Raw genomic sequence first — 72,089 nt, 5'->3', positions numbered from 1 at the left:
AGAAGGTGTAAACTATTCCAAAACATCTTCAGGACAGAAGAGAAAAAAGGCTAAAAAAAAGCATCAATTCAAGATCAGGACATTCACCAATACTTTCTGCTTTTGCCCACTCATATTTAGTCAATAAGCTGCTCTTTCCTTGTCAGGTTGTAGCATGCACTGCAGGATTTCTTTATTCCCTATCACAACCTTATCTGAACATCAATTCCACTCTCCGTAATGGCCAGTGTCTCAGGATGAGCCAGGCTGTTCACAATCTCAGGCACATGTCTGACCTCGAGCTGAGCACTGGCCTCATGTATCTGCATTTCAGAGACCATCTACTTCCATCTCAGCAACGTCGCCTATTGTGGATGAATCAGTTGGCACCCTAACACTGGCAGATCACCATCTTCTGCTCTGCCATTGAAGCCTCCGTGCCAGTCTATCCCAGGACCTTCCTTAAACTATTATGCCAAAGGTTATAAGTTTATTTCTTAGTGTCACAAGGAGGCTTACATTAGCACTGCAAATGAAGTTACTGTGAAAATCCCCTAGCCGCCACACTCCAGCACCTGTTTGGATACACTTGAATAATTTAGCATGGCCAATGCACATAACCAGCACATCTTTTGGACTGTGGGAAGAAACTGGAGCACCCAGAGGAAACCCATGCAGACACAGAGAGAACATGCTGACTCTGCACAGACAGTCTGGATCATAATGTCACACTGAGTTCTGCTTTCCCCCCCCTGCAGATGACATTTCCTCATTCAAACATCTCTCCCTTCCAACCATCCCAATGAGCATAATTGTTGTTCTCCACAACCCTTCCAAGATCCTACCAACATTGGCTAATAGATTGCCTTGAGTGCTTTCAACACCCAATTAAATCCCTGATTAATTTTCCTCTGATTCCTCTGCCCTTATTTCCTCTCTTAAGCACCTCATAAGAATCCCCTCATCCCTGTCACCACAGTACCCCTCACCCTCACCGTATCGCAATCTTGTTCAGTGACCTTTCATCACTTCCCTCATCTCCCTTACAATCTCTGTCTACCTCCAACTCCTTTCCTTCTGAAAAGATTATCCAGTAGGTTCCTTCTGGATAACTATTCTGGCCTAACTATTCTAAACAATTTTCAACTATTTTAAAATCATGTTATAAAGAGGGGAATTCTTCAGAACTCATTCAGTGTTCGTCAAACAACATCACTGGTGGCAGTTTTTCTGGACTGCTTTCCAGAATATTTGGTCAAGTCACATCCATCTTTCTGTAAAGACTCTAATTTGTGTCATTTTGAATTGAATTGGATTCATCTGCACGCACCAAAGTTTTATAACAATATCTTTGGAAATAGAAATTAACAATGAATTGCCCAAATTGAATCTGTAAAGAGAGCATTTGCAAAGTCCAAACGGTGTATTGGGAGATATCTTTTCTAAAGTAAAATTGAGAAAAAACTCAAACCAGTTGTTCTTGTTGCAACAATTTTATCTATTCTTTATGCAAATCAGCTGCAAATTCCTACTAATTTAGTAATATATCACCTAGGCTACACATTTGTCTCTTGCTACAGTGCCAGACACACACGTTATGTTCTGCATGCTGCTATTACTGGTGCTCTACTGAGCATTTTTGATATTCTGCCAGAATTCCAAAGCATAATCCCTTTTCTGTGAAAACCAAGCTCCGAGTCTAACAGCAGATTTGATCGCAAATCTCTCTCTTTTGCCCCAGTTACATCACGCAGACCAGCCCCAGCCTGGAACAGGCACAACTGAGGATAATGCAATTTGGGTACAAAGTCACGTTGAAGGAAAACATTTGAGGCCACTTGCTTTGTACTGGGAATACAGCTAGACCCAAGCGTTAAAATCTTCAAATTCGGCCGTTGGCAGATGGTTCCAACAGCCTTTTTCAAACATTAAAATGTAACGAGCATTTCAGAAAACACTGAGACCAGCTCCGTGTGTTGGTTCCAATTGTCCCCAGCAGACAGCAATTCAGGACTGTCAGTGTAATCTGCCACACATTACTGTATACAAATAGCAATCAGAGATCAGTACCTGTCTGGTACTTGGCAATGCATGAGTTGTTAAAACAAGTAAAATGTCATTTTGGAAAAGGACATTACCATTGGACTGCTGAAGACTGAAATACTTTTTTTTAACACCAATTTTAATAAAAGTGAAAATGATCGCAAAATAGTGTGAAGCTCTAAAGGATTGCGGTGCTGTTGATAACTTTATTTTAATTCCAATTTGCTTAAAAGTCTGTTTTAAAAGGATCGCTTCCATTTAATGTTTGTCGAAAGCACTTGTTCTACTAACGGATTCAGTGCATGTGCCCAAATGAATATTCTTGACAAGCGCATTCTGAAGAAATCCAGCTATTCACTGTGTAAGAATTGAAAGCATTCATTTTTTTTCTTTCCCAAACCCTCCCCCTCTCACCGCCCCACCCGCACCCCTAGCTCACCTCCCCCATTCAGTCGCTAGAAAGTTCGAATGAAAATCTGTTGTACACACCACTGAGTGGCAAAAGTGTCACCTTTTCCACTTCTCTTAATCCTTCTAATGAATAAGTCCCAAAGGGAACCCCTGTTCATTCCTATAAATACTTGGATTTATCTTTTCTCTCTCTGCATCCCAATTTTCTTTTGGTTTGTAGCATTTTTTTTCAGCATCACAAATTGGTTTAGGATTCTCATGGGTCCTATTTGTACAGCACACAGAGCTTGGCATTTTTCATCAAAATTTAAAATAAGCAAATCCCCCGAGGGGGCAGGGAGACTTGTTAGCTATTGTGCGTAGTCACACAGGCCTGTGTTCTAAAGCCAGGGAAGGTCATTTCTAGCTTTACAAAGAGATTTATAAGGTAGAGTGCTGATTATGTGCTTGCTCGCAATGTAACCAGCTGTCCTGTGGAAGTGCTATCTCTGTAAAGCCATGAGCCTTTCCCAGTGTTATTCTCCAGATCTGAGCAGCTGTAATAGGCTTGACCAGTGCATTTGGAACTTCTATTTGACATTGGCGTACATTACAAGTGCCTCCACCGCAACTTGGGATCAACGGCTTCATGTTAGGAACCAGCTCGAACGGTTTCCAGAGTACAACTTCCAAAGGACACCGTTAGCTGCAAAGCGGTTTGGGCATTCTGGGGTTGTGAAGGGCGATAGGAGAATGTAAGTTCTTTCATTTTTGTATCTTCTCTCCTTTCAGCATTGGAGATTGCAAGCACACATTATCAAAGATGTGCGGGATAGATTGATTGGCCATGTAACTTTCCCTAGTGTCAGGGGAATTAGTAGGGTAAATACATGGGGTTACAAGGATAGGGCCTGGGTGGGATTGTTCTTGGTGCAGGCTTAATGGGCTGAAAGGCCTCCTTCTGTACAATAGAGATTCTATGATTCTATAACAACCTTTCCTCACTTCTGATCTTTCTCTGATACCAGGGGTAGAATTTTACCGTGGGCTTGGTACCCTAAAATCAGGGCTAAATGGGGCCCTGAAACGTAACACTTGCTGAGAGCCACACCTTGCATGGGGCATGGAGTGGGCCTTTTGATTGGCTGACTGCGAGCTCACTATCCAATTAAGGACAGGATGTGAATCCCAGATACTACCTGTTGATTGGACTAGTTGACCTGAAATCATGACCGTATTAACAGGAGACCTGCATGCTGCTGGAGCAAGCTGGACATGGAGACGGCGCGTCAACATGGAGGCGCCCTTGTTGGTGGTGTGGAGAGGGGGTTAAGTTTAAAATACATGTGGGAAAACAAGACCAACTACACTGATTGGGAGGGAAACAGGGAAACCACTCCAGTTGGTCACTGGGCCCATGGCAGTGAGAAGGGGATCAGTGAGGAGGATGCAGCCTTCTCTGGCCATGACCTTCCTTGCATCATACAGCCTCCATTTCCAGTACCTCCCAGACCACCATGGGGAGACCACCTCCATGAGGTTGGCAGCATGTGTGTGCAGCAGGAACTGCTCCACCGCTGGTAAGAGGCAGGCAAGTTGGTAATATCACCGAGGAGGTATTGTGACTCAGTGCGCAGTATTCCTCCTCTGAGCCAGAATCTGTGGCTTTAACTCCCACTTTAGGATTTGTTGGCTGCAGAGGGATCATCCATGATGTGGTTCAACAGGTTAATAATGCTTCCAACATTTCCCCACCAAAAGTGTACATGTGAAGACATAAAGTTAATGAACAAATGATACTGTTGCCTCTGGAGCCTTAGTGATTTCAATTGGCTGACCACGTCCAAACTCTTGCTAGTCCTCCCCAGGAATACTTCCCCAAAGATAATGTATCAGGGAGCATTGCAATCCCATCCTCATGCACAATCACTACCCCAAGATCAGGAAAATCCTGCTCCAGAGATCAATGCCTTTCTCTACACTGTTTTGAGGGCTTGTGCTGTGATCATCAAAACTGAATATAGCTGATCAGAGTTCAACCAGATCCAGTATGATCACCATGCTATATTGATGACATGGAGAAATTCAATTTTCAATTAATCGCTGTTCTACAATGATTGGACACAGAGGGAGGCGAGACATTCTGAATGTCAAACTCGCTGGAATACTGGAGTAATTCATGCTGCTTTTTTTCAGTGGGAGTTCATGCTAGAATCCCCTGCACTCTATGTGCTGCAGAGTAAATATCATTAAATTTCAGAGGGCAGGGCCTATTCACACTGGAGTGGCTGAAACCAGGCAGTGACCTAAGCCAGGAATCGGACCCATGTGCCTGGCGCTGCGAGGCAGCAATGCTAACCACTGCGTCACAATGCTGCTCTTTGTGCCACTGTGCCACGCAGATATAATCAATGTGGTTAGCTGAAAGGGAAAACGTGTTTGACAAATTTATATGAGTTTTATTGAGGATGTTACAGGTAGGGTAAATAGAAGTCAATGTAGAATATTTGGATTTGCAAAAAGGGATCCAATAACGGGCCAGGCAAAAGGTGAGTATGCAAAGTGAGGGCTGATAGAGTTGGGAGTAACATATTAGGATAGATAGAGGATTTATTAATGGACATGAAGCAAAGAGTATGGATAAATGAAGCATTTTTGAGTTGGCAGGCTATGACTAATGGAATCCCAGAAGGATCACTGCATGGGCCTCAGCTATTAAGAATCCATATTCGTGGTTTTGATGAAGAAACTAAGGATAATGAAATCAAGTTTGCTGACAATAAAAGATCAGGTGGACATGCAAGCTGTGAGGAGGACACAACGTGACTTCAAAAACTCTAAGACAGATTAAGTCTGCATGCACCAAGATGGCAGATGGAGTTATTCGCTTTGGTCACAAGAAAAGCAGAACATTTATTTAAAGGGTGTGAAACTTGTAAATTTTGATGATCAAGGAGACTTGGATGTACACATGCCAGGAAAATAGAAAGCTGGTGTGAGGTAGAGCAAGAAATTAGGAAGGCAAACAGCATGTTGGCCTGCAAACAACATGAAAATCCAGATACACCACATCCATCGGTTCCCCGTTGTCCACTGCACTTATAACGTCCTCAAAGAATTCCACTAAATTAGTTAAACATGATCTGCTTTTCACGCTGCGTCTTCCCAATGGGGCAATTTATATCCAGATGTCTCGCAATTTCTTCCTTGATGATAGATTCAAGCATTTTCGCCACTACAGAAATTGAGCTAACCGGCCTATAGTTGCCCGCCTTTTGTCTACCTCCTTTTTCTAAACAAAAACATCACATTTGTCACATTTGTCACAGCGGCGTCACATAATGAGAAACTGAGTGAATTGGATCCAAATTCTCTGGAGTTTAGAAGTATGAGAGGTAAACACACTGAAACACACAAGGTTCTGAAGGGGCTTGACAGATTACTCACTCAGAGGTTGTTCCCTTTGCATGGAGAATTTTGGGGCTGTATCTCAAGATAATGCGCCAATCACTTAGGACTGAAATGAGGAGCAATTTCCTCACTCAAAGGTTTGCGAGTCTTTGAAATTCTTTACCCAAAAATGTTGTGGATGTTTCATTGTTGAATACATTTAAGGTTGGGAGAGACAGGAATTTGGTCTCTCAGGTGATTAAAGGATATTGGGAGTGGGCAAAAAGTGGAGTTAAAGTCAGAGATCAGCCATGATCATGTTGAATAGCAGAGCTGGTTTGACAGATTGCGTCATCCAGCCCTGCTCCTTTTCCATATATTAATATGTTCTTCCGGCAATTGGGTTCTGAGCGCTCCAATGCCAATTTAATGGCCTTATTGAATGGAGTGTGCATTCTGGGTACTCTGCTCCGTAATATCTGGTGAGAAAGAAGAGAAAATGTAAGGAAAAGAAGAGGATGAATCATTCGGGTTGTTGCCACCCGAGTCTCCTCCTTTTCACCTGGATCGACCACTTTCCCATCCCTTTGTTCAGTCTCTGTTCTGATCCATATTGTGCAAACCTGGGAGTCGCAAAGTGGAGAACGGGTATCACAAATGCTTGGAAATGAAAAATGCAATGCGTTTGTGCACTGCCCTCACATGCACTAGTATTATTGGCTCTGTTTCTCCACAATTTGAGGTACTGAGCGTGACATCACAGCACTTTAGTTAAAGAAAACAGGCAGAACACAAAACCAGATGGTATTCAATACTCAGTCCTTTTTTAACCACACCAGCCAAGATCTGGGAAAACAGTAAAAGAAACAGCTGCCCTATTGAAATGGGAAGATTGGTGATACTGAATTGGCAATAACAGCACCTGCATGTATTAAACTTCATCCAATTTCCTTCGATGTTATATTAGTCATTTGCAAACCTGGCTATTTGCAAACCTGGTGTTCCAGGAGTAACATCCATGGGGATGAAGTAGAAAAGGTCGAGAGTTTCAAGTTTTTAGGTGCCCAGATCACCGACAACCTGTCCTGAGCCCCCCTTGCCGACAATATAGTTAAGAAAGCCCACCAATGCCTCTACTTTCTCAGAAGATTAAGGAAATTTGGCATGTCAGCTGCGACTGTCATTAACATTTACAGATGCACCATAGAAAGCATTCTTTCTGGTTGCATCACAGCTTGGTATGGCTCCTGCTCTACCCAAGACTGTAAGGAACTACAAAAGGTTGTGAATGTAGCCTAATCCATTACGCAAACTAGCCTCCCATCCATTGACTCTGTCTACACCTCCTGCTGCCTTGGCAAAGCAGCCAGCATAATTAAGGACTCCACGTACCCTGAACATTCATTCTTCCATATTCGTCCTGTGGAAAAGATACAAAAGTGTGAAGTCATGTACCAACCTACTCAAGAACTTCCCTGCTGCTGTCAGATTTTTGAATGGACCTACCTTATATTAAGTTGGTCTTTCTCTACTCCCTAGCTATGACTGTAACACTGCATTCTGCAGTCTCTCATTTACTTCTCTATGAATGGTGTGTTTTCTCTGCATAGCCTGAAAGAAACAATACTTTTCACTGTATGTTAATACATGTGACAATAATAAATCAAATCAAACCAGATATAATGACCCTAAGATCTGGAATTTCCTCTTCTGCGCTCCATTAAGATGCTCCTTAAAACCCATTTCTTTCTCCAGGCTTTTTGTCGCCTATCTGAATATCTCCTTATGGGACCTAGTGTCAAATCAACGTTCAAGAGAGTTCCTGTGAAACATGTCAGGCAGGATTTTCCTGCTGCGCTTGCCCCAAAACTAGAAATCCCACCAAGATCAACGGACCTTTTGCATGTTCCGCTCCCCGCCCACTGCACTTCCTGTGGCAGGTAGGATGTGAGAATTCCCTTGTTTGGTTGAAACCTTCCAGCTGATCATGTCACCAGGATTTTCCAGTTCCGCCAATGGCACGTCACTGCCACAGATTTCCCAGGACAGAAGATTCCCCTGTCGGCCGATGGCAGGCCTCCACTGCTGCCGTACGAGCTGTACGGAAAATCCCGCCTCTTGGTTGCATTCATAAGGTGGTCAAACAGATTCAGCTATGTCAGTTTGCAAATCCTTCCAGCATGCCAATGGCAGGCGGTAAGAGTGGGTGAGTCTCCCGGTCACCCACTCTTGATGCGGAGTGGCACACCTCAAGCTGAATCTCCCACTATTATTTGGGGGTTACCATTGGCCAGAAGCTGAACTGTACTAGTTGAACAGTGTGGCTACAAAAACAGGTCAGAAAATTCTGTAGCATGTAACTCACCTCCTGACTCCCCAAAACCTGTCCACAATCTACAAGGCACAAGTCTGGGGTGTGATGGAGTACTCTCTATACTTGCTTGGATCAGATAGGACAACATCAGATGGATGCTAAAAATTTTTGTGAAGGCCTCCTTTAATCCATTGAATAGACCAACATATCTTTAACTTCCAATGGCTTGATTTCATTTTTATCATAGTCAATGTTCCATAATCATTTAATCTGATGGGGCGCTTTGATCATTGCATTTTGTCGGTCTAAAGCACAGATGTTGTTTATTTATAGTTTATACAGATATTTCCACTTTGTCCATGCCTGCCTTCAAAGGGGTTTACTAAAAATCCCATAGATTTAATGTATCAGAGTTTTGTGCTTTTGTCTGACTATGATGTCTGGAGAGAATCGCAACTCAGTGGGCATGTGTCTACATGAATCCTGCGGAAACCACATTCCGTCAGGTCATTAAGGAGTTAGATTGCTAAATCTCCCTGAAAGGCACTTCAAATTCTTTAGTGAATATTTACAAAGAGCCTTGTCTGACTAATTTGTCTGTTTGCTCTTTGTAAACTTTTGTCTTCCAATAGATTTTAATACTGTCCTTTAATTGCTTGTTCTGGTAAATGTCTTCTCATTGGTAAAACTTACTCACAGTTTCAGGAAATGCTAGAAACACTTCACAGGTCAATCTATTTACATGTGATCTTATTAAGATATTTCTATTGATGCTGTTTGCCTTTTGAAGAGATGTGGCATATAGCACAGTTTCTCCACACTAACAGGTAGCAATAAAGTGCCTAGTGAGTCCCAATCGGTAGTCGTGTCCTCTATCAAATCAGAAGGTCATGAGTTAAAATTCTTCTCCAGACATTCGATGACAAAAATCTAGGCTGATCCTCCAACGCAGTACTGAGGGAGTGCTGCACTGTTGAGGTGCTGTTTTCCAGATGAGACATTAAACTGGTTCCGATGGAAAGTCACAAGTTTGAAAGGTCACAAGTTTGAAAGGTTAGCTTTATTTTGCTCTCTCCACAGACTCTGCCAAGCCTGATGAGTAAGGGCAACATGGTCGCACAATGATTAGCACTTCTGCCTCACAGTGCCAGGGACCAGGGTTTGATTTGGGCCTCTGGTGACTGTATTAGGAGTTTGCACGTTATCTGTGTAGGTTTCCTCTGGGTGTTTCAGTTTCCTCCCACAATCCAAACATGTGTGGGTTAGGTGGATTAGCTATGGTAAATATGTGAGGTTACAGGGATAGGGCAGGGGGAGATAAACTCTGTCAGAGATGGGCTGAATGGCCTGCTTCTGCACTGTACTGTTTTTCTGATTGATTCTATTTCAGATTTCCAGCAATCGCACCGTTTTGCTTTTGTGTTAACCTGAGGCTACTTAACCTCTCACGTGGATGTACAAGATCCTACGGCACTATTCTAAAGAGGAACAGAGGAATTATCCCTGGTGTACTAGCTAATATTTATTCCTTAACCAGCTTCACAAAAACTGATTAATTGGTCATGATCAGAGTGCTAATTGTGGGGACGAAATGTGTGCAAAATGGCTCTCACATTTCCTCTGTTACAGAGATGGCTACACTTCTTAAGGACTCCATTGGTTGTAAAGTGCTTTGGAGCTTTCAGAGGTTGAAGAAAGTGCTATATAAATGCAACTCCTTCCTTCAAGTCCTTTTGTTTTTGATATTCCAGTAATATTCTAAATATCTTCTCTGGGATTGATGATCTCGTCCAGCAGATATTCAGAACATTAATAAACTTCAGTACGAAGTACAAACAGGCCTACATTTTTATTATTTGTTCATGGGATGCAGGCATCACAGGCTGGGCCAGCATTTATTGCCCATCCCCGAGGGCATTTTAAGAGTCATCCAAATTGCTATGGATCTGGAGTCTCATGTAGGCCAGACCAAGTAAGGATGGCACATTTCCTTCCCTAAAGGACATTAGTGATCCAGATGGGTTTAACGTAAGTTCTCAGCTGACGTAAGTTTATCCAGATGTGCAGGGGGAGGATTTGCCCACAACTTCTGATTCACTGGCCCACCCACTTATTGGAAGAAAATAAAAGAATCAATTTTTCAAGCCTTTCTTCTTATTTCTATTTCTTCGTATCAGACATCTTAGTGATCTGCATTGTGCTCCCGAAATATCGATATTCTTCCCACAGTGTAGAACACACTGTATTCAAACTGAGGTCGCATACATTTTTATATAGGTTTATTATTAGCTCTTAGCTTTCATATTTTATACCACTTGATAAAATCTAAAATTCCATTTACTTATTTTTACACAAAATATGGTTGGAATAAATCATAATGATACAAGTGTGTATTGAATTCATAGTTTGCAACTGGACAATAAAAATGGTTAAATTATTCTGGCTGACTACATTGAAATTCAAGTAGTTGTGGCTTTAAGTTAGCCAGCCTGCATTTTTAATAGATGTATACAGCGCAGAAAAAGGCCCTTCATCCCATCATGACACACAGGTTAAAGACAAACCATCCGACTATTCTTATCCCACTTTCCAGCACTTGGCCCATCACCTTGGCATCACAAATTTACAACTAAATGGTTCTTAAATGTTATGAGGATCTCTGCCTACAACACCCTTTCAGGCAATGAGTTCCACCACTCTTTGGGTGAAGAAGTTTATCTGCACATCCTCTCTAAAGCTCCAGCCCCTTACCTTAAATCAATGCCCCCATTCATTGATCCCTCTGCCAAAGGGACCTTTTTCTGCTATGGTCTCTGCTATGTAACTGTCTCCTTCATCAGGAGAGTTGGCTCAATGGTTGCTGTGCTGGCTCTGAGTCAGAAAAACCATGGGCTCACCACTCAATCCAGAGTGTAACCCAGGCTGGCATTTCAATGCATCACCTAAAGAGTACGGCACAGTCAGATTTTCAATCCTCTAGGTGAGTTGTTAAACTGAAATGCCACTGATAGGAGGTGAGGTGGGCGAATAGTAGAAGATGCCATCATTATTACTAAACCAACACCGATAAAGAAAGGTTATCTAGCCCTGTATCATATTTTTATTTACCGAAACTTGTATTGTGCATATTAAAATTTAAACTTATTAGTCGCAAGTAAAGCTTACATTAACACTGCAATGAAGTTACTGTGAAATTCCCCTAGCTGCCACACTCCGGCATCTGTTTGGGTCAATGCACCTAACCAGCACTTCTTTCAGACTGTGGGAGGAAACCCAGAGGAAATCCATGCAGATACAGGGAGAACGTGCAAACTCCACATAGACAATGACCCAGGTCAGGAATCGAACCCAGGTCCCTGGTGCTGTGAGGCAGCAGTGCTAACCACTCTGCCACTGTGCTGCCCCTTGACTGCTGTAATTCGTATATGACAACAATGATCATATTTCAACAGTGCTTAATTCATTATAAAGCCCTTTGGGAGGTCCGGAGAATGTTAAAAGCAATATTTAAATTCAAGCAAATGTGGATTTTTGGATGATAGTAATATATGATGTGAGTGTGGAAATTTACTGCACAACACCTATTTTTCAGATGCTCAACAGATTCCTAAGCTATTGTGAACTGGAATTAAGCTAGCTGCCAAACAGCAATGACACAAATTTCCTTGTGCAGTGGCCACCACCAGAGAGGATATTAGGCCCTGATATTTGCACCACCATAGACATAAATACCTGTTTGAGACCCTGATTGCAAGATTGGTTAGTCCTAATAAAGGCAGTCAGTGCAAGCATCAACTCAGGAAAAACAGGCCTACTTTCCTTTATTTGCATCACTGGCCGTGCTAGAATTTATTGCCCATCCCTGAGGGCATTTAAGAGTCAATCACATTACTGTGGGTCTGGAATCACATATAGGCCAGACCAGATTAAGGACATGAGTTAACCAGATTGGTTTTTACAACAATTGACAATCATTAGACTTTTAACTCTTGATTTTTATTGAATTCAAATTCTACCATTTGCCATGTTGGGATTTGAACCTGAGTCCCCAGAGTGTTACCCTGATCTCTCAGTTACTAGTTCAGTGACATCATCTTCCCTCAATCTGATGCCTTAAATACAACCCTTAAAACTCACCTGGAAATGGGGCCAGGAGGATCATGATTGCTTAATTTACCTGAGACAGAAGCCTTTCCACAACCATACTTCAAATTGTCCCTAAATTATCCTCCCCTTAATCTGGTTTCCAATGGGGGTACCACAAGCATAGACATGGGTCAAGGGTGGAGTAGGAAAAATACATTGTTAAGATGGCGGCATGGGCTCGTTGGGCCGAAGGGCCTGTTTCCTGTGCTGTGTTGTTCTTTGTTCTTTGACATCTCTATGCAGCTTGCAACCTCCACAAAAATGAGGCTTGAGGTTCAATATCAATGGTAACTTGGGCTAAACAGCCTCCCGTATGTTCCCTCATGCCCAACAACCTCCTACTCCCCTGCTGTTTTGCTCAAAAACAGCCAAAATCATGAACTCATTGCCAACAGAAGGTTCGCATTAGATGACAAGTGAATGTAACATTGCCCGTGAAAACTTGGCATTGAGACTATTGTTCAGCAAGTGGAAGTGGTTTGTATAAATCAACTCTGATAATCCGTCAAACTAAAATTCATGTATCTCAAGTATTAAAATCTAAAGAGCATTGGATTAATTGCGGTGCTGCCGAAGAATAGTGGCTATAAATCTCTGACTGTACAAATGTTCCCTATCAGCAAATGTTCGCACAGTACTTACTCATTAAGTTGTACTGTGTAGATATGCAAAGGTTAAATTAAAATATCACTTAGCTTGGATGTCACTTAGCTATAACATGGAACAATGAAGTGAAACACTTTGGTCGTGTCCTAGCCATTAAAAAAAAACTTTTCTTTAATCCCTATTTTGACCCCCCAGCCTCCTTTCTTCAATATGTCATCTACCAAAACCATTCAGAAAAATGACTAAAATGCTAACGTTATTTGATGGCTTAGACAGCAATGAGTAAAATGTTTTATTTCCTTTGTTGGGGGAATCAAAGTTAAAATTGGCTCCAGGTTATTTTAAAGCTCAGTTAAGCAGTGCAATTTCATGTAAAGGATAACAGAATTCTGAAATCTCTTCCCTGAAAAGGAAGGGCGGCATGGTTACACAGTGGTTAGCACTGCTGGCCCATAGTGCCAGGGACATTGGGATTCTGGCCTCGGGTACTGTCTGTGTGAAGTTTGCATTTTTCCCCAGTTCTGTGTAATGTTTCTTCGAGATGCTCTGGTTTCCTCCCAGACCCCAAATTTGTATGGGTTTGGTTGATTGGCTATGATAAATTGTCCTTTGGCATCAAGGGGACCAGCAGGATAAATACATGGAGTTACAAGGACAGGGTGGGATTGTTGTTCATTTAGATTCAATGGGCTGAATGGCCTCCCATCTACACTTTAGGGATTCTGTGACATGGATTCTGTGGATGTTTGGACATTGGAAGCTTTCAGGATAGATTTTATTGGGAAGGCTATCAAGGGGTTATGGAGCTGAGGTGTGTAAGAGGAGGTGATACACTCAACCACGATCTGATTGAAAGGCAGAGTAACTCATGGGATGGAATGTCCTCTTATCCTTAAGAATAATCCCATTTGGACCTAAATCGCAACCATAGGCCAGGCATTCCACTGTGCAGTTTAGCCCAGCTGAGCCTGATCCTCATGTTCCATTTTCCATCAGGGGTTACCGGATAGACTGGGAATCCCTGGCTGGTATTTCTTTTCTCTTTCCCTGGAGTGCTGTGTGAGTTTTATGAGGTATGTGGTGTAGTGGTCTGTTCCAGTTTTCTTCTGAACTAAAATGGGGGACAGCTGGACACATGACAGCTCTCGGCAGTTGGTTTCCTGTCTGCTTGATTGCTGGTTAAAGAAAATGAGCTGTGTTGTTAGTGGTCATATATCCTGGGAATGAATAAGCCAAAGTACAAGTTCGAGTTATTTCAAGCAGGCAAAAACTCCTGAGGATGGGCCAGAGAGAATGTTTTCTTCTCTTTCTGGCTAATCCTTGCGAAATTATAAATTTAAATTAAGTAGTGATGTTTTAAACAATGTATTCATTCATGGGATGTGGTCATCACTGTCTAGGCCAACATTTATTGTTCATTCTGAGTTGCATAGGTACACCCACAGTGCTGTTCGAAAGGAAGTTCCAGGATTTTGACCCAGTGACAGTGAAGGGAAGGCGATAAAGTTCCAAGACAGGATGCAGTGTGACTTGGAGAGAGTTTGCATTGGCGGTGTTCCCATGCATCTGCTGCCCTCATCCTTTCAGGTAGAAGAGCTGTCAGCTTTAGAAGGTACCATTGAAAGATCCTGGTATGTCTGGCATTCTAGATTCCTCAAGAGATTTCAGATTTTGTCAGGAACAAAAGGTATTTATTGGTAAGAGAAATTTGGTACAGGGGTTCGCAGCCATTGACCACCCAGGGGCATTGACTCCAGTCTTTACATACTTACAACATGGCTTCTCGATGGTATTCCCTGAGAGAGGACTCCAGCCTTTGGTGTGATCATTCAGGGGTCGATCTGACCACAAATATTCCAAGTTCCAAATGAGCATGACAACGAAAGAAAATATTCTGGCCGAGCTCCCAGGTGCAATCCTATGGCACTTTGAAAGGAATCCCAAATGTGATTCTTAAAGTTTTTTTATTCGTCACAAGTAAGGCTTACATTAAATTACTGTGAAATTCCCCTAGTCGCCACAATCCAGCGCCTGTTCAGGTCAAGGCACCTAACCTTTCAGAATGTGGGAGGAAACCGGTGCATCCGGAGGAAACCCACGCAGACACAGGGAGGATGTGCAAATTCCACACAGTGACCCAAGCTGGGAATCAAGCCCTGGTTCCTGGCGCTGTGAGACAGAAGTGCTAACTACCGTTTTACCGTGCTGCCCCAATAGATTGACAGAGAGCGAGACCAGTAGAGGGACTGGGTGAAGCCTATTCATCCTGGGAAGTCAGCTGCTGAGCTATAGGGGCAATATTGCGCATGTGCTTCGATCTCTCAGGGCAGATTTTCTCTTCAAGTTTTTTGACACTAGCCCAAAATAACAGGGATGTGCCTCTCATTTTTGAGGGACAGCTCCTGTCAGCAAAACCAGCTCCACAGAGATGAAAGTGCCATTGTTAAAGGGTGTCCTGGTCTCAACGGTATGAAACTGGTCCCCCTCAGCCCCACGATAAACATCAAAAATCTCCCCCTCCTCCCCAGTCTATTGTCACTGGCAAATTCCCTCCCAACCCCTTGGCTCTGTCCCTTGGTAGTGCCAACCTCACAATGCCAAGCTGGCAGTGTTGGCACTGCCAGGGTGCTAGAAGGCAGTGGCAAGGCACTGTCCATGACCACCCAAGGGCTGCACTGACCTCTGCTCTACCAGCGTGGTCATCTTGGCTGCTGCTGAGCTTTACTGATTCCTGCCACCAAGGAATCACACCAACAGAGACAGTGGGGAGGGGGGCACATATGGATGAATTTAGAAGGTAAGGCGTTAATTTATTTAAATTGGTCATAATCAGGTTCATACCCTCACTGGGCATAAACTTGATTACGTTGCCACAGGGTCAGGGAAGATCTTGATCTGACATGTCCCCATCACCAGCCTGTTATGGCCCTCTCAGGAGAGTTCCCCACCCGAACAGGATTTGCCCATGTGGTAAACTGGCTCAGAAAATCCCAGCCCTCATCCTCATTTTAACTAGTTGGCCCCCTTATTAATAAACAGTGATGCTTGGTTCTAGGCTTCCCACAAGTTGAAGCATATATCCTGTTAAGACCCATCAGGAGCTTAAATGTTTCAACACTTTGTATTTTCCCACATTATATTCCATTTGCCAGATCTTTGCCCACTCACTTAACTGCTGTATAATCAGCTGATCGCCAAAAGCCCTGGCAAAATAAGCAAATGATACTGACAGATCAATTTCAGTTACTCTTGTCACTAGCCTCATCATCCATGACCAGAATCAAGCCCCAATTCAGGGGTGACCCACTTTCCAGGCTGTATGCTTTGCTGCACAGGGACAGAATGAGTTCCTCACATTAGCACATGAAAAATCCAGATACTGAAACTGACTTTGAGCATTTACATTTTACTCTAAATATGACTCCACCACTGACTTCAAAAGCAACATTATTTTCATCGTTAGTTTGCCTTTGCTTAACTTGGAAATGGTGGCACAATGGTTAACGCTGCTGCCTCACAGTGCCAGGAAATGGACTTCAAATCTGACCTTGAGTGATTGTTCATGTGGAGTTTGCACATTCTCCCTGCGTCTGGCTGGGTTGCTTTTGGGTTCTTCGATTTCCTCCTACAGATGTGCAGGTTAGGTGGATTGGCCATATTGAGTTGCCCCTTAGTGTCCCAAGGTATGCAGGTTAAGTGGATTGTCTGTGCTAAATTGCCCGTTAGTGTCCCAAGGTTTGGCGGATTAGCGGGATAAATACATAGGCTTGGGGTAAGCCTGGATAAGAGTCAGTGCAGACTGAATGGGCCAAATGGCCGCATTCTGCACTGTAGGGATTCTATGACTCTAAGTAATTAAATGAAGAAGGCGAAAGCCAAAAAGAACCTGCTGTCATCACAGAAGGGAGGTGGATGGTTAGTATTTCTGAACAAGAGTTATTAACATGACCATCTTTGAGCTGAAGGGAACATGCTTACTGTCTGTCAATGATACTTCTCTACAGTGAATCAGTTAATACATCCTTCAGGCAGAAGGATTAACAACTTGTGTCACCATTGATGATCCAGTCATGATCATTAAGTCGCTGATGAAGATGATTCATTGCAGGAGTGTGTTTGTATTCTCAAGTGTCAGTGCTCTCGCCTCTGAATCAGCTGCAGTTCTCTGTGCTGAACACGAAGGAAACTCCTTTACATTTGGACCCCAGATTGACTGATGATGAATGGATGATGCAATTTCGAGTGGTTGGGTGAGCTTTGTGTACACTCTCCTTTTGAAATTCAAAGAGCAACTGAATTTTTTGCACTTCTATATTCTTTGATACTCTTTGGTTTCTTGTTGAATATCTAATATTAAAAATAAATAGTTCAAAATTCTTTTCAGTGAAAAGCCACTAATGGAATATGGTGATTTTATTTTTATTCATTCGTGGGACATGAACACACTGGCTGGCCACATTTATTGCCCATCCCTAGTTGCCTGAGGATAGTTGAAAGTCAAACACATTGCTGTAGCTCTGGAGTCACATGAAGGCCAGACCAGGTAAGGATGGCAGATTTCCATCCCTAAAGGACGTTAGTGAACCAGATAACTATTTTTTTATTTTTTAGTATCACAAATAGGCTAACACTAACAATGCAATGAAATTACTGTAAAAATCCCCTAGTCACCAGACCCTGTTGCCTGTTTGGGTACATCGAGGGAGAATTTAGCATGGCCAATGCACCTAACCAGGACGTCTTTCAGACTGTGGGAGGAAATCAGAGAATCCAGAGGAAACCCACACAAACATGGGGAGAATGTGCAGACTCCACACAGACAGATGAGAACCAGATTGGCACAATTGAACTAAGAAAGATTTTAACAATAAGAAACAAATACCCAGCAATCACTGGCAAGGGTAATAATGGACATTTAACAATTCTCAAGCATTCTCAAGCATTGACATTTACAAGTCAATCATGTAATATAAATCTTTCAAAGTTCAATTGTGTTAGCAAAAAAAGGCACTGCAGTGGAGCGTTGTGATAAAAAAGAAAGACTTGTATTTATATAGCCCTTTTCATGACCACTGGAAGCCTCAAAGTGCTTTACAGGCAATGAAATACTTTATCAGAGCAGTCACTGTTGTAGTGCATCTCAAAGAGACATAGAGTTTTACAATATGGAAACAGGCCCTTTGGCCCAACTTGTTCATGCTGCCTTTTTTTTAAAAACCCCTAAATTAATCCCAATTGCCCGCATTTGACACATATCCCTCTATACCCATCTTACCTATGTAACTATCTAAATGCTTTTTAAAAGATAAAATTGTACCCGTCTCTACTACTACCCCTGGCAGCTTGTTCCAGACACTCACCATCCTCTGTGAGAAAAAATTGCCCCTCTGGACACTTTTGTGTCTCTCCCCTCTTACCTTAAGCCTGTGCCCTCTAATTTTAGACTCCCCTACCTTTGGGAAAAGATATTGACTATCTACCTTGTCTATGCCCCTCATTATTTTATAGACCTCTATAAGGTCATCCCTCAGCCTTCTATGCTCCAGTGAAAAAGACCCCAGTCTATTCAGCCTCACCTTTTAACTCAATCCATCAAGCCCCGGTAGTATCCTAGTAAATCTTTTCTGCATTCTTTCTAGTTTAAAAATATCCTTTCTATAATAGGGTGACCAAAATTGCACACAGTATTCCAAGTGTGGCCTTACCAATGTCTTGTACAATTTCAACAAGACGTCCCAACTCCTGTATTCAATGTTCTGACCAATGATACCAAGCGTGCCGAATGCCTTCTTCGCCACTCTGTCCACCTGTGACTCCACTTTCAGGGAGCTATGAACACGTACCCGTAGATCTCTTTGTTCTGTACCTCTCTCCAACGCCCTACCATTAATTAAGTCCTGCCCTGGTTCAGTCTACCAAAATGCATTACCTCGCATTTGTCCAAATTAAATTCCATCTGCCATTCATCAGCCCAATTGATCAAGATCCCACTGCAATTGGAGTTAGCCTTCCTCACTGTCCACTATGCCACTTATCTTGGTGTCATCTGCAAAGTTACTAACCATGCCTAACCATTAATATAAATGACAAATAACAGTGGGCCCAGCACTGATCCCTGAGGCGCGCCGCTTGTCACAGGTCTTCAGTTTGAAAACCAACGCTCTACAACCACCCTCTGGCTTCTGTCAAGAAGCCGATTTTGTATCCATTTAGATACTTCACCCTGGATTTAACTTTATGCAACAACCTACCATGTAGTACCTTGTCAAAGGCCTTGCTAAAGTCCATGTAGACAACATCAACTGCACTGCCCTCATCTACCTTCTTGGTTAGTCCTTCAAGAAACTCAATCAAATTTGTGAGACATGATTTTCCACTCATAAAGCCACGTTGACTGTCCCATTTCAGTCCTTGCAACTCTAAATACCTGTAGATCCTGTCTCTCAAAATACCTTCCAACAATGTTCCCACCACAGATGTGAAGCTAACTGGTTTATAGTTCCCAGGCTTTTCCCTGCAGCTCTTTTTAAACAAAGACACAACATTTGCCACTCTCCAATCTTCAGGCACCTCACCTGTGACCATCAATGATTCAAATATGTTGGCTAGAGGACCCGTTATTTCCTCCCTAGCCTCTCACAACTTCCTGGGATATACTTCATCAGGTCCTGGGGATTTATCTACCTTGATGTGCTTTAAGACTTCCTGCACCTCCTTCTCTGTAATATGTACACTCCTCAAGACATTAATATTTAATTTTCCAAGTTCCTGAACATCCATGCTTTTCTCAACAGTAAATACTGTGAGAAATATTCATTTAGAATCTCACTCCATGTCTTGCGGATCCGCACATGGATTACCTTGTTGATCCTTAAGAGGTCCTACTCTCTCCCTCGTTACTCTTTTGCCCTTTATAGAAGCTCTTTGGATTCTTCTTTACCTTATCTGCCAAAACAATTTTGTGTACCTTTTTTGCCCTCCTGATTGCTCTCTTAACTCTACTCCTACACCCCCTATACTCTTCAAGAGATTCACTTGATCCCAGCTGCCTATGCACGTCATGTGCCTCTTTCTTCTTGACCAGGGCCTCAATATCCTGAGTCATCCAGGGTCCCCAACTTCTACCAGCCTTGCCCTTCACTCTAAGAGGAATGTGCTTACCCTGAAGCCTGGTTAACACATTTTTGAAAGCATACCACTTACCAGACGTCCCTTTTCCTTCCCACAGACTCCCCCAATTAACTTTTGAAAGTTCCTGCCTGATATCACCAAAATTGGTCTTGCCCCAGTTTAGAAAATTAACTTTTGGGACAGACCAATCATTCTCCATAACTAACTTAAATCTAATAGAATTATGATCACTGGTCCCAAAGTGATCCCTCACTAACGCCTCTGTCACTTGCCCTCCCTTATTTCCCAAGAGGAGGTCAAGTTTTGTCCCCTCTCTAGTCAGACCATCCACATACTGAGTGAGAAATTCCTCCTGAATACACTCAACAAATTTCCATCCATCCAACCCTTTAATACTATGGCTGTCCCAGTCAATGTTGGGAAAATTAAAATCTCCAACTATTACCATCCTATTTTTCTTAGAGCTATCTGTAATCTCCTTACATATTTGCTCCTCAATTTCCTGCTAACTATTTGGGGGCCTATAGTATAACCCTATCAAAGTGATTTCCCTCTTCTTATTCCTCAATTCTACCTATATAGACTCAGAGGCCGAACCCTCGGATATATCCCCTCTCAGTATGGTCATGATGCTTTTCCTAATCCAAAGTGCAACTCCCCCTCCTCTCTTACCTCCTGTTCTATCTTTCCTATAGCACCTGGAACATTAAGCTGCCAGTCCTGTCCCTCCCTTAGCCATGTTTCAGTAATTGCTATGATATGCCAGTCCCACGTACCCATCAATGAGTTCATCTGCCTTGCCCGTCAGGCCTCTTGCATTGAAATAAATGCAGTTTAATCTGGACTTCCCTTGGTCTCTGTCTTGCTTCTGTCTGATCTGTCTGGTACTAGGATTACTGACACTGTCTTTACTAATTAATCTGTTTAGCATTTCTTTCAAAAGGCGGCACCTCCAATGATGCAGCACTCCTTCAGTACTCTGCCAGAGTGTTAGCTTTGATGCTTGTGTCCTAAGCACTGGAGTGGGAATGGAGCCCAGCAACTCAGAGATGAAAATGATCATATCTAGAACAGCTCAAACTGAGCCACGCTGACTTTATGGACATTTCTGATAGGTAAAGGATCCTGTATGTGAAGAGAAAGAAGCATAGATTGGATTAGTTCACCAAAGTTTTGGCAGACTTTAAGGAAACACACTTGCATGATTTATGAGGTATGTCCATGAAGTCTCTGAATTGGCATACTCATGATGTCAACTGGAGTTGCAAAATGCAGATAAAAAGAAAACTCAGTAAGATCAGCGACATTTACGAGTCTGCAAATAAGGATTTAGAAACGCAATAGCAGATTCTACAATTACATTCTGTGTTATCAGAAGATGAGAGAGACTTTAATGCCCGTAGGTCAATTCTTCCTCATTAATTTTGTTTCAGAGAAAATTTGGCATTTAATATCAGGATATAAATTGTAGTGGGTGGCTGCGGGGTTAGAGGCGCACGGTAAGTGGAGTCTAATTAAAGGCCAGCAGAGATGGCGTTAAGTCACTCTAAGGACACAAACTCATGACTAATTCAATGGCGTTCAAAAGTTTTTCCAGACAGAGCTAGAAGCTAGAAAGATCTGGGGAAAATATAAACAAATTGAGGTATAGGTGATCTCCAGAATTTTAGTCCAATTCTGAAATAATTCATAATGCAACAGAGTAACAATAGAAACAGATAATGCTGGAAAATCTCGGCAGGTTAGGCAGCATCTGTGGAGACAGAAACATGTTTCAAGTCCATTTTATTATGTTTGTACTTAATTATAGACTATAAAAAGATCATGAGATAGGTCGGTATAACTAAAACAATGAACAGTTTATTTAGCAGTTGCACTGCCAGTCTAAGACTGACAGCCCAGAGTGGAGCTTGTTCCCCTGTGTCATCTGACCCACTCTCTTTAATCATAGAATCACAGAATCCCTACAGTGCAGAAGGAGGTTGTTCAGCCCATTGAGCCTGCACCGACAACAATTCCACCCAGGCTCTATCCGTGTAACCCCACATAGTTATCCTGCTAATCGTCCTGACACTAAGGGTAAACTAGCAGGGTCAATGAACCTAACCCGCACATCTTTGGACTGTGGGAGGAAACCAGAGCACCCAAAGAAAACTCACGCAGACATGGGGAGAACGTGCAAACTCCACACGGACACCCTGTTTTTATTTTGGATTGCCAGCAGTAATTTGCTGGTAGTTTAAAGCAAAAGCAAGGTTTGCTGTTTGATAATAGATTCACCTGGAAACAATAGAAGAATAGAGAATGGGGCCGAGATGGGAAATGTTTCACAAATGTTTCTTAAACCTTTGAGTGGATTGGGGCAAGAAATTTAAAAATCGGGCTAGATTATATGTATCAAATGTGTAAAGAAAGAGTTAATCAGACAGTCCCAAAGACCACTAATGTAAAATGGCGATTGATGTCTCTTTACATTGTAGTAATATTAACCTTTAACCTTTGCCTCTTAAACAGGAAAGCACAAGTCAATTTAAACTACCTCTGGGCACTGGAGCCAGGGCTAATCGTGGCCAGTTTCAGGATGAAGCAGCTCGAGACAGAATTAAAGACATGTCATTATACACCACTTCCTAAAGTTTCAGAGAACTTTTAATCATTTAGGAACAACGTGGGAAAACAATTAGATCCAAAAAGGAAAATGTCTGGGCGAGCATCATCCTTTTTTAATTGGTACCAAAGATTTGAAAACAAAGATCCATTTATAAATAAGGGCTTCACTTGTGTCAATGGGAATGATATGAAGCAGGAATAAACTTAACAACACAGCAACGTGGTGAGGGAGTTATACTTGGAGTCCATCAAAAAAAATGTTGGCAAGTAAAAAGCTACCTTTAAGATAAAGGCAAATTATTGTGGATGCTCGAATCTGAAGCATAAATAAAAAAAAACGCATCTAGACTCGAAATGATGGTTCAATTTTCTCCATACAGGGGCTGTCAGACCTGTTGAATTTCTCCAGTATTTTCTGTTTTGGTGTTGTGAAGAAGCTAACTTTGTTGATTAAAGATTTGGGGGTGATTCTCCCAAAAAAATTCTAAGTGTTGAGTTCGAGTAAAAACTGGAGTAAATCTTGCTATTCTTTATTCCACGGGAGTTTCAAAATGAATTTCCCACACTCTGCGCAGTGCAGAGTGCATTGGCATGAAGATATATGGGTGGGGCCTACACCTGCTGGAGAGGCCGGCTGCATAACACTGAACAGGAGACTGCACATGCATCAATTTGTCAGCATCAAGATTGGCGCATGTACTGTGGCCTCGCATTGCCAACCTCCTGATTGCTGGCCAATCCTGCAATCCCTGAATCGCCAACCCTCCGACTCACCCATAGCCCAATCGTTAGCCCCCCAAAACATGTCCTTCCAGCCTCACTCCCCTCTCACCCCCAGCCCACCTCCGTCTTCCCCCCACTGTGCAGTAGCCCCAAACTGCAATTAAAAATTCAATTAAGCTTAAGTTTACTGATCTCCAGGCCCAGCGCCCCACCCCTGCAGTCTCAACCCTTCCCCCACAGCAGGCTGACTCCACTCCACCCCCATGCCCAGCCCCAATCACTGGCCCTCCCTCTGTCATTCAGCCCAAATATAGAGTGGCAGCAGGATCTCTCCACTGCTACAATCTCCCCATCACAGGCCCCAACTCCATCAGGCCCTGTAGGCATGTCCAATGCCCAGCGGGCAGTGCCAATGTTCCCCTTGCCATTGCAACTTTGCCACTTGGGCAGTGCCAGGGGCCCAGACTGATACAATTTATGGCACAGAGCTGACACCGCCGGAAATCCAGTTGCTGGAGACTGCCAGCGGCCATGACACCCAGCGGGGAGCCCGTGAAACGGCCTCCGCTTGAGTCTCCCGGCCCACCGCACCGTAAAAGCAGCACAGTGGGGTGGGAGAATCACCCTCAACATTAATTTTCCTCCAACCATTTCTGTTCAATCCTTTGTAAAAGTGTGTAATACAGAAATGCAAAGCCTGTTGCAAAGAGACTGTGAATGAAAGAAATGCATAAAAACTAATAGCTTTTAATGAGTACATGGATTTGTAAAGTTTAAGATATTGGGGAAGAAAATGGTTCATATAGCCAGCTATAGAATCTAGCAAGATTGTGTGGACTTACATTGATTTGCTGGGACCAGTTGTGGACTCTGTCTGGCCTGCATGACATTCTTCATATCAATGGAGAATGTCACACAAGCTCCATATATAGTGGCCCAAGGTGCAGCTTTCCTCTGGGCAATCAAGGTAAGCCATTGTCATAGAGTCATAGAGGTTTACAGCATGGAAACAGGCCCTTCGGCCCAACATGTCCATGTCACCCTTTTTTTAACCATTAAGCTAGTCCCAATTGCCCACATTTGGCCCATGTCCCTCCATATCCATTTTACCCATGTAACTGTCACTGTATTTGGCAGTACACCTTAAACCTATGCCATCTAGTTTTAGACTCCCCTATCTTCGGGAAAATATTTGACTATCTAGCTGATCCAAGTCCCTCATTATTTGATAGACCGCTATAAGATCACCCCTAGGCCTCCTGTGCTCCAGGGAAAAAAATTCCAGTCTCTCCAGCCTCTTCTTATAACTCAAACCGCCAAGTCCTGATAGCATCATAATAAATCTTTTCTGCACTCTTTCTAGTTTAATAATATCCTTTCTATAATAGCATGACCTGAACTGTACACAGTATTCCAAGTGTGGCCTTACCAATGTCTTGTACAACTTCAACAAGACGTCCCAACTCCTGTATTCAATGTTCTGATCAATGAAACCAAGCATGCCGAATGCCTTCTTCACCTCCCTGTCCACCTGTGACTCCACTTTAAAGGTCCTATGAACTTGTACACCTAGATCTATTTGTTCGATACTCTCCCCAATGCCCTACCATTAACTGAGTAAGCCCTGCCCTGGTCTGATCAACCAAAATGCATCACCTCATATTGATCTAAATTAAACTCCATCTGCCATTCATCAGCCCACTGGCCCAATTGATCTAGATCCCATTGTAATCCTAAATAACTTTCTTAACTGTCCCATTATGCCACCAATCTTGGTGTCAACTGCAAACTTATGAACCATGTCTCCTAAATTGTCGTCCATATCAAAAAGTAAAATAAAAAAAAGTAAAGTTTATTTATTAGTCACAAGTAGGCTTACAGAAACACTGCAATGAAGTTACTGTGAAATTCCCCGAGTCGCCACACTCCAGCGACTATTCAGGTCAATACACCTGTACAGGTTAGATGGCTCAGCCACGACAAATGCCCCTTGGTGTCCCAAGGTATGTAGGTTAAGGTGCATTAGCTAGATAAATATGTGGGGTTACTGAGAAAGGATCTGGTTGGGATGCTTCATTGGAGAGTTGATAGGCCAAATGGCTTGCTTCTGCACATGTTTGAACCCCTAACCAAACATCAAGATGTGGTTGCAAATACAACCTTCTATATTTAAACATTATTGCATGCTTAATAAATGTATTACAACTGACTTAATGTTTGGAGACGTTTTGAAAAGCTTGCATCAACAAAACCAGCAGATAAGGTTAACCTCAGTATGTAAATAGGATGGAAAAAGATTGATAAAGTGACGTGAATAGTTCTAGGTTTAGAAAGAGGGAGTCAGTCAGATGAGTACTGTTTCATTACTTCTTAAGGTGTGGGTGACACTGGCGAAGTAACATTTACTGTACGTTCATATTTACCCCAAAGGGCATTAAAAGTCAATAATTTAGTGTGAGATTTGAGTCTCATATATGCTACAGCTGTTAGCAGCGACAGCAGTGAAGCAACTAGGGTTTTACAACCAGCTGAAGGCTTTTAAGCCAGTCCCTAAATTATCAGGTTTACTTTATAACTTGCCTGGGAACAAATGCAGCAATAAAACAGAAGGATAAAAAGAGTCATACTCTAAATTAGAATGAACAATGATTAAAGATGATTTAAACTGCCTCTACAGCAACACATGTAATATTTAGAACAAAACAGGGGCAATAATCCAATGCGAGGAAGTGGGTGTAGTCGGAATAATTGAAACCTGAAAAAGCAGGACTGACAAAGCTAAATATTGCAGAGTATTATGCAATTAGAAACAATAGCGAAGGAAGAAGATAGGATCATAGTATCCCGACAGTGCAAAAGGAGGCCATTAAGCCTGCACTGACAACAATCTTACCCAGCCCCTATCCCTTTAACCCCATGTATTTACCCCACCAATCCTCTGACACTAAGGGACAATTTAAAGAACAAAGAACAACCCAGCACGGGAAACAGGCCCTTTGGCCCAATGAGCCCGCGCCGCCATTTCAACAAAGCATTTTCCTACACCTACCCTGCCCCGTGTGTATGTGAATAGTGCCCCTAATGTAGCCAGATTCAGGGGAGAATAGTGTAGGGTCAATTTGGTACACCAATCAGCCTAAGAGCACATCTTTGGGGTGTGGGGGGAAACCGGACCGCCCAGAGGAAACCCACGCAACCACAGGGAGAATGTGCAAACTCCCACAGACACAGGCCCAAATCCATGTATCTGCACAGCTAGCAGTGATAGTCACTGAGCTGTTGTGGTGCCTGTCTGCTGGTCCAGGATTAAGCATACACAACGACACGAAGTACTAGGCCACTCTCGAAACCTCCAAGAGCAGCCCACGCACGACCCACCGTGTGCATGCCCCTCGTTTGACAACAAGGTGGACCGACACCTGTGGATTAAAAGAGACAAAATATTAACATGTAATACTACATTTCCAGTGTCGTCCCGAGGCTCTGACCCTTTTTAATACCGTCTACTATAACCCTCCATCCCTGTTTCGCTCATGTGTCTATCTAAGTAAACCTTAAACAAGTCCAACGTGCCTGCCTCCACCACCTTACTTGGTAGCGCATTCCATACCCCCACGACCCTCTGCGTGAAAAACCTTCCTCTAGTATCCAAATTATATTTCTCCCCCCTCACCCTTAGATCGTGACCTCTCGTAATTGTCCCCAATCTAGGGAAAAGCCTCCCACTGTTGACTCTATCTATTCCCTTCATTATTTTATACACCTCTATCAGATCCCCCCTTAATCTCCGTCTTTCTAAGGAGAAGAGCCCCAGTTTCTCCAACCTTTCCTCGTAACTTAATCCTTCCATGCCAGGCAACATCCTGGTAAACCTCCTCTGCACCCGCTCCAGGGTCTCCACGTCCTAACCAACGTTTTGTACAACTGAAGCATTAGACGGCAGCTCTTATACTCTATACCCCTTCCTATAAAGGCTAGCATTCCGTAAGCTTTCTTCACAACCTTCTCTACCTGTGTTGACACCTTCAGAGACTTGTGCACCTGCACTCCCAGGTCTCTCTGCATTTCTATACTCTTAATCGGTCTACCTTTTATCATGTAACTCCTCCCTGCATTATTTCTTCCAAAATGCATCACCTCGCATTTGTCAGGATTAAATTCCATCTGCCATCTATCTGCCCAACATACCAACCTATCTATATCCTGCTGTGTCACCTGACAGTCTTCCTCAGTATCTGCCAATCCTGCCATCTTGGTGTCATCTGCAAACTTGCTGATCACAACACATACGCCCTCTTCCAAGTCGTTTATATATACTACAAAGAGGAGAGTACTGAGCCCTGCGGCACACCACTGGTGACTGACCTCCAGCCAGAAAAAGACCCTTCCACTACTACTCTCTGTCTCCTATTGCCCAGCCAGTTTTCGATCCACCTAGCTACCTGACCTCGTATCCCATGTGCCTTAACCTTTTCTACCAGCCTACCGTGAGGGACTTTGTCAAACGCCTTACTGAAATCCATATAGACGACATCAACGGCTCGCCCATCGTCAACCGTTTTTGTCACCTCCTCAAAAAATTCCACCAGATTCGTAAGGCAAGACCTCCCATGAACAAAGCCGTGCTGCATATCCCTACTCAGATTGCAACGCTCCAAATGCTCATACATCCTATCCCTAAGAATTTTTTCCAATAATTTTCCTACCACCGATGTCAAACTCACTGGTCTATAATTACCAGGGTTATCCCTACTACCCTTTTTAAACAGTGATACCACATTAGCTACCCTCCAGTCTTCTGGGACCTCACCTGTGTCCAAGGAAGAGACGAAGATTTGTGTCAGAGGCCCAGCAATTTCATCTTTCACCTCCCTAAGCAGCCTGGGATAAATACCATCAGGCCCCGGAGCTTTATCTATTTTTATGCTACCTAAAAACCCTAGCACTTCCTCCCTCGTAATGGATATTTCCTTCCACTGATCTACAGCTCCCTCCAAGACATTACACGACACCAAACCCCTCTCCTTCGTGAATACCGATGCAAAGTATTCATTCAGGGTCTCCCCCATTCCCTCAGACTCGATGCATAGCTCCCCTCCTTTGTCCCTAAGAGGACCAATTTTCCCTCTAACCACTCTCTTGCTCCTAATATAAGAGTAAAATGCCTTTGGATTTTCCTTAATCCTATCAGCCAAAGCCATTTCATGCCCTCTTTTCGCCCTTCTAACTCCCCTTTTAAGCTCCCTCCTACTCTCTCTATATTCCTCCAGCGCACAGCCAATTAACCTAACCCGCACATCTTCAGAGTATGGGAGAAAATTGGAGCACCCGGAGAAAATGCACGCAGACACGGGAGAATGTGCAAACTCCACACAGACAGTGACCCAAGGCCAGAATTGAACCCCTGTCCCTGGCACAATATCACAGCAGTGCTAACCACTGTGCCACCACACCACCCAAGATGTCAGTTAGTTGCACAATTTGATGATAGCATAATGGGAATTAATAAAACGGGACATGATTAACAGAAGATTATAATCTATATGAATTGTAATGAAAGATAAAACAGGACCAATCACACAAATAGGGATATACTACAAACCATGTAATAATGGGAGACAGATGGAGGGAGAAATATGTTAGTAAATGGGTAAAGACGGTTAGCTAGTTGTATTAATTAAAGCTCCCCCAACAAATAAATAAACAAGACCCGTATCTGGAATCCTTTGAAACTCTGACTTAAAGCCCGAGACTTTGGATGGTTCTGACTCACTAAACAAAATAGTTACCCAGGGAAGGTTAAAGGGATTATAATCAATTCTCCTCACTGACCCGCTGAGTACAATCTCCAATGCCTCCACCCACTACTCCCCACCCCTGACTATTCATTCCATTTGCTATCCTTGACATCCGTGCCCACCCAATCCCCACAACCCCCAACTCCCCTGACCAGCCAACTACCCCCTAAACACCCCACTACCCTTCCAAACTCTCTGGCTGCCTCTCCAACAACCCCTCCCCACCACTACCACCAACCCCCTGCCCCCCCACCCCCCCACCTCCCCAAAGTGACTTTGAACCAAGGGGATATTTAAACTAAATCTTCATGCCATAAAAAGGGGACAAGGCTTTGCTTCCTCTGAATATCCTACACTACACTGATCTAGTCCAAGAGCAGCAATGCTCCTCAGTATTCAATAGGTCTAGATTGGAAGTCCAGTCGAGAAATGTGGAGCTCCCGTCTCAGATAGGAGATAGCAGCAAAGTGGTAATCCAACAGCATCTGCCACTCCATGGAAAGTCGGGCCAATTTGGGTGGCACAGTGGCCACAGTAGTTAGCACTGCTGCCTCACAGCACCAGGGAGTCAGGTTCAATTCCAGCCTTGGGTCACTGACTGTGCGGAATCTGCATATTCTCCCCATGTCTGCATGGGTTTCCTCCAGGTGCTCCAGTTTCCTCCCACAATCCAAAGATGTCCAAATTATATTGATTGGCCATGCTAACTTGACCCTAGTGTCAGAGCGATTAGCAGGATAAATATATAAGGTTATGGGGATAGGGCTTGGGTGGGATTGGTGTCGGTGCAGACTCGATAGGACGAATGGCCTCCTTCTGCACTGTAGGGATTCTATGATTCAGTGTATTTGGTCTTTGATAAGGATCTGCATAGTGGACTTATGTCCGAGGTGCAAGCATGTGGAATCAGCGGACAAGTAGCAGAATAGATAACAAGTTGGCAACAAAACAGAAAACAGCGAGTAGGGGTTAATGGTAGTTAATTCGATTGGCAAATGGTGTGGAGTGCTATTCCACAAGGATCAATGCTGGCTTCACTGTTGTTTATCATTTACAGAAATGATTTGGAGCTGGAAATCGAAAGCACAATTTCAAAATTTCCTGCTGCCAACAAACTGGCAGCGCAGTTAATGTAGAGGAGAACTGCATCAGAATAAAGAGAGCCATTTTAATAAACTTGCAGAATGGGTGTGTAATTGGCAAACAAATTGCAACAGAAGTGCAAAGGGGTAAAAGTAAGGAGCTCACATGCTCCTTGAAAAATTAGTATCTAAATGGGGTCTAAATGAGAGAAAAGAAGGATCGAGGGTGCTGATGTACAAATCATGAAAAGTAGCACTGCAGGTTAATAGAACCATTAAAAAAAAGTGGATAATACACTGGGTTTCATGACTGGATGAACAGATGGCATTAAAGATAATGGAATATTACCAGACCTGGGAAGATGTACCTGTCAGGAAATATTGAGCTGTCACCTTGCCATCACCCCTCGGGTTGTCACCTCGATCCCATGTGCTGCTGCCACATGTTTTCCAGCCTCACAAGTTTTCTCACACCTCCAGAACTTCGCTTCAGAAGCCCTCCCCGCTTGTGCACCGTCTTCACACATGTTAGGTTTCATCACCACCATCATCCCCATTTGTGCATCTGCAGAATAAGCAAGCACACAACAGCCATGAGCGAGAGAAGATGGGCGACGGGATGTGCAAGCTGAAGATCCTGCCTTCTTTTGAGGAGAGAGCCCTGGAGCTCGCTGGAGAGGAGCAGGCACAGGCCTCTACTGGGAACAAGGTGGGCCAGCAAAAGAAAAGTGAGAAGCCACCATCATCCAAATCAGCAATGTCAAGTGAATCCTGTGTATCCCTGACCTGGCCGTGTGCTAATGCCATGTTCCTTTCCTGACAGGAACATCATCCGATCAGCTCCAGCCCATTCACCAGCAGCGTCCCACCGCCCACCCTCAACACAGCCTCAGAGGAGATGTCGGAGAAGACACCAATGATGCTGTCACCTGCACCATCAGCCAATGCAAAGACACATGCCTCAGCAGGCATGTTACTATCTGGGTTACTATCCAGTGAGCATCACCAGTACTTCTGCTGCATATCAGGCGCAGGCAGGAACATCCCAAGGATCAGACAGTCAAAGGTCTGCTGTATCCCAGGCCTCAGCTGTGCCCAGGCCAGGAGCTGTGCCTCTGAATATGTTCGTTCCTCAGCTGCGTAAGATGCAAAGGCAAAGCCAGGAATACCAGGAGACATTCAGCGACTCTCCTGCGACTGTGAGGCTGAATGGAGGAATCCCAATGCCTATTCTAGCAGGAGGTAGTGCCGGCAATGTGTGACACCCAGAAACAATGCCGCGAGGGAGAAAATCTTCTGTATTCTAGACAATTAAGATTGCTTTATGGTTTTGTTGACACAAATCTTTAATGGAAAGTTTAACCTCTTGTGAAATATTCATTTTTCAAAGGGCTTCCAGTGCTTTGCAACTTCCACAGCTTTTCAATGATTGGCAAGGATAAATAATTTTTATTCCAACTTTTATTTTTTCTGTGGGCTAATGGATTTTTAGAAGTGGAATTCTCAGAATATTGCTGAGCACTGATGAATAGTCCATTAATGCTTTCTCCACAAATTCAATCACTTCTTCCATGCGCCCATTTTTCAGTAAATTTATTAAAAGCAGTAATTTCGGCCTAAAGTTTGCTTCGACTGACCTGAAAGTTACAGCTTATAAATAAAATTCTATTACCTGATGCAGAGCTTAGCAGTAAATCCTATACGTCTCAATTGCCTGCTTCTAATGTCTAAAGCGTCATTTGTTCAGAAGTACAGTACATCAAACCATCACGGAATGAGCCAGTGACATGTTTGTCATCAGCTTCCCTGCTGGACTACTTAGCTGTACATGTAATCTTGTTTTGAAATATCTGCTTAAAGTGAATCATGGCTTGAACGCAACCAATGATGATTTAGTGTATAGGGGATTGACTTTATATTTTAATCTCAAAATGTCCAGTCATTGTAAAAAGTGAAACAAAAGATTAGTAGCAAAGGAGCTGGTTATCTCAGATGGTTAAGAATTGTTGTAGGTAATGGTGTAAATGACACAGATTCAAGCTCATCTCTACTAGTAGGGCAACACGGTGCCACAGTGGTTAACACTGTTGCCACATAACACCAGGGATCTAGGTCCAATTCGGTCACTGTCTGTGCAAAGTCTGCACGTCGTCTGCATGGGTTTCCCCCGGGTGCTCTGCTTTCCTCCCACACTCCAAAAAATGTTCCGGTTAGGTGGATTGGCCACGCTAAATTCCCCTCAGTGTATGCAAAAGGCATCAGAGAGTGATGATTCAGAGATTTTCACAGTAACTTCATTGCAGTGCTAATGTAAGCTTACTTGTGACATTAATCAATAAACCACTACTTTAAAAAAGACAGTGTGATATGATGGAAGTATTGACAGTTGATTAGCCAACCGTTGGGCACTGAAGAATCTGTTAAAGAGAGATTAGTAGCAAACATGGTCTTCTGATGCTATAAGCTTCAATAGGAATGGTTGATTTTTATGTTGAATTATGCCTGGAATTAGACTTAAATCTATGCATGAATCTGAGGAAAAGAATCTCAGGACTTATTCGGCTGTGTGTCAGTCATTATTTTTGTCATCAGTAGCAATAAAATGACCACCTTCAAGAAATGAATTTATATTGTGCCTTTCATGACTTTAGGACATCCCAGAACCAATGAAGCACACCATAACCCCTCAAGTCTGGAATGCCAGTCGTTTTGGATTTCAGATATTTCAAGATTATAGAATGAAGTTGGAATGCTTAAGCTCAAGTGTATGAACCAGAAAAAAACCATGGACATAAACATCTACCTGAAAAATAAAACAGGAGTAAAACTTTATAAAGCAGCAATAAAAATAGTTCTGTTTAGCCAAATATTGTACCTTCCATGTTTCTACTCTGAGAAATAGAGAGAAATCAAAAGGAGAGAGACTGAGAAATAGACTGCTGGAAAGAGAGAAAGAAACAGACCAACAGAAAGAGAGAGAGAGAGAGAGAAAGAGCAGCAGAGAGATGAGAAAGAAACTGAGAGATTGAGAGATAGAGGCAGAGAGAGTTGGAGAAATAAAGAAAAATATTATTTATTAGTGTCACAAGTAGTCTTACATTAACACCGCAATGAAGTTTCTGTGAAAATCTTCTAGTCACCACACTTCAGTGCCTGTTCGGGTACACAGAAATATGCATGGCCAATTCACTTAGCCTGCACATCTTTGGAGTATGAAAGGAAACTGGGGCACCCAGAGAAAACCCATACACACTCAGGGAGAATCTGCAAACTCCACACAGACAGTGACCTAAGCTGGTGAATTGAACCTGGGTTCCTGGCACTGTGAGACAGCAATGCTGACCACTGTGCCACTGTGCTGCCCCAATAGATGGACAGAGAGAGACAGAGACAGCACCGAAAGAGAAATCAAATTGTTTTGTAACAACGTGTTGTGTTTTCCCACGCTACAAAACTACTGTGTCCCCCATTACCTGCCATTTCTGCAAGTGAAGCCATGCCTTCTCAAATTCGTTGTGGCGCCCAAACAATCGAATGGCAATCTGTGAATTGCTTGGCCTCTTCAGGGAATTTCCAAACAACTGGTGCTTACAGAATTTGGATTTCCCGACTGGAGAGATTATTGTATACTTTTGCAATTCAGGAAGTGACAGCCACTCCACGTCAAAAGTACTGGCTGCATGACTATACTACACCTCAACGCCACTGCTTTGTCTCAGGCTTCAAGTAATTGATACAGAAGTGTCAAGTAATAACTGCGTCGTAAATGGTAACTGCACATATCCATCAATAGGTTGTATTTGTCTTACAGTGATCTATAAGCATCAAGGATGAAATGTAATGTTATCATTTTACTGGTTTCTCAAGTATCCACAAACGTGGAACAATCTGCTTTTTGCAGCATTAATGGGTTCCACTCAATAATCACTGCCAACGTGCAATGCAGACTGTCATCACACATATCTTGAGTGATTATTCATTGACCTCAGTTGTTTTGGCTCTGTCCCCATCTCTGTAGATCAGAGTCCACAAGTGATGAGCGATGCTTGGGTTGATGGCTTGATTCTTCAATTCATGGACACCTAATGAGAAGCAATTTATGCAGCTACATAACTGTACCTGCAGTGTAATTGAGAGAACATTTGTTATGCTGACGATGCATTTCAGATCCCTGGATGAATACTCCCGCTATGTTATGGTCCAGATAAAGTCGGTAAGCCATTGTTGCATGCATGTTGCACATCCAGAAACTTCACTACTTATTATTTGATGCACACTCTCTTTGATCTCCACACATTCAACATGTAAAGTTAATCACTGTGAATATTGGAAATCTGAAATACAAGCATAAAATGCTGAAAGTCTACAAAAAAAAGCAAGGCAGCATCTGTGAAGAGAGGAACTCAGGGCCTGATTTTAACACCAGGTAAGCAAGTGGATTTTGAATTAATTAAATTCTTGCCATTCAAGACAATGACCTTTTCCCAGAACTGAAAATTGTTACAGATGCAGCAAGTTTTGGGAGAGGAGAAAAAGATAGCATGCAAGGTAGGAGTCATTACATGAAGAACAGAACCATTGCCAGCACAGAAAGGGAGAGGGTGTTGAGAGTCATAGAGGAATGGATCAGGGAGGTGTAGGAAAAATACATCGTTAAGATGGCGGAGCAGGCTCGTTGGGCTGAAGGGCCTGTTTCCCGTGCTGTGTTGTTCTTTGTTCTTTGCTCTTTGTAGAGGGAATAGTCTCATTGGAATGTTGAATGAATATTGGAGGGGACCATAGTTGGAATTTTACCGGCACGCTCGCCCCCAAATCAGGGCAGGCGCAGCTTGTGAAATGGAATTCTTCGTTGGCCTCGGGCAGGATTTTACGAGCCTCACCGGAGCGAGGTCATAAAATTCAGCACCATAGCCAGTATATTACAACCTTGCTCGGATGAGGCTCATAAAATCCTGCATTCGGTAATGCAGGCTGCACCCACCCCAGTAAAATTCCAGCCAATGTGTCTCATGGTTCTGTTCTGACCTCTGAAGATCTTTTATAATGTTGTTGCCCTCCACATCAAATTAATCCTTTTTTCTTAACTAAGGATCCCTTCCACTGTCCATCCTATTTCCAACATTTTGCCCTCACCCTTTACTCTTCCTCCCAGAACTATGATAGGATTTTTCTTGTCCTCACATTATATTCCATCACACTCCACATTTAGTGGATTATCCTCCTCTATTCCTGGCAGCTGCAACACAATGCCACCATCAAACACTTTCTGTAAGATATATAATAGTGCCTGATTTGTAATTGATTACAACTTTTCTTTCATGTTTGTAACTTAGATATGTACCAGCCATAACACCTTAGCCATTTCACTGCTATTAACAAAATGCGTGGGAAATAGAATTAGTCATAAGCAGTAATGAAATGTGCTTGGCACAATAGAAAATTTCTCTTTGCTTCTGGTAAACAAAAACCAATTGCGATGCAAACAACACAGGGATTGTGGCAGCAACATGTCAATCCTGAGAAGATTGCATTCACTGTAATCTTTCTATTGTTGCAAACCAAGGTAGGGCGTTCAATTACATAAAATACCAGTTTATTTCAGATGTCAGGTTGCTGACTTGATGCCTGAGAGCTTTTGAAGCAAGAGATCAAGTTCCATCCCAAGACTTGAGAACAATGACACCAGAGCTGAAAAGGAGTGGATGAGGGAGTGCAGCACTGTTGAAAGTTGTATCCGGTGAGACGTTAAACAGAGGCTCCATGTGCCTTCTTGGGTGGTTCTAAAATATACAATGGCACTATTACACAGGGGGATTAGCCCCCAACCAATGCATATCCCTTAATCAACATCACACAAAAATGGATTATCTGCTCATAAGACAATGAGACCATCAGATATAGGAACAGAATTAGGCCTGTTTTTGCACGCTATCATGGCTGTTACGTTTCTCAATCCCATTAGAATCATAGAACCCTACAGTGCAGAAAGAGGCCCTTCGAGTCTGCACCGAACACAATCCCACCCAGGCCCTACCCCCATATCCCTATATATTATACTCACTAATCCCTCTAACCTACGCATCCCTGGACACTAAGGGACAATTTCTTAGCATGGCCAATCAACCTAACCTGCACATCTTCGGACTGTGAGAGAAACCAGAGTACCTGGAGGAAAGCCATGCAGACACGAGGAGAATGTGTAAACTCCATAGAGACAGTGACCCGAGCCAGGAATTGAAGCCAGGATCCTGGAGCTGTGAAGCAGCAGTGCTAACCATTGTGCTACCGTGTCGCCCATTCTCCCACCTTTTCTCTGGAACCTTTGATCCCCTTACCAATCAAGAACCTATCTATCTCCATCTTAAATACACACAATAACTTGCCCTCCACAGCCTTCTGTTGCAATGAATTCCACAGATTCGCCACCCTCTGGCTAAAGAAACTCCTCCTCATCTCATTATCACGGTGTTGGTCACATGAGTTTGCTGGCTGCTGAGTTCCCTACATTTGAACTGACCATAGTTCAAAAGTGCCTCATCTGCTGGAGGTGTCTCATGGTTGTGAAAAGAGCCCAATAAGTTCAAGTATTTTTAATTTAGGTTTTTCATTGGGGATATTCTAACTCCAGCCCAGATTGAAACCAAATTTCAAATGTACCCAGAAAAATGGTTAGACCACTGGTAATTACAGCAGATATCCAATCAACTTATTCATATTATGAAACAAGTAAAAAGGTGCGCATGCTGGAAACACTGTTGCTGCAAGTCAAAGTTGTTGTCAGCAATTTCAAACTAGTGGGCGGAATGTTATAGCTCACCACGCTGGTCGATTACAGTATACAGGGAGATGCGGGTGCCTGCAAAATAAGGTCCCCAGAGCTCAGCAATCGGCTTCAGAGGCGAGCTGAGACTTCACCTCCGCTCCCCTACTGGTGAGATTTGCTTTACAGTCTCTGTATTGCACAGAGTGCTGTAAATTACCATTATTTAGCACACTGAAAAGAAAGGCAAGAAAACCTTCCATTTTTCCTGTCTGTTTTACACTTAGAAATCTTTGAGAAAATTTCACCCTGCCTCTATGGTGTATACTAAATCGTCTATACACACACACATTTTATATATCCCTTCAGTGCCCCCTTGACAGGGTATCTTGTTAATTACCATTCACCTTCATCTTGCTTCGTTGAGCTTGGAAATCTGTTGCAGGAGTCAACATGATTTTCATATCTTTCTCAGCGCCTCCTCTATCTGGAAATCAAACTGAATCAACAATGTAAAACATTGTGCTTCTTGTCGGTGGCTTGGAATGATTTCAAAAGGGATAATTTATACATGGTTAAATAAGGCCAATTCACCAGTTCATGTCTGTCCCTCCAAGTTCATTGAGGTTTTCATTACACGGGCTCAATATGCTTTGGTAAAAACAGTACACGTTCACTGTATAATATCTGCCAAGTGATGAAATTTAGGAGATTAATTTATTCATTGTGGTATTACTCTACATTTAATTAACAGGATAGTATATCCTGATTGTCAGAAAACCCTTGGACTTTTACCACGATACTTCAGATTTCTTTTTCATGTGACACGTTTCTTAAATCAAATGCCAAGCCAATTCATTGTGCTATTAGAGGTAGCTACATAATGCCAACACATTAATTATATTAAAAGCAATGCCTTTTTGCTATTACTGATTAAGAATGATTCATTAAAGTTCATTTCAATCAAACCTGTTACGCTGCTGCCGTTTCTAAGGTTGGGAATAAAACGGCTTGTAAGGTGAATTGAGTGGGGCATTAGATAGGATTATCAAAAATTCTCTGCAGTAAAAATAAAAATGATCTTTCTCGCAACTGAAAGTTTGAAGAAGTTAACACTCTGTTTGCCATGTTGTTTGGATTTTCTCCAGGTTTTGGAAGTGCTCAGTAATTTTGTTCTTTAACTCTTAGGACTACAGGCTCAGTTTCAATTTGAATGCATTCACCGCACTGAACACTGTGACAAATTTATCCCTCCCCACACTGTCCAGGGTTCAATTCATCCAATTTTGCACTTACGTCCATGAGAAACGTGAGTCTAGCAACCGCACATTATCTGACAGCTCGCTGTTCACTTCAATTCTTGATTTAAGATGGGTGACAACTTGAGGGAGCAGGTCTAAAAACCTCTGGAGATTTTTTCTTGACTTAACTTAGTCACATCTGTATGAAGGATTAGATCACCATATGGATGGCATCAAACTCATCGAGTAATGCTTTGAACAAGCAATGTTGCAGAGCTCTGGCAAGATTTGAATTGACGATCTTGACAACAACTGTTATTGCTTGAAAAAAGACAATATTTTGGCTCACTGGTGCTTGTTGGTGGATAACACAGTGGCAATTAATGAAGGAGAGGAACTCATGATTATTTCTACAGAATGTGACAAAGCTTACATTGACACCCAGCATTGACGGTACACCATCAGCTATGATTGCAAACAGTTTCTTGATCAGAATGTTTTCTCAATCCTATATCTTTTGAATTCATTGTAAACATCCTCACCTCTAGTCCTCTCTACGATTGGCAAAAGAGTGAGGAAGTCCCCCTTTATTATTGAGTCTTTGAATGTCATGTGAATGAAAACAATCAGCCGGGTTGTAACCATCATGTCTACTGACTCACCAAACTGCAGTGAGAAACATTCACAGACTGGTAAGTCTTGGTGTATTTGCTGAGACATGACCTTGGACAACAATTCCGCCCTACTGGAAACTTTTAAAGCACCAAGCAGCATGCTCTTGATGGCTGGCATCATTTCACCTTTGCTTTTAAAGTCTTTAAACAAGGTGTTCGCAGCAACCATCATAGACTCTGCCATTGGTGAATTGTTTTTTGTGTTTTACCAGCTGACGGCTAATGTGTGAAAAGATGCCTTTTTGCCAGCCTTGCCTTTAGCCACAGGTTTTGAAAAGAGTGACTGCTGAGCTTTCCCTTTAGCTCTCTAAATTTCTTAGTCTGAATCATATTGTTTTAACAGGGAATTTTCTTGAAACTTTGCATTGCATTGTCTTGTGATGCCATTCCAAATTATCTCTTTTATTCAAGGCTGCTAATAAATGAGGCAAATGGCCTTTTCCTCGACATGCATTAAAAAGGAATTCATTTTCCAGTTCCTGGTGGGAATGGTTTGCCCTCTTGGAGATGTCCGGCTCCTCACTCATCATTGTGACTTCACTGAGCTTATTCCACATTTTGGTGCCGGCGAGGATCTAGTTGCCCGAATATCACAGATTTTTGACATGGTTCACCAATCAATGAGCTGATTGGTCTACGTGCTGAAAATTGACTTTTCGAGACTCCAGAATCAACCTGTTGATCACAATCAGTTATGTGGAGAACACAGCTTTACAGAAGGAAGTCTAAAGTCACTTCTAGCTTCCAACTGCTTCACGCCTCCCCATTTCGCCAACATCCTGTGACTGACAAAACACTCTTCCCTCAGTTTTCAGAGAATTTCAAACTGACTACCAGCAGTGAGGCCCACATGCTCTGGCAATATCTCTTCTCTGCCTCAAGGGACAGGTCTTCCAGATTCTTTACAGAGACAGGGGATGAATCTCTTCAATCAGAGACCAACCTCCTTCATGCAGTCCACCTGGTAACTCACCATGGATTTGCAGCCTTCTCCAATTTGCTAAGTGCACCAGCCACAGTGCTTTGCCTTTGAGAGACTTCCCTCCCTCTCTCTTTCTGTCCAATTCATTGGAGCAAATCTCCTTTCTCACTTTGAGTAGGTTTTGATGCTACACCATGTTCTAGTTTAGAAAATTGTAGGCTTGGCTCAAACTGGTTAACAAGGACAATATTGCGGGTTCTGGTAATCCTTTGAGCCTTCTGGACCCACAGGTGTGTATCACAAACCTGGGAGAAATTCTCTGCTATAATCCTCTCTACATTTTGGGTAACATTTCATTTTGTTCTTCTGCAGTGGGAAAATTACCAAGCACGATGAAATCAGGAGAGAATGTTGCAAATCGAATTTGTCCTTACAATATGACCACCGCATATGATTAAACTCATTTGTTCTTTTTCTGGTTGGGTACATTTTCTCACTTAACAGCTAAGTGTGTCCCTTCCTGCTGTTTTTGACCATGGGTCACTATCATTTTTTCCTCCATACAAAGGAAGGGTAATAACCCTTCCTTCCCAAAAAATAATGCAATATCTATTGTTTTACTTATCAGATGTAAAATCAATGCATTGGGAAAGACGGAAAATCATCAAGATGTGCTGATTTCCCAAGTGCAAGCCTGTTCCATTTCAAACAGAACCATCAGTTACTATCTATTTCCAGCAATAACATAATGGGGTTCAGCAACTGATAAAGATAATGACTCCTCTGCCATTTGCGACTCTAATGAGCATGTTCATTAGGACTCATTAAAAATGCAGTGCCACTGCCATAGGTTTTTGTTTCTAATCAGAATTACAGCGACATCAATTTTCAAACACACTGATGCATTACCACCATCTTCCCTATTGCTACATAGAAGTCCTAAGGGAGCCTGGACAAAGGTAGATTGAAAAGTAATAAGCCTATTAATTATTTCTGTAAAGTTTTGTTGCTCTCATTGCCTGTTTCATCAAATCAGAGCATCTGCCTGCATTTTTTTTTACTGACTATGCAATATTCATGATGCCAGTATTAAAAACAGATCTACTCAGCAGGTCTGACAGCATCTGTGGAGAGAGGAATCGAGTTAACGTTTCAAGCCTGTGACTTTTCATCAGAACTGGGAAAAGTCAGAAGCCATAGAATCCTGACAGTGCAGAAAGAGGCCTTTCAGCCCATCAAGCCTGCACCGACAACCAGCCCTCCAGGCCCTATCCCCGTAATGCCACATTTTTACCCTGCTAATCCCCTTGACACTAAAGCCAGAATTTTACCAGCCCACCCGCCACTGGAATCACACAAACCAGCCTCCCATCCATTGACGCTTTCTACACTTCCCGATACCTTGGCAAAGCAGCCAGCATAATTAAGAATCCTACGCACCCTGGACATTCTCTCTTCCACCTTCTTCCTTCGATAAGGGGGGGGCGGTTTAGAACGGAGTTGAGGAGGAACTTCTTCACTCAAAGGGTGGTGAATCTCTGGAATTCTCTGCCCGTTGAGGTGGTGGAGGCTGCCTCGCTAAATATTTTTAAGACGCGGGTTGGTGGGTTTTTGATAAGCGAGGGGATTAAGGGTTATGGGGAGAGGGCGGGAATGTGGAACTGAGACATGACAGATCAGCCATGATCTTATTGAATGGCGGGGCAGGCTTGAAGGGCTGGATGGCCTACTCCTGCTCCTATTTCTTATGTTCTTATGTTCGGGAAAAAGGTACAAAACTCTGAGGTCACGTATCAATCGACTTAAGAGTAGCTTCTTCCTTGCTGCTGTCAGAGTTTTTGAATGGACTTACCTCGTATTAAGTTGATCTTTTTCTAAACCCTAGCTACGACTATAACAGTACATTCTGCACTCTCTCATTTCCTTCTTTATGAACGGTATGTTTTGGCTGTATAGCACACAAGGAACAATACTTTTCACTGTATGTTATATGTGACAATAATAAATCAAATCAAATAGAATCAGAGCGAGCAAGGGGTGGAGCTTGGGAAGATCTGTGGACCTCGGGTGGGTTTTTATGGTTTTGGGACGAGAGAGCCCGTAAAACCCCGTTCGGTCAATTTAGCATGGCCAATCCATCTAATCCGCACATCTTTGGTACGTGGGAGGAAACCCATGTGGACACGGAAAGAATGTGCAAACTGCACACTGACAGTCACCCAAGGCCAGAATTGAACCCAGGACCCTCTGACAAAGCAGTGCTAACCACTGTGCCACCATGCCGCTCCTATGTAATAGAATTCAAACAAGTAGAAGGGTGGAGGGAAAGATTAGATGACAGGATGGTGTAAGACTGAAGGAAGTGGAAATGGGACATGTTAAAGATGGAAAGATGTGATTAGAGGAGCATCCCGAACAGCTGCCATCAAAAAGGAAAGAAAATATGAGAGAAATGCGAGAGGAAAAGAAATAAACACAGCCAAGAAAAATGAAACAAAATGGGGCAAAGATTATGATTCAAAACCATTGACTGCAGTGTTAAATCCAAGCGTTCTAAAGTGCCCAGTCAGAAGATAAAGTGATGTTCTTCAAGGTTGCATTGAAGTTCTTTGGAACACAGCAGGTGGCGAGGGGCAGAAAGGTCAGAGTGCGAGCATGGCAGAGAAATAAAATGATAGGAAAGTGGAAGGAAGCTTGCTGTCTTACTTGAGGAGTGAATGGACATGTTGCAAAATGTGCTAACCCAGTCTGCATTTGATCTCCCCAGAGAAAAACAGACTGTATATTGAGCCCCAGGCATCTTGGGGCAGCATATCGTGGAGGCAGAGAATTGATGGAATAGGTCACTGTGCCTTGACACAAAGAAGTGGAGGTCTACCTTACTAAATAAATTATTCCATATTTTTAATAAAATTTTATTCCTATAAACTATTTCTGTTTGACTGGATTCTGAAGAAGACATGGTCACTTTGGTTTAATTCAATACCGTGATTAGTGTTTCTGAGCAGTCAGGATTTTTTGGCTGCGCTTGCCATGAAACTGGATATTCCCGCCCATGGTTCTTTCCATGGTCTGCCCCTCATTCCCCACGATTCCCATGACAGGTGGAATGGGAAAATTTGCCGTGTTTTATTTTCATAGATGCGTTCTATTTTAATCTGTTCAGCTACCTGTGTACTTGTACAGCCTTTCTGGAAGAGGTAAAGAACAGACTTGTAGGGTGGCACAGTGGTTAGCACTAAGGTCTCACAGCACCAGGAACCCGGTTCATCCTGAGCTTGGGTGATTGTGTGGAGTTCACACATTCTCTCCATATCTGTGTGGATTTCCTCCTGGTGTTTCGGTATCCTCCCACGCTCCAAAGATGTGCAGGTTAGGTGGATTGGCTATGCTAAATTGTCTCTTAGTGTCTAAAAATGTGTAGTTAAGAAGGATTAGTGGGGTAAATACATAGGAATAGGGCCTGGATGGGATGCTCAGTTAGAGAGTTGGTGCAGAATCGATGGGCTGAATGGCCTCCTTTACACTGTAGGTATTCTATGAATGTATGAATCCAGGACTCTGCTGTAAAACACGCCTCCCCAATTTTTTATGGATGATTGGACGATACCATCACGTGACATCTCAAACAATTTGTTATTTCCCATAATACCTGGACTCTGCACATGTCACAATCACCTCATTCTCCATGTTTGTATCCTATCCACAATCCAACACTAACAGCTAAAACGTTCATCCAAAAATGCTTGGCTTGGTGTTTGGAACTGGTTGCAGCATGATACATCATCTTGATACAATCATGAACCCACTGACAAGTGCAAAATTACTTTTGTGATTTGTGATAGGAGATAATGTGCAGACAACAAAATCCACACTGTGTTATCAATCAGAAGTTGTCACAATACATACGAAAAAGATGATATGATAGAAAATCTGAGTGGACATTTCCCACTTTTGTCATTCCATCACACAACAGGGGAACATAGATACGAACTGCAAACATCAGGCCTTTCTAATCATTGAAATCAATGGTAGGAATATTGTGTGATAGTGCTACAGCATTTCTGAATATGTGTCCATAGCTCACTCTGGAAGCTTCAGAGCAAGTTGTTCCAAGTTCTTCGAAAATGAGTGTGGGACTGCAAACTAACTCTATGTGACATGTGCCTTGACTATGTGACATGTGCATGTGTAATATTAATCTTTAATTTAACCAGCGTGTCAAATATATATTGAACTTCTTTAACGAAAGCAAAGACATTGATTTAAGATGGCTGCCATAGCTCACCTGACACATTTGGTCAGTTTTTGAAAGTTTACAATGTGGGACTTGCAAGGCAAAGCTCCTCTGCATTTCATAACTGTTGATGTCAAGAATTACTTCAAAGATTAATTGAAACTTGTAATTGATTCTCTCCATTTGCACTTCATGCTGGAGAAGAGGCCACAATTCTCTGATATCATACACCCCATCACTGCTGCCAGTGATAATGGGGAATTTAGCACTTAGCCAAATCTCCTTTCACAGCAGCGGAACTGGAGAATCCGAATCACGGACAAAGTCATAGAATCCTGGCCAGAATTTCTACCAGGACAATGTCTATATGCAGATCAGACTTGTCCAAGGCGTGGCCCACATCTGGCCCACAACACAGTTTTTAGAGGTCTGACATTTCCTCCAAGTGTACACAACAGTTTAATATCACATCTACCAAGAGAGAATTTTACTCAGGGGGAGATGGTAATGCCTGGCCATCTCCCACCCTACCCACCCACTGCATTAGTTTCCTCTATGCCCTGAATGATACGGTGGAGAAAGAACCTGTTGATGTTTGTGGTTCAATGCCGATTTTCCTGCCTTTGCCAGTATCTGGGAAAATTCTGCCCAATATATAGAACTCAGAATACCATTTGATTTTTAAATGCTCTTCCTACTTGAGATAAGGTTTCTAAGTTTTTAAAAAATAATTTCATGGCAGCATTTGTTGCCCATCTTAATTGTCCATTGAGGGTAATAAAGAGTAAATCCCATTGCTGTATGGTCACATGTAGATCATACCAGAAAAGACAGTGGATTCCCTTCCCTAAAGGGCATTAGTGACTCAGATGGCTTTAGAACAACAATCAATGATAGTTCTGTGGTTGCCATCACTGAGGCTAGCTTTCAGTTCCAGTTTATCTTTTTTAATTGAATTAATCAATTAAATGCACTTAAATTTCACCAGCTGCTGTGTTGGGATTTGAACCCGTGTCTTCAAAGTATTAACCTGTGCCTTTGGATTATCAGTGACATTATTTTTACACCGCCTGTTCTCCAAACTCCTTTAAAGTCACCCATTACCCAGACTTTTCCCATTTGGAATACAATTACTATTCTCTTTTTAACCAAAATGTTCCACCTCACATTTACTACCACTTTCATGCCTTTTCAATCTTATCCATATCCCTTTTGCAGCTTCTTTGGTCCTCAGAATTATTTACTTTGTTTCCTATTTTAGTGGCCTTTCAAATTTGAATCCTGCTCCCTCTAGCCCACTGTGCAAATCATTGATGAAGATGGTGAACAATGGCGATCTCAAAATTGAGCCTTGAAAATCTCCACTACCCACACCGCAATGGTTAGTACTACCGCCTCACAGTGGCAGGGACTCAGATTTGATTCCCGGCTTGGGTCACTCTCTTGCGGAGACTGCACATTCTCCCCATGTCTGTATGGGTCTTGTCCAGATAAACTGGTTTCCTCCCACAGTCCAAAAAGACATACTGGTTAGGTGCATTGGCCATGCTAAATTCTCCCTCAGCGTACCCGCCCAAGCGCCCGAGTGTGGCAACTAAGGGATTTTCACAGTAACTTCATTGTAGTGTTAATATAAGCCTTCTTGTGACACTAATAAATAAACTTAAATCTTTAAACTTTAAAACTGCACTGTGAAATTAATTTTAAATCCTAATCTCTATGTTTTCATTTCTAACCCATCTGTAATCCAATGTTCTACTCTTGCCTAATTTATCACTCATTAATCTATTCCAATTGTTGAATTTGTGGCAGCTTGTTCAAGGTTTCGTGAAAGTCCATGTACACCACATCCACTGCATTTCCTCCATCTGCATATCTATCAGTTCTTCAGAGATCTTTATCAGGTTTGTCAAGCATAACTTTCCTTGCTGAAATCATTGTAGCCTGTTCCTAATGATTTATCTTCCTCTAGAAATGCAATAATTTCATCTTTAATTAAAGAATCTAAAATGTTCTCTTGTCTCATCAATCCTTCCTAAAGATTTGGTGATTTCAAAAGCAGAAGGATTGTAATTTGTAGTTACGTATGTAAGAAAATATATGCTTTATCAATGCAGAATTACATTGTAAAACACCACAGTTATTGGTTGACAAAAACAAAATTACTGTTTAAATGCTGTGTCTTAAGAAGAATGCCAGAGTGAAAAAAAAGTGTCTTTAGAAGAAAGCCAGAATGAAAAAAAGTGCTGTTGCTAATCGTTCCTGTTAAACTAACTGTTTTATTGGGAATTAAATTGGTTTCTGAGTAACATCTCCATTAGCTGGTGCACGATCCATTAGAAAAAGAGATTATAGGCAAAGATATCCTTATGTTTTGTCAGCTATTCGGAAAGATAAACTGGCACCTAACTCGATGTCAGACTTCCATAATTCTTAATAAACTGATCATTTTTCCAGGGTTATTGTCACAGGTGCTCTTTAGACCCAAAGAATAGTTCCTCTGCAACCCAATGGTCTAAGCATTAATTTTAACAACATCAGCATCTCGCATTTTTCTGCCTATTGCTCTGATTCATCTGACACTTTCTTTTACTTTGTAGAGGTTTGCTACATCAACAGGTTATATTTATATAGCAGCCTAAATGCAATAAAACACCCCAAGGTGCTTCACAGACACAACATAAAACACAGCATAACACCTATAGGGTGATCTTTCTGAATGCTGCTTCGTTGTCCAAATGAGCTTTTTTATGCTTTTAGTTTTCTGTATTTTTTTCCTGAGATGGAAGTCTATCACTTTTCAGCTTCTTCCAGCTTAAAAATGAAATGCTTGCATGCCAACAAAAGCTGAGGCAGAATCCATAACATCCCAACAGTGCAGAAGGAGGCCATTCGGTCCATCGAGTCTGCATCGATTCTCTGAAAAAAACTTACCCAGGTACACCATGCCCATCCCCATATCCCGGCACAATTACTGTGGCAAATCCACCTAATCTACGTATCTTTGGACATTATGGGGCAACTTAGGGTGGTTAATCCATCTAACCTGTACACCTTTGCACTGTGGGAGGAAACCTCAGATCACATTAGATTAAAAAAATTCCTCCATTTAAACATTGGGTAGACCACAATCATTGACTTCATAATTGTTAACAATTCATCCCTTAGTGTTCAATAGCCAGGATTTCCAGCCCTGCCATGATGATAACCACACAGCATGCAGTGGGCCAGTCAAAAGTCCATCAACTTTCAGCGAGATTGGAAGATCCCAGTGGCAGACGGGGCTGGAGCATCCCAGTAGTTTGAATGGGTGTGCTATATTGTAATATCTGAGGATGCTATCATACTTCCCTCTCTGTTGGGATGGTGTAAATAAAGTTAGTCCAATAATCTGCGGGTGAACATTTGTTAGTCTTAGTGCAAATCACAACAGCTAAATTGTTTGCAACCTCTGATGATGGTCGTCTTCTTGAAGAAGATAGGGACCTCAGATTGTTGTAAAGAAAGATTGAAGATGTCTGCGTATGCTCCCACCAACCGATCTGTGCAGGTTCTGAGCGCTCATCTGGGTATCCCATCCAGGCCAGTGGCTTTCTGTGGGTTGACCTTAGACAAGGTCTGAGACAAGGTTCTGGTTTCAAGTCCAATTCCAGGACTTGAGCACACAAAAAAAATCAATGCCAATACATTGACATTGTAGCTGGCATCACAGCGTCAGGAACGTGGGTTCAATTCTGGCCTTGGATGACTGTATGGTGTTTGCACATTCTCCTTGTGTCTGCATGGGTTTCCTCTAGATGCTGTGATTTCCTTCTACACTCCAAAGATATGCAAGTTAGGTGGATTTACCATGCTAAATTGCTCCTTAGCATCAGGGGATTAGTAGGATAAATATTTGGTGTTACAGGGATAGGGTTGTCGGTACAGGATCAATGGTCTGAATGGCCTTCTTCTACACTGTAGAGGTTCTATGATTCTATGACTCTTACGCAGTGCTGGGCAATTACTGCACCGTGGGAGGTGCCATCTTTTGGATGAGACTTGAAACTACAGCCCTATCTGTTGGCCTGGATGAATGGAAAATATTCATGATTTGAAGAACAGCAATAGAGTTATCCCAAGCATTTTGGCCAATGTTCATTTCTCAGTCAACATGGGCATTATTACATTGCCATTTGTGAGAGTTTGCAGTGCATAATTTGGCTGTCATGCTTCGTACATGACAATAGAAACTGCACCTCAAGAAGCACTTTATTGGCTGTCAAGTGCTATGAGAAGTGCAATGGTTGTACAAATCACTAAATAAATCTAAGTCTTCCTTTGTTTTCTTTTTGTCCTGCGCTCCTCTTGTCCATTTTCAATAAAGCTCAGATGATTTAAAACACTGTTGTCATTACATATCCCACAACTACCCCGTTTGCTCCATCACTTTGTCTTTGTTGAAATATCTTGTAGTACAAGCATCTGCTACATCTGAGTTAATATGGGACTGAGCACAGCAGCATCCACATGAAGAAGGTACATGACATGGATATAGGGTCAATGTGGTGTTATGCCAGAGATGTGACAAGACCTAGGATGGCGAAAGCTCCCTGCCTGTACATTTTACTGTACTCTACTGTATACAGCTCAAAGACCTGCTGTTAACATGCAAGATGCCACAAACTTTTCTTTAGCAGACACATTTTGCAGCCAACACCATCCCAAAATACTTTAGTTCCCAATTTCCCAACACTTCCAATTTAAAATTCTCATCATCATGCGTCAATCCCTCCATTGTCCTGTCTTTCCATTCCTCTGTAACCTTCTCCAGCACAGTTCTGGGTATTCTCTGTCCATGAAACTTTGGTCTCTTGTGCACTCCTTATCTCCATTTGCCACTCCATTAAAAGCTGTGCCTTCTCTGTGCTACCCTATAACCTTAAGTTCCTTCCCCAAACACCTCTATTTATCTGGCTAGTTCAGTTCAGTTTCTGGTCAATGATAACCCCCCCAGGACATTAATAATGGGGGATTCAGAGATACAAAGAACAAAGAACAAAGAACAAAGAACAACCCAGCACGGGAAACAGGCCCTTCGGCCCAACAAGCCCGCGCCGCCACATCACCCTACACCTATTCTACCCTGCGTATCCACAAATAGAACCCCTGACTTAGCCAGATTCAGAATAGTGTCAATTTGGTAAAACCAATCAGCCTAAGAGCACATCTTTGGGGTGTGGGAGGAAACCGGAGCGCCCGGAAGAAACCCACGCAACCACAGGGAGAATGCACAAACTCCCACAGACACAGGCCCAAATCCATGTATCTGCACAGCCAGCAGTGCTAGTCACCGAGCTGTTGCGGCGCCCGTCTACCAGTCCAGGATCAAGCACACACACCGACACGAAGTACTAGGCCACTCCCGGAATCTCCAGGAGCAGCCCACGCACGACCCACCGTGTGCATGCCCCTCGTTTGACAACGAGGTGGACCTCCACCTGCGGAGTGAAAAGACAAAAACGTTAATCACAAGCCTGCCTTTCCGGTGTCTCCCGAGGTTCTAACCCTTATTCAATAACCCCTACCATAACCCTCCATCCTCGTTTCACTCATGTGCCTATCTAACTGAACCTTAAACGAGTCCAACGTTCCCGCCTCCACCACCCCACTCGGTAGCGCGTTCCATACCCCCACTACTCTCTGCGTAAAGAACCTTCCTCTCATATCCAAATTATACCTCTCCCCCCTCACCCTTAAATCATGTCCTCTTGTATTCGTAACCAATATAGGGAGCAGTCTCTCACTATTGACCCTGTCTATTCCCTTCAGTATCTTATATACCTCTATCATGTCCCCCCTCAATCTCCGTCTTTCCAAAGAAAACAGTCCCAGTTTCTCCAACTTTTCCTCGTAACCCAACCCCTCCATGCCAGGCAACATCCTGGTAAACCTCCTCTGCACCCTTTCCAGAGCCTCCACGTCCTTCCGGTAGAAAGGTGACCAGAACTGGACGCAGTACTCCAAATGCGGTCTAACCAACGTTCTATACAACTGAAGCATTAGACGGCAGCTTTTAAACTCTATACCTCTTCCTATAAAGGCTAGCATTCCATAAGCCTTCCTGACAACATTCTCCACTTGTGTCACAACCTTCATGGATTTGTGAACCTGCACTCCCAGGTCCCTCTGTGTTTCTATACTCCTAATTTGTCTACCTTTAATCACATAGCTCCTCTCTACATTATTCCTTCCAAAATGCATCACCTCGCATTTGTCCGGATTAAATTCCATCTGCCACCTATCTGCCCAATGCACCAACCTATCTATATCCTGTTGTATCACCTGACAATCCACTTCAGTACCCGCCAACCCTGCCATCTTGGTGTCATCAGCAAACTTGCTGATCACACCACCTACGCTCTCTTCCAAGTCATTTATGTAGACTACAAAGAGGAGAGGTCCCAGTACTGAGCCCTGCGGCACACCACTGGTTACTGGCCTCCAGCTGCACAACTACCCTCTGTCTCCTATTGCCCAGCCAGTTCTCAATCCACCTAGCTACCTGACCCCGTATCCCATGCGCCTTAACCTTTTCTACCAGCCTACCATGAGGGACTTTGTCAAACACCTTACTGAAATCCATATAGATGACATCAACGGCTTGCCCATCGTCAACCGTTTTTGTCACCTCCTCAAAGAATTCCACCAGATTCGTAAGGCAAGACCTCCCTCTAACAAAGCCATGTTGCGTATCCCCAATCAGACCGCAACGCTCCTGATGCTCATACATCCTACCCCTAAGTACTTTTTCCATTAATTTCCCTACCACCGATGTCAAACTCACCGGCCTATAATTCCCAGGGTTATCCCTACTACCTTTTTTGAACAGCGGTACCACATTTGCCACCCTCCAGTCTTCTGGGACCTCACCTGTGTCCAAAGAAGAGACAAAGATTTGCGCCAGAGGCCCAGCAATTTCATCTTTCACCTCCCTAAGCAGCCTGGGATAAATACCATCAGGCCCCGGAGCTTTATCTGTCCTTACACTACCTAAAAGCCCTAGCACTTCCTCCCTCGTAATAGATATTTCCTGCAGCTGATCCTCAGCTCCCTCTAACAGACCGCACGATTCCGAACCCCTCTCCTTTGTGAATACCAACGCAAAGTATTCATTCAGGAGCTCCCCCATTCCCTCCGACTCAATACATAACTCCCCGCTTTTGTCCCTAAGAGGACCAATTTTCCCTCTAACTACTCTCTTGCTCCTAATATAGGAATAAAATGCCTTTGGATTCTCCTTAATCCTACCAGCCAAAGCCATTTCATGCCCTCTCTTCGCCCTTCTAATTCCCCTTTTTAGCTCCCTCCTACTCTCTCTATATTCCTCCAGCGCACTCTCCGTACCCAGTCATTTCGACCTAACATACGCCTCCCTCTTCTTCCTGACCAAGTCTTCGATACCCCCTGTAATCCACGGCTCTCTAATCCTACCTTTCCCATCCTTCCTCTTAACCGGAACATACCTCCCCTGCAACCATTTCATTTTGCCTTTAAAAGCCTCCCACTTGCCAACCGTGGACTTGCCAGCTAACAGTCCTTCCCAATCAGTGTTCTGCAGCTCTCTCCTAATCCTGCTATAGCTCGCCTTTCCCCAGTTCAGCACACTCCCGTTCGGCCGGCACTCGTCCCTTTCCATTTTTATCCTAAAGTAGACGGACTTGTGGTCACTATTAGCCACATGTTCGCCTACCTCTACCTCTCCCACCTGCCCCGGCTCATTACCCAACACTAAATCCAGTATAGCCTCTCCCCTAGTCGGACTAGTTACATACTGCTCTAGAGACCCTTCCAAAACACATTTCACAAACTCCTCTCCCTCCGTACCCCCAGCTCTAGGCCCCCTCCAATTCACTCCAGGAAGATTAGAGTCACCCACTACAACCACCCTATTCTTCCTGCAACTATCCAAAATGCCCCTGCAAATACCTTCCTCCACTGACCTCGGGCTGTTGGGTGGCCTATAGTACACCCCTAGCAATGTAATCTCTTCCTTTTTATTCCTCAACTCCACCCACAGCGACTCAATCCCTATCTCTTCCATATTGTCCTCCCTCTGCACTACTGTGATGTTTTCCTTAACTGTGATGTTAATGCAGTTGAATGTCAAAGGGAGTTGGTCGGATTCTCTCCTTTCCTGGTCCCCCCCATGCCAACACTACAGTTAAGAAAGCCCACCAACACTCTACTTTCTCAAAAGACTAAGGAAATTTGGCTTGTCAGCTAAGGCTCTCACCAACTTTTACAGATGCACCATAGAAAGCATTCTTTCTGGTTGTATCACAGCTTGGTATGGCTCCTGCTTTGCCCAAGACTACAAGGAACTACAAAAGAGTGTAAATGTAGCCCAATCCATCACGCAAACCAGCCTCCCATTCACTGACTCTGTCTACACTTCCCGCTGTCTTGACAAAGCAGTTGGCATAATTAAGGACCTCATACACCCAGACATTCTCTCTTCCATCTTCTTCCATCAGAAAATGATACAGAAGTCAGAGGTCACGAACCAACCAACTCAAAAGCAGCTTCTTCCCTGCTGCCACCAGACTTTTAAATGGACCTAGCTCGTACTAAGTTGACCTTTCTCCATATCCTAGCTATGCCTGTAACATTATATTCTGCACTCTCTCCTTTTAAGCGGAGGTGATAGTGGATGCCTTGGTGGTTATTTTCCAAACGTCGCTGGATTCCGGGGAAGTGCCGGATGATTGGAAAACGGCTAATGTTACGCCGTTGTTTAAGAAGGGTGCCAGGCAAAAGGCGGGGAATTATAGGCCGGTTAGTTTAACGTCTGTGGTAGGTAAAATGTTAGAATCTGTCATTAAGGAGGAAATTGCGAGGCATCTTGAAGGGAATTGCTTGATAGAGCAGACGCAGCACGGTTTCATTAAAGGGAAGTCGTGTCTGACAAATTTACTGGAGTTCTATGAGGATGTGTCTAGGGCGGTGGATAGAGGAGAGCCGGTGGATGTGGTCTTTCTAGATTTTCAGAAGGCGTTTGACAAAGTGCCTCACAAGAGGTTATTGCAGAAGGTCGAGGGACATGGAGTTGGGGGTAGGGTGTTAGCGTGGATAGAGGATTGGTTGTCAAATAGGAGGCAGAGAGTGGGGGTCAACGGGTGCTATTCGGATTGGCGGATGGTGACTAGTGGAGTGCCCCAGGGGTCGGTGCTGGGGCCTCAGCTTTTTACCATTTATATAGATGATCTGGAGGAGGGAACCGAGTGTAGAGTGTCAAAATTTGCTGATGACACCAAGATTGGGGGAACGGCAAATTGTGCGGAGGGTGTGGAGAGTCTGCAGAAGGATCTAGATAGGCTGGGCGAATGGGCCAGGAAATGGCAAATGGAATTTAATGTTGGCAAGTGTGAGGTGGTCCACTTTGGTAGGAAGAATGGTAGGAAGGACTATTACTTACGGGGCGAAAAACTGCAGCAGGCGACGGTGCAGAGGGACCTCGGGGTCCTTGTGCATGAGTCGCAAAAACCCAGCTTGCAGGTGCAACAGGTGGTCAGGAAGGCGAATGGGATGCTGGCCTTCATAGCGAGGGGGATTGAATATAAAAGTAGGGAGGTCTTGCTGCAGCTGTATAGGGCTTTGGTGAGGCCGCAACTGGAGTACTGTGTGCATTTTTGGGCGCCGCACCTGCGCAAAGATATTTTGGCCTTGGAGGGAGTGCAGAGGAGGTTTACTAGGCTGATACCAGAGTTGAGGGGGTTGAGCTATGAGGAGAGGCTGAATGAACTGGGCTTGTACTCGTTGGAGTTTAGAAGAATGAGGGGAGATCTCATTGAGACGTATAAGATGATGAATGGGATGGATAGGATAGAGGTGGAAAGACTCTTCCCGCTCAAAAAAGACAGTAGGACTAGGGGGCACAGCCTCAAGATAAAAGGGGGGCGGTTTAGAACGGAGTTGAGGAGGAACTTCTTCACTCAAAGGGTGGTGAATCTCTGGAATTCTCTGCCCGTTGAAGTGGTGGAGGCTGCCTCGCTAAATATTTTTAAGACGCGGGTTGATGGGTTTTTGATAGGAGAGGGGATTAAGGGTTATGGGGAGAGGGCGGGAAAGTGGAACTGAGCAGCGACAGATCAGCCATGATCTTATTGAATGGCGGGGGCAGGCTCGAAGGGCTGGATGGCCTACTCCTGCTCCTATTTCTTATGTTCTTATGTTCTTTCCTTCCCTATGAACGGTATGCTTTGTCTGGATAACATGCAAGAAACAATACTTTTCACTGTATATTAACATTTATGACAATGCTAAATCAAATCAAATCAAACATTGGAGATGGTCATTGCCTGGCATGTGTGTGACACCATTGTTACTTCTTGGACCAAGCCTTTGGTCACATTTCCTAATTTCACCTTCGAGGTTCGGTGTCGATTTTTCTCATTTTGCCAATCTGTAGTGTCTTAGATTGTTTTTCGACATGAAATGCACAATCGTAACACAATGGAAATGGTATTCTTTGTTTGTACATGAGCTTTTGTTTTTATCTCTGCTGTTAGAATATCTTATTCTGGGAAATCCACTAAAAACAGGTCTGTAGCACTTATCCATCCATATCTGTATGTCAACTTTATTGATCTGTTCTGGCCAGACTTGGGAGGATACATGGTGATGTCATTAGTAGATATGAAGATTAATTTGAATGCTTTGTCTGTGAAGCTGACCATGACAAAGAGATAATGAGTTGAAAGCCATTGAGCAGATGGAAAATATTCATTTACCAAAGGGGACAGACTATGCTTTGAATGTGTAGAGGAAATGGATGACCATGAAGTGAAGAAAAGATTGCCTTTCTGGGGGTTATTGAGTGGTTAACATGTTGAAGGAAGCAAAAGAATTTTATGTGGTGACAGATCGGATGGACGTGTGCAGGTAGCTGTCACAGTGCTGTTAGTGACTATATAGCCAATGTTTTATTGTTTCTGGACACTGTAAGTATCCATCAATCTACTGTGAACTACACACAAATCCTTGAGTTGGGAGCAGCCGCACACTTAAGAAGGTGATGCTTGACGGACTACCTTTGATCCTGCAGCCAAAGAAATTATAAATAAAAGCCCATTAATGTAGCAAACAATGTGGAATGTGAAGATACGTGGACATCCATGTGACGAATAGGCTGACAGCTTCTTTTAGAAATATTTGGAAATTCTTAAGCACCACTAAAGTTTGACATTTTTAACATCCACATTACATCTGCAATTTGTTTAAAACTGTGTTTAAGCTGATCAATCAGTGCCACTGTTCATCTTATTTGGAGCTTCAAGCACTTTCAATGCTTCAATTAGAAATCACGGTAACATTTCTCCAATTAGTCCCCGGTTTGAAAAGTAATGTGCGAGTATAAGGGAGTTAAATATACTGTTAAAAAAGAGACTATTTTTAACCTATTTTGCAATTACTTTTCTCTGCTCCTAAGGTATTCTACGTGACAGATCATTCCCTACCAACACTCCGTAAAGTGTCTTGAGATGTCTTCCTGTACGTGAGAAGTGCTAGAGACACTTAAGTCATTGGTGATACTGTTCTTAAGATAACTCCTAGAATTTGTCTGGAGATGGACCTAAGTGATTTATCTCTCAGCCTTTTTGCCATGATGAAAGGAAGGACCTGAATGTACTAAGTATTTTCTCTAACAGCAAGAAACTATGGACTGGATTTAAGGAGGTATGAAACATGGCGATCACACCCAGTCTCCCACTGGAGGGACTGCACATCAATCCCCAGAGATGGGAACACCTCCCAGGACTCAGTCAGAGGTGGGAATAGGGCCTTGTCAGAAATCTGATTGCTTGTCGCTGTCCATTAGGCTCATTATTGATTCAATTAACACCAGGGAGGGAAGTGGTCTTGATCCTCCCCCTCTCCAATGAGCCCCTCCCAGTGACACCCATTCCCCACAACATCCATCCCACCCTCACAGCACGGTGGCACTACTGTCTCACAGCTCCAGAGATCCAGGTTCAAGTCCTGACTTGGGTGACTGTGTGGAGTTTGCATGTTCTCCCCGTGTCTGTGTGGGTTTCATCTGGGTTCTCCGATTTCCTCCCACAGTCCAAAGATGTGCGGGTTAGGTGGATTGGCCACGTTAAATTGCCTCTAGATGTCAGAGGGACTAGCTAAGTGAAATGCATAGGATTGTGGGGTTAGGGCCTGGGTGGGATTGTGGTCAGTGCAAATGGCCTCCTTCTGCACTGTAGGATTCTATGATACCATGATTCACCAGTGGCTTGGATCCCTTGGTGATCCTCCTCCTCTCCTTGGGTGTAATCCCACTGCTCTCAGTGAGATTGCCTGTGAAGAAGATCTTTCAGCCTTTGATTAGTCCATCCCTATTCCGGACTCCTGAAACTAATCTACTGATCTCCAGAAGGGGAGGTCAGTGGGGGTTGGGGGTCCCTCTGCCACTCTGCACTTTGGAATCAATAGCAGAAGGAGGGAGGCCAGCGATCAGGGCAGGACATTGTGGTTGGAAAGGCATTGGCCTGCCAGAGGGTTGGAGCTGCGGGTGGGGTTCGTTGGGACTGCAAGGGGAGGTCGGGACTGTGGGGACTAGGGGATATGGTCGGGGGAGGGGTGGAGATTGTGGAGGGAGGCGAGAAGGGAGGGGCTGGCCTGGACATGTCTAGGAGGGCAGAGCAATGGGGTCATGGGGCTGGCCAGTGATCGAGTGCGGGGCTGTGCACAAATCTGTCAGTGGCAAGCACACACGGTGGCTGACTCAACACTATGCTGCTGGCCTCTCCTGCAAGAATAGGCCCCACCTATTGATTTTTATCGTGATTCACACTAGGGCACTAAACAGTGCACAGAACATGGGAGATCCATTTTGAAACTCTCGCTAAAATATCCAACGGGATTTACTCCAGTTTTTACGTGAGTTCGGCAATTAGAAATTTTTTTGGGAGAATCTCACCCACGTTGTTGTCATTGCTGTTGATGTAGGAAAGTTGGCAGATGAACAGAGGTGAGTTAAACTCCTCTTTTACACTGCTTGTGTGCCAGGAGAAGCAAAGTTATTTGTGCTCCCACCCACAAGCCTAACTTTAAAACACCTTCAATCAGTCAACACCTAGCCTGCCTCCAACTGATTTTGTCCAATCCTCTACCTGGCTCTGAGTAAATATTATGCCCAGTAATTCCATCTTTTACTCAACAGCCAGTTTTACCTTATTTCTGTGGAGATGCCATTAAATATTTTTTCTATGTGAAAGGTAGCAAAGAATTAGAAGGTGCTGGTGCTTTTGTTGTTGTAACAATGTAGTTTTGCATCACATGTAGGTAAGTAAGTTTTGTTGCTCTCCTAATGCAAAATGTGACAGGGTCAAGCAGACATTCAATCAATCACTCTTTTTCAAAAGGAGCTATACAAATATGACGATGGAAATGGTGTTACCGACATAACTACATGGCAAATGCAAAATGCATTCTTTTTTTAGAAAGGGATTGGGATGAAACTTACCTGAGGGCCAATTAGTAATGGTAGAGATTTGTGGCTGAATAATATACTACAATTTTTTTTTTAGCTTTGGAAATCAGTCCGTTGCAATGAACAATTTTTAACCAGAGGGTTAAATGAATGGGGAACAGTCCCTGTTTGGGAAGGTTGCACATTGCCTGTGGAGGCAGCAGTCTCACCCAATATGTTCCTGTGCTTTAATTATGTTTAATTTGGGATTATAACCTGAATTATTATCTGGTCTGACAGCTCGGCTATTTGCCATAACGCTGAAGGCTGTAGAGTGTAATAAAATTAGTTAAAACTGTATTAACAAGCACGTTGGTTAACATCAAACAGCTTGTTACTGCATTTGAAATGCCAGGCACACAGTTCCCATTTGTTCATCAGTGGAAAAGAAAATTACAGCATCATTATAATTGGAGAGGAGTCATGTGCCAACATGGTTCCGTTTTTATTTGTGTTCATCAGTACAATGCGACTAGAATTAAAAAGATATCAGATTCTTCAAGTGTATCGTGGTGGCATGTGGTAATATCTTTACATGCACCTATGTGGGGATAGGCACTGTGGTAATGTCACTGAATTAGTAATACATAGGCCAGGCTAATGCCCTAGGGACATAGGTTCAAATCCCACCCTGGAGTGCTGATGCAATTTAAATTCAATTAATAAATCTGGAATCGAAAGTATTCAGTGATAGTGACCACGAATTTAGTTATTAGTGTCACAAGCAGCCTTACATTAACACTGCAATGAAATTACTGTGAAAATCCCTAGCTTTCAATTCCAGATTTGCTGCTTGAATTTAAAATCCACCAGCTGCCATGGTGGGATTTGAACCAGTGTCCCTAGAGCATTTGTCTGGATCTCTGGATTATTAATTCAGTGACATTACCACAGTGCCAATTGTTGTAAAAATCCTTTCTCCTCTAGGGAGAAAAAACTGCCACCCTTACCTGTCCAGTCCACACATAACTCCTGGTCCACAGTAATGCGGTTGACTCTTAACTGCCCTCTGAAATGACTTCGCAACTCATTCAGTTCAAAGGCAATTAGGGATGGGCTGGCTTTACAGTGATGTCCACGTCCCTTGAACCAATAAAGGGGACCTTACACTTTGATGCCATTAATCTTTATTTCCTCAGAGTTTGTTGTGTCAGAAAACTGCCTCACCACTTGTTATGCAGGCAATTTCTGTATCACCATATTATCCAATTATTTTAATAATTTATGCATCACACTGGAACTTGGATTTATGCAATTATGCATAAGAGTCATACTGACTTCTCAGTGTCCACCCAATAATGGTTTAAAGAGCAATTATGTTATTCTACCAGAGCATCCTTTTCACTTAAATAGTGAAAATTTTCTTTTTCCATATTTCACAAACACATATCATAGGATCCCTACAGAGCAGAAGGAGGACTTCCAGCCCATCAAACCTGCACCTCCAGGCCGTATCCCCATAACACCATGTATTTACCTTCTAATCCTCCTGACCATAAGACAATAAGACACAGGAACAGAGTTAGGTCACTCAGCCCATTGAGTCTGCTCTGCCATTTAATCACGGCTGATATTTTTCTCATCCCCATTTTTCCTGCCTTTTTCCCATAACCCCTGACCTCTCATTAATCAAGAACCTATCTATCTCTGTCTTAAAGACACTCAAAGACCTGGCCTCCACAGCGTTCTGCGGCAAAGAGTTCCATAGGTTCACCACTCTGACCGAAGAAATTCATCCATATCTCTGTTTTAAAAGATTGTCCTTTTAGCCTGAGGTTGTGCCCTCTGGTTCTAGTTTTTCCTATGAGTGGAAACATCTTCTCTGTGTCCTCTCCACTCTGACACTAAGGGGCAATCAACCTAACCTGCACATCTTTGGACTGTGGGAGGAAACACACGCAGGCACAGGGAGAACGTGCAAACTCCACACGGACAATGGCCCGAGGTCAGAACGAACCCAGGTCCATGGTGCTGTGAGAGAGCAGTGCTAACCATTGTGTCACCGTGTCACCCGTAATATTAATGACTAGGAAGACTGTTAATAGCTTTTTTTGTGTTTGTCTTATTCTTTGCTTATTATGTAATTTCCCCTAAGTTCCCTGTTTCAGCATCCTGCTTTTGAAGGCTGACCTTAGCTACCGACATCCTTGCATTATGTAATGGTGCAGCCTAGGATGCCTGCAAAACTCTTCTAAACTTAGCATCTTTACAAATAAGGACAGTTAGAAACCACACAAGGTGTACAGGCAGTGACAGAATCATGTTATTGAAACAAAGTCTGCTGTGGGACAGATGACATCATCTTCTTTTCACGCAGTGTCATACAATCTCAAGAGGAAAAACAAGTCTTTGATGTCTCATGGGACAAGCAAACGTAAAGGTCAGTCTCAGCATTAAAGCATTTTTTTAGGGTATTTCTTTCTTGACTTGAGTTGCACTTGTTCAAAAGGACAGGAAGCTGTTCGGGATTATAAAGACTTCCTCAATGAGAAGCCTCACGCAAAATGCATTGCATGCTCGAGCCCGTTCTGTGGCTGTCTGGGCATTTCCCACTTGGCTTCAGTTGCTGTGGTCTCCTTCATTTGAAATGCTTTAATGATAGTGCACATGTTGTGCATTAGTCTAATTAAGGCAAAAATCCTCAAATGTGCACAAGCACGATTCTGCAGGACTTGCCATGTATTTGCTCCCTTTTCCTGAAGTGCCCACTTGCAATGAAAACAAGAGAAATGCTAGGATAATCAAGCTCCTGAGGGGAAATGGTTGCTTTTACAATGTTTATTTAACATTTTTAATGCAGTATTGTTTTCATTACACATATTTCCTCATTTATGAAATCTTGTGGAAACATTTTTTTAACCAGCCAATCTTTTAACTCCTTATGGTATGTTTGTTCTTTTCAAACTGTCTCCAGTTTAGACCCTTGGGGTATGGGGTGAGAAGGAGGTATGCCAGGGTCATTAGCTGGCACCACATTATACCTGCAGGTTTTGGCACACCTGCCTGACATTGGCATCCCTGAATAGGTAGGGAACACACTTTGCCATCTGCAGATGGACACCTGCAGTTGTATCATCAGTGATTGGCAGTGTTACCACTGCCCTCAACCATTATGTCTATGGCTAGTTGCCAACTACTTACGTTAAGTAGTTACTGTGCTACTCACGCATGTACCGAAAAGGTGATTGGTGACCAATGTTTTAGTTCCTTTGTCACTGATTGAAGTGACATGACTGCTTACTGTCACTATACTGATGTAAAGTACAGAGGTCACTGCTGTTGTTTACCCTGGGTGTGACTGATGTCTATTGTCTGACGTCTCTGGAAGATATTAAGCGACCAGCTCTGCGTCGTGATCTGAATCTCCCCTGGTCAATTTTCAGCATCACACTGAAACACCTTTTACCCAAAGTCACAGGTGATTGTTTTTAATCTGTTTATGTGACATTTTTAATGTTGCATTGTTTTTATCACACATTTTTCCATATTTCTGAATTATTGGGGCAGCACGGTGGCATTGTAGTTAGCACTGCTGCTTCACAGTTCCAGGAACCCAGGTTTGATTCCCTGCTTGGGTCACTGTCTGTGTGGAGTTTGCACATTCTCCCCGTGTCTGTGTGGGTTTCCTCCAGGTGCTCCAGTTTTCTCCCACATCATGAAAGACGTGCTGGTTAGGTGCATTGACCCAAACAGGCACCGGAGTGTGGTGATTAGGGGAATTTCACAGTAACTTCATTGCAGTGTTAATGTAAGCCTTCCTCATAAACTTAATTTTGGAAACAGTTTGCAACTGCGAGCATTGTGTATTAAAATCTCCTGATCCTGCTGAACCATTCCACAGTCTTTAGGGAGGTTGAACACGCTTTGGCAGGTATGGTGACTCTTTTAAGCTGTCTTTACAAACCATGAGATTTTGAGTTAAAATAAAATTCTCCCTTGTACAGTCACTGCAAAATTATGTGGATTTGAGTTGTAAGCAATGCTGTCAGGAAGTATTCTTTTTATCAACGTCAACGAGTTTTACAGTTCACTGTACAAATAATAATGAAACAAGTTCACTGAGAACATTTTGTCACTGGCACAGTGATTAGTATTGCTGTCTCACACCACCAGGGACCCAGGTTCGATTGCCAGTTTGAGTCACTATTTGTGCAGAGTCTGCACGTTCTCCCCATGTCTGCATGGGTTTCCTCCGGGTGCTCCGGTTTCCTCCCACAGTCCAAAAGATGTGCTGGTTAGGTTCATCGGCCATGCTAAATTCTCTCTCAATGGGTGTACCTGAACAGACGCCAGAGTGTGGCAACTACAGGATTTTCACCATAACTTCATTGCAGTGTTAATGTAAACCCACTTGTGGCGCTAACCAACTTATCTAACAAAGTTAACTTAACCATCCTCCTCCACTGCATCTTCGCCACTTCCTATCACAGTGGTACTGATATGACTTGATTTCACACTTACCTGTCATGGACAGAGTGTATCCTGCAAAGATTTTTCTTCCTATCACCAAGCCATTACATCCTGAGTCCCCGAAAGGATTTATCCCCGGCCCTCTCCTCTTCCTTTTCTACGGGAAACTCTTGGTAACATCACCTAAAGACATGATGCCAATTTCCACCCATAATCTTGGCCTCCAGTATGGACGCCATCCTTGTCTTTGACGGTACCTCCAGCTATTCAATGACGACATCACTCATGATTTAAATATGCAACCCGTACACACGTGGCAGCATGTGTTTGATAAAAATCATGTCACCTCATGAAACAGTGCTTCCATTGCCTCGACTGTTCTGGAGGAGGCCTGCAATACTCGGCTGAATGCATAACACAATTCATCATTGTCCACTGCATGTAACACAATCTCACTATCATAAGGATACTGCATTACCATCATTTATCAGTGAGTCACGGAGGAGGAGGAGGAATCCAACACCTCCTCTTTCCAGACAGGCAGTCCATGTTGGATTATCAGGCGTACGACTGAAAGTAACCTCAATTCTCTATTCACCAACTGATCCGCACTTTACCTTCCGTCTGTTATTGGCTATCTCAGTTTCTTCTTCACCACAGTGCTGAAATAAAAAGTATTGTGTGAGTAAATGCTCCAAACCAAATTTAGAAATCAAGCCATATCCCATTAAAAACTGATTATTCTTGTGCGTTCCCTTAACGCCCATCCTCCATGTGTCCCAGAGCACCCATGTAGTGCCACACTAGAGGTTGCTTATTTTCACCGAGGGGCAGTGGGGGATTGGGAAGGCCTTGCAGGATGATTTAGACATGCTCTGGTTCTAGAAGCCCTGGCCTTGGCTTACACCATCTCAGTATGAGCAGCAGAACTCTGGAATGGCCCAGAGAAAAGCGTTGGTAGAGTGCTGGCAGTGGCAGGAGGACAAATGCTACCATCCTGAGATGGAACAGTGGGCCCCATGGAACCATTGCCACTCCCATGGGATGGCACCTCTGCTGCTCTAGATTGCTCAACTCCTGGGAGATACTGCAAGTCCGTTGTAAGCTGATACCTGCAGCTATGATGATGGCAATCTGAGCCTATGTAGCAGCCGGTGGAGTTTGCATGTCCTCAGTGTGAGCCTCTTCTGCAACATTGAGATTTTATGTGGATCTGATTATGCTGCGATGGGAGCTGAGACTTCAATCATCAGGAGCTGCATCTTAGATGGATCTGTAAGTTTTCTCACAAAGTTGCCCACCACTTAAGATTGGGCTCATATCTCCAGGCAAAATCCAGTGTCTAGTTGATGCTAAACTCTTCCTTGCTCCTTGACACGACCTTCAGCTCACTGGAAGACTGTCAATGCACTAAACATTGCACATGCATACAGTGTAATTCGACCTTCTTCTATAGATGATCACATCCAAGTCCTTATTTAAGTCCTCTGCAGTAGAACCTATCTGTGACCTTGTCCTTCAATAAGCTAGCGCCCGCGTGATCCTTGTCCACTGCTTTGGTTGTAACCAACTCTTGCCCGATGTCTCATCATGTGAAGACTCCAGCCCTGTACTATTCTCTAACGTATGTGCATTGCCAGTCCCTGCATTGTTGCCAGTGTGAGAAAGAGTGACTGATGGTGTTTCTTCATCATTGCTGTTTTCCCACTCTTCCATTTCTTTCACTTTCACCACAGCCTGACCAGATTGCAGTTCTTGTGTATCTGAAAGGAAAGCGAGCACAAGGAGAATGTTAATTGAGGCAAGAGGGGGAAATCAAGAGGTAAGGCAGTGGCGTGGTGGTATTGTCACTGAACTAGTAATCCAGAGATCCAGTGTAATGCTCTGGGTTCAAATTCTGCCATGGCAGATAGCACAATTTGAACTCAATAAAAATCTGGAATTACAAGTCAGATGATGACCATGAAACCATTGTCGATTGTTGTTAAAAACCCATCTGGTTTGCTAATGTCCTTTAGGGAAGGAAATCTGCCATCCTTGCCTGGTCTGGCCTACATGTGACTCCAGATTCACAGCAATGTGGCTGATCATAAATGTCCTCAGGGATAGGCAATAAATGCTGGCCCAGCCAGCGATGCCCGCATTCCATGATAAAATATAAAAAATGCTTGTAAATTAGGAAAAAACAGTGAATTTAGGCGGGAAGTGTGTGAGAAGAGGGCTGAAGTATGACGATAGCTTTATCTTGAATGATTTCAGGGCCAAGACTAGTCAAGGCCTCAGTTATGGCTGTTAATGTCAAGCGCTTTCTCCTTCATGTGATCAAGGACACATACTGTCATGCTTGTCCCATGGCAGTTATGATGTTTTGTCAGTTACCATCTACATCAACCATCTCATCAAGGCTTCTTCAGCAGCACATCCTAAACCTGCAATCTCCACTACTCAGAAGAACAAAGGCACCAACTGCATGGGGACACCATCCTGACTTGGAAATGTGTTGACATTCCTTCACTGTTACTGGGTCAAAAACCCTGGAACTCCCTCCCTATCAGCAGCATGGGTGAGCTCTAGCACTTGGACAGCAGCAGATCAAGATGGTGTCTCCCCATCTCCTTCTCAAGGACAACTAGGGATGGACAGGTTGGTGAAGAAGGCATTTGCATGCTTCCTTTCATTGGTCAGAACATTGAATACAGGAGTTGGGGCATCTTGTTAAAGTTGTACTAGGTATTGATAATTAGAATACATTGGAATACTGTATATAGTTCTGGTCACCTATTATAGAAAGGATATTATTAAACTAGAAAAAGTGCAGAAAAGATTTACTAGGGAGCTACCAGGACTTGATGGTTTGATTTATAAGGAGAGGCTGGATAGAGTGGGTCTTTTTCCTTTGGAGTGTAGAAGGCTTAGGGGTGATCTTACAGAAGTCTGTAAAATAATGAGGGGAATAGATCAGCTAGATAGTCAACGTCTTTTCCCAAAGGTAGGGGAATTTAAAACTAGAGGGCATTGGTTTACGCTGAGAGGGGAGAGATACAAAAGAGTCCAGAGAGGTAATTTTTCACACATAGGGTGATGGGAGTCTGGAGCGAGCTGCTGGAGGCAGTAATAGAGGTGGTTTCAATTTTGCCTTTTAGAAAGCATTTAGACAGTTACAAGGGTAAGATGGGTACAGAGGGGTATGGGCCAAAAGTGGGCAATTGGGACTAGCTAACTGGGAGTCCTGGACAAGTTGGGCCAAAGGCCTGTTTCCATACTGTAAACCCCTATGACCCTGTGACAGTAAATGCTGGCCTTGTTAGTGACACATCCCATGAGTCAATAAATCAAAACAAAAACAGGAAAAAATGGATTGAAGTATAAGCAGAAGAGTAGAGAAAGAGTTAGAAGCACAACGTCAGCAGAGGCAGGTAAGATAGGGCCAATGTTCTCTGATTTAACATTTGCAGCTTCCCAGGAGATCCTGCAGAATAAAAATAAAAATGTCAAGTTTCTTACATTAAGACTTAAAAGTGCCGAAGTACATAAAATACTAAAGTAAGGTTATCATTGTGTGGAGCTTGTTTGGATTTGCACTCAAGAGTTTATATGGATTAACCAATCTGCATGCTTCCCTCGTCACCATCAATTACTCTTATTTAATCTCAGGCTTTCAACAGCTACAGCAATTAATCTTTGTGGTCTTAAAGGCAGTTCAGGTTAAACAAAGATGCACTTTAGCCACAGAATAATAAATTGACTATTACATGCTCAATGCTTCAGTAATTATAAAACAAAACAAGTAATCTCAGATTTGACCAGGGATCAAACCTGGGATCTTTTTGACCTATACTCAGCAGATATTTCATTAAACTATCACAGACTCGGATCACATATTGACATTAGGCACTTGAAACTGGTACCAAAAATGAACGGCGGTAAAAATGTTCCATTTAACTTGTTGAACAGATAATGAAAAGATATGTTTCTTACAGGGAGCGACCCGATGTTCTTATTTTCATCCAACTTCATTACCAAAGGCATTTCAAATCAGTCTCGTCACCATGTTCTCTCACCACTGGTTTTATGACTTGCTTTTGCCTCCATGTATTGAATCATACGTTTGGTCTTCATTATAGGGAGATATTGAAGATGCTATTAACCCTAAATTGACACAGGCTATAAAATAAATGATTACATGATTGGCTTTGGTAAGCCAACATGCATCGTAAAAATCAAACCCAGATTGAAGCCCAAAGACTAATGTTTAATGAAGTGCTTGCACTTCACAAAGAGCTGATTAAACCTAGCTGGGTAGGAAATGTAAAAGATCCTATTGAAACACTAACTAGCGAACAGTGAAGTATGTCAAGCCAACAATAAAACATTTGGAATAATTCTTTAATTGCTATTTGGAAAACATACTTGTTTTAATGCTGATCCTCAGGTGGACTAGAAAATTGAGTAACAGCATGAATAGTTAACCAGCAATATTTTACTGATCTATATTTTAATAAGGCATCAGGTATTGTCATACTTATTCATAAAAATATGTAACATTTAAATCAATGCTGGAGTTGCAAAATTTGACTGTGACATCTGTAATTTCACTGCTACAGATGATTTTTTGGTTTCAAAATGGGTTTTGCAGGACACATAGTTATGAAGTAGGAATGTGTGCCTGAATATGTAGAGTAGGCAAATTGTAAGGTCCATGATGTGTACTCTCTTCATCTAGGATAAGTTGCTGAAGACTTTGGAAGTGCTGTTGTACGTTCTAAAGACAGCACAATGGTACAGTGATGGCATCACGATGATACAGTAGTTAGCACTGCTGCCCCACAGTGCCAGGGATAAAGGATTCAATTCTGGCATTGGGTCTGCGTGGAGTTTGCATGTTCTCCCTGTGTCTGAGTGGGTTTCCTCTGGATGCTCTGGTTTCCTTCCACTGAACAAAGATGTGTGAGTTAGTTGATTGGCCATGCTAAATTGCCCCCTAATGTCAGGAGGATTAGTAGGGTAAATATGCAGGGTCGTGGGGATAGCGGCCGGGTGGGATTGTTGCCGGTGCAAGTTCGATGGGCCAAATGGCCTCCTTCTGTATTGTAGGGATTCTATGATTCTGTGACCAAGAATTGACTTCAAGGATTCTGCCTGAGCTGTTGTTTCCTGACATGATGTAGAATCATATTTTAATCGACTGGCTCCCAGCAAGGGGGTTTTTCCCACAGACAGCGAACTTTTAATGAACCTTTAGAAAACAAATGTATTCAAACATGGAAACAGAAAGGACTTAAACTCACACAAAGGTGGCTACATCAATTTAAATTACTATATATTCCACATTCCAGTGGACTGAAGGTGGCATATCTGCAAAACCCATCAAGACAATGGCTTCAAGACAGTGTGGAGGCAGTGGCATAGTGGTAATGGCAGTAAACCAGGGACCTCAGGCTTATGTTCTGGGGACATGAGTTCAAATCCCACCATAGCAGCCAGTAAAAATTTAATTTAATTTATAAAAATCTGGAATTAAAAATTAGTATAAGTAATAATGGACAAAAAAATCATTGTCGATTTTCATAAAAACACTATACATGACTCCAGATCCATGGGAAAGGTAAAGTCGCCATAGTTCTAGATGACTATAGGCTATGACTGGTGGTGATTTAACCTGAAGGTCACTACGCCTCAGGTGAGGGACAAGGTTGAGAAGATGGGGCTTTCATGAATAATCTTAGCTGGTACAGGAATTGAACCCACGCTGTTGGTATGGTTCTGCATCACAAACCAGCTGTCCAGCCTACTGAGCTAAATCGACCCCTTATAATGTGGTTGAAAGCTCTGAAAAAGCTGAGCTACCCAGCTATATCAAATTGCTACAAATCCTGAAAGGAATAAATTCCCTGAACAGCACTGTGGGTGTACATACATCAGCTGCAGTGGTTCAATGGGGCAGTTTACCACCACCTTCTCAAGGGCAATGAGGGATGGGCAATACATGTTGGCCTAGCTGAAGATGTTCACATTCTTTCTATACTATGAAAATCCCCCAGTCGCCACATTTCAGCACCTGTTCGGGTACACTGAGGGAGAATTTAGCATGGCCAATGCACCCAACCAGCACATCTTTCGGATTGTGGAAGGAAACCAGGGCACCCGGAGAAAACGCAAGGCTGACATGGAGAGAACATGCAGACTCTGCACAGTGACCTAAACCGGGAATCGAACCCGGATCTCTGGCGCTGTGAGGCAGTTGAACAAGTAGTATCAATGGGCGATTGCTGTGCAGGAGAGCCCAAACCTGTCCCTCACTGACTGTGCACCCCCACCATGGAGTTGGTAATTGGCATTTAGGAAACTCTGGACAATTGGGTTGGAAGAGGACTTAAGTTCCTGGGGCATTGAGGCTGATTAGGGGCTGGTGGGATAAGTTCATGCCTACGCAGTGGGGTGGGGGGGTTGGGGGGGGCACCTTAACAGAGCTGGAACTAATATTATGACAGTGAGGAATGATTTTTAGGGTTGTTGGGACAATGGTGAGGGGCGGAGAGATTTAAACTAGTTTCGTGGGGGATGCAAACTGAGACAAAAAGGGAAAGAAACAAAGTTGGAAATGGAAGTAAGAAAGCTAGGAACTAAGTTCAGAATGTTGTGGAAAGAAAGGCAAGAAAATAGAACCAAATGACTTATTCAATGGTTACTGCTATATATTACAATGTAAGGAGTTTATTGAATAAAACAGATGAACTGAGGACACAGATAGATACTTGGAAACGATAAATTTTACCTATTACTGGAATACGGCTGCTAAAGGACAGGAATGGCAATTTAGCAATACTGATTGCAGGATGGTCATACAGAATAGAGAGGAGTGTGAAAGAAGAGGGGGTCATGTTGTTTGTTAAAAGAGCAATCACATTGTGAGAAGTGATGATATCGTTGAAAGAGCACGAAATGAGGCGTAATAGTTGAACTAGGGAATAATCACCGTATTGAGCGTATACTGTAGAAACCCAGAGAGTCAGATAGAAATAGAAAAGCAAACATGTCAGCAAATTTCTGAGTAATGCAAAAGGGCTGTAATAGTAGATGATTTTGATTATGTTAATATTATCTGGGACAAATCAGAGTCAAAGGCATAGAACTCATAAAATGCATTTAGGACAGCTTTTTTTAGTTTGTAGCTAGCCCAATAATATCAATTGACTGGTCAGGTGGGGAGGAAAGAGGCAATTTGCAGAAGTGTGAGATATTACATTTCAGAGGGCAAACAACACAAGGGAATGCACAATAAATGGTAGGATATTGAAGGAATATAAGGACCTTAGAGTGTATATCCACAAATGGTTAAGAAGACATATGGGATATTTTCCTTTATTGGCTATGGCTCAGAATTAAGAGCATGAAGTAATGTCCAGAACACTATTACCCCACAGCTGGTGTACTGCATACAGGATTTGTTGATTTGTTGTGCGTCTTATGAGTGTGATTTTGAGCTGGTGCTCGCCAGCAGGGCATGCTCAAAATCCGGAGAGACTCAGAGGGCGGAATTTTACGAGAATTGTTCTATGTGTCCAGCTAGCATGAAAATAGGAGAGTTGCAAATCCATTTTTTGGATGAGTTTTCACACCCAATCCTGTGCACATAGTGCATGAAAAAAGGGTCTGGACCATTTCCCACTGCTACAGACAGTGAACGGGGCTTAAATCACCAGCCAGCAACAGAAGAAGCTATTGCACATATGCAAACCTCTGATGTTGCACATGTGCATTGCAATAATAGAAGCCTGACAGAGAGAGAGAGAGCGAGCTATCCGGCCCCTGCTGTTGCAGCTAGCACGAACACAACCCACCCCCCCGACAATTGCGGGGAATTACAGCTGATGGCAAGCCCCATACCGCCAACCCCCCCAGCGCCCAGACCAACCACGCTCCCTCCGCCCAACCAATTGGATGCAGAATGACAGTGGGCTTTCCCCCCTTCATCCCACCAATCGCAGGCAGAGTGGCAGTTGCCCCCCCCTCCCTTTCCCACTGATCGCAGGCAGAGTGGCAGCAGGAACCCCCTTCCCCAATTGGCTCCAACCCCTCCAGACCCTGCCCACAGAAGCCCCTTCCGTCAGGTCCCACCTCATAGGTCCCAGCCACATTGACACTGCCAAAGTGCTCGATGGGCATTGTCGAGGTGCCAGGCTTGCAGTGCCAAGGTGCCAGGCTGGCATTGCCAGGATGGTATTACCCAAGTTATATCCCCCTTCTCCACAGTCTCGCTGGGGAGCATCAATGGCCTCCAGTTCCAGCAGCGAGACCAACACAACTGTTCCATGTTCATGGGGAGCAACTTTTTAATCACCGGAGAGAACCTCTCCCAGCAAAGCTATAAAGGCAACTGAGCCCGGACAGTTGAGCACCAGTCTGGCCAATGCCATGGAAATCATCATTAAAATATATTTAAATAATTTATTCAGTATCTCACCAAAAATGGGTGAAGGCTGACCTTGCCGGAAATCCGGCTCCTGTAAGGTCGCGAGAGCTGAGAAATCAGCCGCGATCCTTATTTCCCGGCTCCTACCATGATTTTACCGACTCATCGGTAAGCAGAGTGAACCAGTAAAATTCCACGGAGAGCGTGAGATTTGCATCGGTGAGTTTCCGAGTTCTGAACTTCTAGCCACCTCACCAGCGGAGTGGCACGAACATGCGACAGGACCTCAGGCAGCTCAGTTTAATACATTAGTATGTCACTCATGAGCAGTCTCTGTGGGACTTGCCCTTTCAATCGATGACATGCCTGCGCCATTTACAATAAGTTCACCTACATGTGAACCTATAATGGGGGCCTTCACAGGGGCATAAAGGTAAGGATAGACCCCAAGGAAGAGTGACGTGGCCAGACGGTGGGCTGGCAAAGCCCCCTAGCACTAGTCTTTGGCACAGGTTGGCACTGTCAGATTGTTCCTTTGTCTTATGTTGCATGTAGCTGAGACTCTTCAACTACTTGCTTGTGTCAATGAAAAGGATTCTGTGGAATTATTCTGTGGAATTATCCCCAGTGTCCTGACCAATAAATATAGCCCAATCCATCACACAAACCAGCCTCCTATCTATTGACTCTGTCTACAATTCCTGCTGCCTCGGCAAAGCAGCCAGCATAATTAAGGACCCAAAGTCCCCTGAACATTCTCTCTTCCACCTTCTTCCGTCAGGAAAGAGACACTAAAGTCTGAGGTCACGTACCAACCAACTCAAGAACAGTTTCTTCCCTGCTGCCGTCAGACTTTTAAATGGGCCTACCCTGCATTAAGTTGATCTTTCTCTACACCCTAGCTATGGCTGTTACACTGCATTCTGCACTCTCTCGTTTCCTTCCCTGTGAACGGTATGCTTTGTCTGTATAGCAGGCAAGAAACAATACTTTTCACTGAATGTTAATACATGTGACAATAATGAACCAAATCAAATCAATATTTATTTCTCAGTGAAGAGTACAGAAACATTGTCACATCGCTATTTATGGGAATTTCCTGGACCCAAAATTGGCTGCATATTCCATGATTACAACAATAACTGCACTTCAACGCCTGAAAAGCACTTTGTGATGTGTGAGGTAAAATCTTTCTTTCACCTTTCTCTTCTTTAAGGGAATCCTTAAAATCAACTGTTTTGAGCGTTCAGTCATCTATTGTAATATCCTTTCGGCTCCTGTCAATTCTTTCCTGATGAAGCTTCTGCAAAGCACCTTGGCATGTTTCCCTGTGATAAAGGCGTTATGGGTAAATGCAAGTTGTTGTTGTAGGCCTACTAATTGGATAAAGAAAATTGAATGTTGCTGAAGTACCTTGACCAGACCAGGATTTTCATATCTCTCCCAAGTTTGCATGGCTTACTAATCAGCGTAAATCTTATTTTAAAAATGTCAGATATGCTATAAATGGAAAATGAGCTGTCAGCGTGACAACATTAGTAATTGCATATCACAAACCATCCAATTGTAAATATTCGGCTTTGCTTCCGATCCGGACAATTTACACGCAGTTGAGAGAAAAAGAAGGTTAACAGTTCAAGGTTAAAAAATGTGCATATCAACAAACAGGAATCTGACAAGACCTTCTCAAACAGATTGTTG

Source organism: Carcharhinus amblyrhynchos, chromosome 15 (assembly GCF_965287045.1).
Source record: "Carcharhinus amblyrhynchos chromosome 15, sCarAmb.v2.hapA, whole genome shotgun sequence".
In the NCBI taxonomy this organism is placed as follows: domain Eukaryota; kingdom Metazoa; phylum Chordata; class Chondrichthyes; order Carcharhiniformes; family Carcharhinidae; genus Carcharhinus; species Carcharhinus amblyrhynchos.
Note: the sequence above shows the minus strand (reverse complement) of the source record.